Genomic DNA, 71,639 nt, shown 5'->3' with positions numbered 1-71,639 from the left:
TGCGACCATCCGCTTTAGCGTCAAGAAGTAGAATCCAAAAGCTAGAGCTAATCGAAGAAAAAAAGAGTACTAATATACTGTATAATTATACGCATCATTCTAGCCATGAAAAGGGAACCCAGTAGAGTTATTCGTATTGCTATCTCAAAGAAAAAAACGCAGCACTGCTTTCTTGTTCATCTCAAGTTCAAGAATAGTAGCACAGGTAACTGTGAGGATCTGTGGGAGATTGCAGGTCTTATTTTAAACAAACACAAAAGTACAAACAATAAACGAGGCGGCTTTTATAGGAAAGGATACCAATTTCATTATGAGAGTGAAAAAGGGAAAGAAACAAGAGAGCAAGGCAACAACGCACGGGCAAAACACACGGGGGAACAGAACAAAGTGCTTACGAAAAATACAGGAGAAAAAATAACTGCTGTCAGTGCCTTCTCAATGTTTATCAAGATATCAGTCGCTGTGCGTTTGATAATGCACGGAATTATAATTTCCGATTTCTAATAACGCGTGCAAAAAGCACATAAATGCCACGATACACTTCGTTGTCATACGTGATCTCTTAGGGGCTTCGCGCATCGAAGCAAAGCCGCGCAGGCGCACAGGGGCCCGGGGGAGAAGCGCTGCGTTCAAAGGGCAAGGCATCGCGCCGAACGGGTGGTGGCGTCATCCCTTCCATTACGGTGCGGTTCGGGTGTCCACCGGGATGGCAGAGAATTACTGCGCCATTTCCTTTCCTCAAAAAACCTTGCGTTCAAACGGCAAGGCATCGCGCTGAACGGGTGGTGGCGTTCCTCCCTTCCTGTACGGTGCGGTTCGGGTGTCCACCGAGATGACATTAGGCCCGTAAACATTTCATGCTTACTCTACTCTCGGTTACGGGAGAGGCAGAGATTTTTTTTCTTTTCTCTTATCTTTGAACACTCTTCTATCTGCACGTGGCAGCGGTGGTGGCTCGGCTTGAGCCAGTCGGCAAGCCCGTGCACTTATCCACACAACAGGCTACGCGAGCGTTCTTCTTCGGAACTGCCCCCCAGCGATACATCTGGTCCACCGACGACATTCTCGCATTCATTTTAAGGCGGAAGCCTTTAAAAAAAAATATCTGCCTCTCCCGTAACCGAGAATAGAGTAAGCATGAAATGTTTACGGGCCTAATGTCATCTCGGTGGACACCCGAACCGCACCGTACAGGAAGGGAGGAACGCCACCACCCGTTCAGCGCGATGCCTTGCCGTTTGAACGCAAGGTTTTTTGAGGAAAGGAAATGGCGCAGTAATTCTCTGCCATCCCGGTGGACACCCGAACCGCACCGTAATGGAAGGGATGAACGCCACCACCCGTTCGGCGCGATGCCTTGCCCTTTGAACGCAGCGCTTCTCCCCCGGGCCCCTGTGCGCCTGCGCGGCTTTGCTTCGATGCGCGAAGCCCCTAAAAGGTCACGTATGACAACGAAGTGTATCGTGGCATTTATGTGCTTTTTGCACGCGTTATTAGAAATTGGAAATTATAATTCCGTGCATTATCAAACGCACAGCGACTGATATCTTGATAAACATTGAGAAGGCACTGACAGCAGTTATTTTTTGTGACTCCTTTGGAGACCAACCGACGCTTGCATGCCGGTCGCGTAGGAGGGCTTAGAGAGTCTCGTTAAATCTCGTTAAGTCTCGTACGGTGCCCGGATGTTCTCGTTTCAGTGCCCGGATGAGTGGATTTCAGTGCCCGGATGATGGCTCTCGGTCTCGGCGTGACGTCACCACAGTGCCGACAACGGGGGCTAAAAGCATTTCATGCTTAAAAACGCTATCGGGGAGCACTGGTGAGGGCAAAGGGCAGAAGACGCAGTTGCAGGGGAAGCACCAACGAAACGGCCCTTGGTTTAGAAAACCCCCGTGCTGAAAGAAACGACATTAATGAAATAGAATGGAGAGGTGTTTTAACAACGGACATCGATCGCATCAAAGCAGCCTTTTTCGAGCATTATCAGGCGCTCTTCGCATCGATCCGGTAGATGCTAGCACATCTAAGGAGGTGTTTCTAGCCGAGATACCGCGTCTTGACTACGAAACAAAAGACAAATTATAGCAAGATTTAACGCAAGGGGAAGTGGAGCTAGCAATAGGCTCTCTAAACCCCGGTAAGTCGCCTGGACCGGACAGGTTCAGTCGAAAGACGTTGTTATATGGTATGAAACGCGGTCGAAAGAGGTTGTTATATACTATGAAACGCAATAGCAGTGATATCTAATCGCAATATTTAATTTTGATCACTTCACGCTCTACTTTTCTACAGAAGGAAAGAGAGAGTTACGAGTTTTTTTTTCTAATCTCTACTCAAGGGCGTTCAGAAATCAGAACACAAGGCGATAACGGGCTCCCTTGCAAGAGGGGTTGGGCTCCTTAACCGGAACAGCCTAGGGAAGGGCACTTTGGACGGGACTACTACTTGCTCACACGAGCATATTCCCGCGTAATCCGCGTTGCGCTCCGTGATACGAGACCTATCAACTCGGTGGTCAATGCTCGTTCATTTCCAGAAAAAAAATTGGAATGGGATACGTCCTTTCTATGTGGAGTCATTGACAAAAGTTTGAGGGATGCGAATTCGCGGAAAAACTTTACAGCCGAGTGATTAGGCGCAAAATGCCTGTGAAAGGCATAGAAGCGTGAAGAGGCATGTGCATTATTTCTGGTAGAAGAATATCATTTGACTAGAAGGCGAGACAACGTGGAAATTAATTTTTTTTTCGCGAACCTGTGTCCCGCGAACTTCTGTCCATGACTTTACATTCTTAGCTTCAATCATTCTGCGTTAGTCCTCTTTTCGCATCGATCTCTCACCAGAAGTTCCTACTTAGTTTACTTTTTGCCTCACTTTCAAGCGCCGCGGCATTAGATATGGGAATGGGCATGTTTAGATAAGAGAATCAGTATGGAAAGGAGGGTTCGCAGTAACGTTATTAACATAGTTGACTGTGCCCGGCAAGCTATCTCCCTCTTATATTATCGGCCGCCTGTCTGTAATCCCGTGCCCCCTGTTCCGAACGAATTTTTTTAATAATGACCTACTAGAGTGACAGCATACCGCGATACTCTACTACGATGGTTTATGGTTTTATGGGGTTTAACGTCCCAAAGCGACTGAGGCTATGAGAGACGCCGTAGTGAAGGGCTCCGGAAATTTCGACCACCTGGGGTTCTTTAACGTGCACTGACATCGCACAGTACACGGGCCTCTAGAATTTCTCCTCCAAAGAAATTCCAGCCGCCGCGGCCGGGATCGAACCCGCGTCTTTCGGGTCAGCAGCCGAGCACCATAGCCACTGAGCCACCGCGGCGGCTGATACTCTACTACGAGTCTTTATTTCACTTATTTTGGTAATTTACTTTAGTTTTGTATTTGGCTTTGAAATCCAAAGCCGCATACCACACGTACATAATTTTATTCAGCATTCAGTTACAATATCTTGCATATAATAATGCGATGGTGCAGGATGGTGGTGCAGTTGTTGTGATAGCATTCGTAGTCCTCAATATCGAAAAATAGAACAGTGTTTTGCCACGGCCACTGGATCAGATCAAGGCACAGAATCTTCTAATCTCGGCAAGCATGAACGTTATTTTGTCATGACTCTGCCTTTCCCGTCATGCTTTTTGCTCACAATAAATTCCTCTTCAGTAAAACTTCAGCAGGAGAAGTCTGTTCTAGACATGCGCGTCAGCTACGCGATGAAACTGGCGAGAAGTGTCAGACACCAGTGACGCCACCTCAAAGCAACGAAAAGGCATGTGACCGATGCGCAGTTCAGCACACCTGTCTAGTCCGGACACCGTAAATTCTGCAACCGTAAACGCAGTGCACAACATCCTGACAGGCTACAGTCACAATGGTTTCGGTGCTGAGAACTGCATTCCCCTAAAGCGTGCTGGTGTTTACTTGTAAGAGGCTGCTCCGGCGGATGAAGTCTGCGTAGAAAGAATAGATTGGTTTGGTTTGGTTTATGGGGTTTAAGTTCCCAAAGCGACTCAGGCTATGAGAGACGCCGTAGTGAAGGGCTCGGGAAATTTTGACCACGTGGGGTTCCTTAAGTGCACTGATATCGCAAAGTATACAGGCCTCTAGAATTTTTGCCTCCGTCGAAATTCAACCCCCGCGGCCGGAATCGAACCCGTTTCTTTCAGGTCAGCAGCCGAGCACCATAGCCACTGAGCCACCGCGGCGGCGTAAGAAGTGATTGAAAACAATGTTTGGGAAGAGACGAAGAATTCGGTTGAAGTACCAAATATGCATGGGATTTCGCACAGGAGATAGCGAAGAAAATCAAAGCTAAGTCATTGCTTTCTGCCCCGCCACCCTCCCCCGCCCCCGCCCCATCCCCCCCTCCCTCCCCGCCAAAAAAAAAAAACGGAGCAAGCTAGCAGGAGACACCACCCAATTAGGAGAGCCTGCGACGTATGCCACAGCCCCGAATACGCACAGCACAAAGTTAGCGTAGTGAATCGGAAACCGTGGAAGTGGTATCTTCATTGGCATGCGCAAAACGGGAATGAGCGTGAAAGAACGCCTTGAAGGAAATTTCGAAAACAGTAGAACGCTCATCGTTGTGAACTTTGCCAGCATACTGAAATCCTTTAAATTCGCTACTGTTCAGACAAGACAGTTTATCCCCACAAACTTCATTGTGCTGGAAGTTCTACAAGCCATCCGTATACAAAGAAGCAGATATGACTTTGCGGCATTCTTCTCTAGGGCTGACTGCGCGCTAGATAAGACTCTTATATCAATGTGAAAAAGTGTATCAAAGTTACCGTGCTTCTTTCGATTGTTTTGATAGGACGCTTCTTTTCTAGGTTAAGACGCATGCGTGCATTCCCGTGGATTAGTATTTTACTGCGAAGTTTTCTATTAAGGAAGCCAGTTCTGCGTTGAGCGCAAGTATATCAGCTACTTCCAGACTAAGACCCACTTCAGAATTACGCTTAGTAGTCACGTGCTTTAAGCAAAAAAAAAAAAATACCTGGATCCCTTCTCAGGGTGAATGTTTGTTTCTCCGAAATGTGGACGTTGAAACTGCAAGGTGTTCCGGGAGCTGTCAACAGCCACGCTGTCGCTATTAATGGCAAGATCTACTCCTTCGACATCACCAGCTCTGAAGAGAACTTCGTCGCCGTGCACATTTTCTGCCCTGCGCGCTACCGCTGGCACCTTGAGAGGACGCAGCCGCTACCCCGCGATAGGCCGGTTCTGTTTTTAGACTTTAACGTTGGAGCCTACGGCGACTGTGCGTACGTGTACGGTTTTGGGGGACTGGCCCAACGACTGGCCTCGCATGGCAACCTTTACCGCTTCGATACCAGCACAAAGACGTGGAGCCGTCCTGAGGTGTGCGGTGATGAGCCGAGGTATATCTGCCACGTTGCGTGCATGATGCGGAACCGCATGTACATCATCGGCAGCGTGCAGGTAGGTAATACGTTGCACTTCCTTGACCTGGATACCTACAAGTGGCATCGAGTTCACACAACTGGAGACGTTCCAGCGTGCCCGCCTTTTAATTCGGGCTGTGCCATTGGTAGCCGGATTTATGTTTTTGGAAGCGCGCCTGGCAGCAACTCTGTGTATTACCTGGACACTGTGAACTTGACCTGGGTGCGCCCGCACGTAGAAGGCGTAGCTCCAGCGCTGCGCTTCAATCATAGCGTCTTCGCGTACAATGGAGAGATGTACATCTTTGGAGGTTACAACAGGGAGCAGCGCGCACTCTTTGCAGACCTGCACAAGTACGACCCAGGGAGGTCTCGCTGGACGCAAGTGAGGCCAAGACGGTCGGGCCCTTGTGCCAGAGTGGTCCAGGCCTGCTGTGTGATTGGGGACCGGGCGTTTCTGTTTCGCGGCCGCACATCGACGCGCATCACAGAAGGTCAGTCGCCTCCACGAGATCGGCACCTCGTCGCGCACCACCTGTTCGCCCAAGTGGCATTGACTGATCTGCACGCGCTAGACTTTGCACCCACATTGGAGACGTTGTGCCTTGCGGCGGTCATAGATGCCCGTTTGGATATCGGCGACGTGGCGCCGACCGTAAAGGAGACTTATAAAGCCATGACAGGTGAAGACAACAGATAAGCCCTGTGTTTGTCTACGAGAAGACATTGCAACTGTGTGTGACAAAACCATTTAGACGGTGCCTCGGCAAGATGCATATCATGTGTGAATAAAACTTCTGTTCACCTGTCTAGCCACGAAATGGCCTATTTTAATTCATCACTGAGCAAGCTAGTTGCTTTTTTGTGCTTCGCTGATATTATTAATCCGAGAGCATTATATAGCTGTGTTGCGTCAGCAAAATGTGTCCGCAATTTCATCCGCACGTTTACGTCATTCTTTTAAGATAAATGTGTGATTGTGACAGATAGTGTGGGATAAAATCTCGGGACCAGTGTGCCAACAAACTGTATATTTTACTGACAGACAAGAATAACGGTTTCCTCGAAAGTTTAATTTTTCCACAAGTTTGCGTTCATGTGTTCACTTTGCCTTTCTGTTATTCAGTTCCTTGCTCGTTTTGGCTCAAGCTGCCCCGTGCTCGTTGTTATGATTGCGTAGTTATGTCTCAGCTTTCGCTTCGTTTTGTTATTCTTCTTAGGAATGTTTTCGTTTAGTTATCTTTTTCGTTTGACTTTATGATACGTTTTCGTTCCTGTTAACTTTTACTTTTGACTTCACGTTTTGTTTTTAGCTGCTCTGGATAGTGGTTTCATTTTATGTCTATTGTCACTGTTTTCTTGTTTTAAACTGGTCTTAGGTTCTGCTCACTGGGCCTGCTGCGTGTTGAATTCCTGACGTACACCGCCAAAGGTTTGATAAGGCTATTGATGGACGGTGTTTTGATGTGACGATTTCTTTGCTTCGTTCGCTGTTCATGTTTTCTGGTGTCACGTGAGTCCTTGCTGACGTTTAAAAAGCTGCTCGTTCCTCTCAATAAATTGTTGCTAGTTCGGCACCTATCCTGTGAGCTTTAGTTTCGTCCTCCTCTTTTCGAGCTGCTTTCTTTAGCCGTGCCACAAGACCAGCAAGGGGAAACCACAACTTTAGCAGACATAATTATAGGCCGCAATTCGGTAGCGCTGACTGCGTGCGAGATTAGGCTTTTTTATCAATGTGGAAGCCTTTAGCAAAATGGGCCTGCTTCTTTCGATGTGTTTTGATATGTTTGTTTTCAAGGTTATGGCGCATGTTTGCGGCGGGCTAGTATTTAAGTGTGAAGTTTTCTAATAAGAACACCAGTTTTTACTTTGTTTGTCACGTCTGTCAGCTTCTTGGAAAGTCAAACCTACCTCAGAATTATAATGTGTACGCTCCTGCTTTACAAGGGCCAAGATCCAGTCTTAGACTTAATATTTGTCTGTCTGAAATGTGGACATTAAAGCTAAAAGATGCTCCAAGAACTGTCAATAGCCATGCTGTCGCTATTAAGAGGAAGATCTGCTCCTTCGACGTCAGCTAAGAATCGCTTTCCTGAAGAAACACTACCTTCGTGAGCTTGGGCGCACCCTAACGGAGCTACATGAGCTAGAGAGGCTAAGCCCGGGTGCCTATCTCGAAGAGATTAACAACGTAAAAGCAGAGCTTCAACAATTTGCGACAGAAAGATATAAGGGGGCCTTGATACGATCTAGGTCCCGAAGGTTTCTTGACGAGCAACCTTCTCGTCGGGCCCTGAGTGATGAAAGAGAGAATGGTATTGCGAAGGAAATATTGGAAATTCAGTACGGTGATCGCACATACAGCGATGCGCCTGGTATTCTTGCTGCTTTCTTCGACTATTATCGGAAGCTGTTTGGCAGTTGCGAAGATCCAAATCAGGGTTTCGATACAGTTCCTTACTCGGAAACTTGCCTCGACTTGACGATGAGAAGTGTGCCTTAGTGAATGGACCTATCAATTTGGATGAAATTCAATCAGCCATTTCTGATCTGCAGAGCCAGAAATCTCCTGGGCCAGATGGTATTACTAGCGAATTCTCTAAAACATTTTCGCCTTGCCTAGCGCCTGTTTTGATGGAAGTTTTCCAACCGCCGCCGCGGTGGCTCAGCGGTTATGGTGCTCGGCTGCTGACCCGAAAGACGCGGGTTCGATCCCGGCCGCGGCGGCTAGAATTTCTTTGGAGGAGAAATTCTAGAGGCCCGTGTACTGTGCGATGTAAGTGCACGTTAAAGAACCCCAGGTGGTCGAAATTTCCGGAGCCCTCGACTACGGCCTCTCTCATAGCCTTAGTCGCTTTGGGACGTTAAACCCCATAAACCAAACTAAACCAAGTTTTCCAACCATCTTATGATGTGGGTGTCCTGCCTCCCACTTTCTATTCTGGGCACACAATATTGTCACGTTGTAGTGACGGCAATCCAGCAGTCAAGAAAACACCAACAAGTCTTGTGAACGAAGCTCTTCATTTGGGCTGACTTGGGACCGCAAAAGAACTGAATCACTCGGCGGCAGCGTAAGCAACAAACGTGCTCGTCGGTCGTCGATCTACGAATGCCCGCTGCTCGCGGCATCGTCACAATTTAAAACCGGCAAGGAAACTTCGAGATAACAGGTCGAGATCATCTAGAGTATTCTAGAAACACGTAGATGCAGCTGTTCATGGCTGTGAACAATCGAGGTAAGTCCGGTCGCTTCTCGCGTCTCGAACAAAAATGATAACACCCCTTTTCTGCGGCCTTGCGCGAACGAACGGACGCTACAATGATACGTGGGATTACCCCCCTCCCTAAGAAGCATCGTCTCGATGCTTTAAAATGAAAATAAACACGGATAATGCAAACTTCGAGTCCTTTAGCGTTCATAATAGTGTTTAAGACGTACGACATGTACGACTTCCGGGCGTGTGCGTCGTCGCGGAGATGCTGTCGTGCCGTCGCGGATGACTTCATAGTCGAGGTCACCGATGCGACGGAGAACTCTGTATGGGCCAAAGTAGCGTCGCAGCCACTTTTCACTCAATCCATGGCGGCGAACTGGCGTCCATATCCAAACACGATCACCTGGATTGTAATGCGTGTTTCGTCGGCGCAGATTGTAGCGTCGGGCGTCGGTGTGCTGCTGGTCTCGAATGCGAAGCCGCGCAAGTCTTCGGGCTTCCTCGGCGCGATGAAGGTAGGCGGCGACGTCCAGGTTGTCTTCGTCTGAAACGTGCGGGAGCATTGCGTCGAGTGTTGTCGTGGGCTTGCTGCCGTATACCAGCTGGAATGGGGTAAACCTGGTTGTCTCCTGAACGGCAGTATTATAGGCGAAGATCACGTAGGGCAGAATGGAGTCCCACGTCTTGTGTTCGACGTCGATGTACATGGCGAGCATGTCTGCGATGGTGTTGTTCAGACGCTCTGTGAGTCCGTTGGTTTGTGGATGATAGGCAGTTGTCCTCCGATGGCTTGTCTGACTGTAGTTTAGAATGGCTTGCGTCAGCTCCGCTGTAAACGCCGTTCCTCTGTCTGTGATGAGCACTTCGGGGGCGCCGTTTCGCAGGAGAATTTGTTCGACAAAAAATTTAGCGACTTCTGTTGCGGTATCAATAGGCAACGCTTTTGCTTCGGCGTATCAGATCATGTAGTCAGTGGCCACGATGATCCATTTGTTACCCGATGATGAAGTCGGAAAGGGGCCGAGGAGGTCCATCCCAATTTGCTGAAAGGGCTTAGTTGGAGGTGGTATGAAGTTCAGGAGTCCGGCTGGTCTAGTCGGAGGCGTTCTGCGTCGCTGACACTCACGGCACGTTTTCACGTAATGGGAAACATCGGCAGCTAACCGCGGTCAATGGTACTTCTCCTGGATGCGGTGCAACGTGCCAGCAATCCCGGGATGCCCTGCAGTCGGCTCATCATGGCATGCCTGCATAATTTCTTTCCTGAGATTTTTCGGCACGACAAGAAGATGCACTGTCCTGTTGGGCGCGAAGTTCTTCTTCAGGAGGACATTATTGTGAACGACGAAGGACGACAGTTAGCGCTTGAACCCTCGGGGAGGCGATGCGGTCTTTCCTTCCAGATAAGCAACCAGGCTTTGCAACTCAGGATCCGAGCGCTGCTGCAAGGTAGATGTACTATGGTAGTATAGGCTGCATAGAAGCCCATACGTTCAAAACATGGCAGCTCATGGTTCGCAGCCAGCGCCGTCTTCGAAATGCGTGGACAACTAAGAAGTGACGTCATAATTAAAACAACAACGCGACGTTAAAGTCAAGTGTTGTAGTGACGTCATATTCGTGACGTCAGCGTCACGTGCTGCTTGGCGGGAAAATAAACTGCTGAACGCCGCGACGCTTCAGCGCGACATCCGACACGAGAACGAAGAAAGAAGACACGACGAGTGCCGACCACCAACGCTAATTTTAGGTAGTCAGTTCCCGTTGTGCCTTTTTCCTTCGTCCTCGCCTCAGGTGTCGCGCTGAATGTCGCAGGTGTCGCGCTGAAGCGATGAAATGTAACGCCGCCAGACAGGTTATCGCTCGCACATCGTGCAACCGCACACCTCTTTTTTTGCATACGGGGGCCTATGGCCACAGACGATGCCCTTTTGGGGCAAAAGCGACCGAACCGCACCCAACCGAACGAAACTACACAGAAGCGCTCGCAAAAGGGAAAAGCGGAAACTGTACACGAACGATGCACACCAAGAACTCGAGCAACAAGCAACGAGGAAAAAGTAGGGCTAGCAGAATCGAGTTTCAAACAAAAGCAAGCAGAATGGTCAAAAGATATGACAAGGGTATGACATCAGAGCACCGTCAACCTTGGCATCGTCCCGCTGCCATTGCCGCTGCTTTGAGCGAACGCGGTCATAAAATTTTTACAAAGGAAGTGCTATACTTTCTAACAAAATGCACACAACTAAAACATTTTAAAAAGGAATCACTGCAATTGTTTTTGAATGCTTTTGAAACACAAAATATGTCCTAATTATTTTCCTCTTCTAGTCGTGTTTGTCCACTCATTTCATTTTGGCGCTTTAGTTCCACCACTAATTTGATGTCGCTAGCACTTGGTTCTGGACCGCATTCAAGCTCCGGCTTCGCGACCTATTTCAATTGATCTTGGCTGCTGCTGCGCGAAACTGCTCGCGCTTACCGGTCCTAAGAAAGCGTCGTCGTCTTCCTCTTCCGGTGCTGCGTCGACGGGGGCTAGGGACAAGCAGTCCGCGTCGGAATGCTTGCGGCCAGATTTGTAGACTACAGTTATGTCAAATTCTTGAAGACGCAAGCTCCAACGAGCAAGGCGGCCAGAGGGATCCTTCAAATTGGCAAGCCAGCACAGAACATGGTGGTCGCTCACAACCTTGAACGGTCGTCCGTACAGGTAGGGTCGAAATTTGGACGTGGCCCAAATAATTGCGAGACATTCTTTTTCGGTCGTCGAATAGTTAGCTTCGGCTTTCGACACTGTACGACTTGCGTACGCGATAACTTTCTCCTGTTTACCATCTTTCTGAACGAGGACCGCTCCTAAGCCCACACTGCTTGCATCTGTATGAATTTCGGTTTCGGCGTTTTCATCAAAGTGTCCGAGCACAGGAGGGGACTGTAAGCGGCGCTTCAGCTCCTTGAAAGCTTCCTCTTGCGGCCTTTCTCATTTAAAAGGCACGTCAGCCTTGGTAAGTTGGGGCAAAGGTTGAGCGATGCGCGAAAGGTTCTTGACGAATCGCCGGTAATAAGCGCACAATCCAAGGAATCTGCGTATAGCTTTCTTGTCATTAGGCTGTGGAAACTCTGCGATCGCATCCGTCTTCTGGGGGTCGGGGCGAACTCCATCCTTGCTTACGACGTGACCAAGGAACAGCAGCTCCTCGTAGGCGAAGTGGCACTTCTCTGGTTTCAGTGTCAGGCCTGAAGACTTGATCGTTTCCAGCACCATCCGAAGCCTTCTGAGGTGGTCTTCAAAGCTTGAGGAGAAGACAACAACGTCATCTAAGTAGACTAGGAAAATCTGCCACTTCAAGCCTGCGAGCACCATATCCATTATTCGCTGGAACGTCGCTGGGGCAGAGCAGAGGCCGAAGGTCATCACCTTGAACTCGAAGAGTCCGTCTGGCGTGATGAACGCAGTCTTCTCGCGATCTCTTTCGTCGACTTCAATTTGCCAGTATCCGCTCTTCAGGTCCATCGATGAGAAGTACTTAGCGTTGCATGGCCGATCCAATGTGTCGTCGATGCGGGTTAGGGGGTAGACATCCTTCTTCGTAATGCTGTTCAGGCGGCGGTAATCGACGCAAAAGCGAAGGGTGCCGTCTTTCTTTTTCACTAGGACGACTGCAGCTGCCCAAGGGCTCCTCGATGGCTGGATGACGTTGTCACGAAGCATTTCCTCAACATGCTTGCGAATAGCTTGGCGTTCTAGCGGCGATACACGGTAGGGGCTTTGTCGGAATGGTCGGGCGTGTTCGTCTGTGACAATGCGGTGCTTGGCAAGCCGGGTTCGTCGCACATTCGATGCTGATGAGAAGCAATCGCTGTACTTTTGAAAAAGACTGCGTATTTGGTCTTGTCTGCTCCGTGGTAATGCCGGGTTGATATCAAACGTTGGTTGATTGCCTTTGTCAGATGGTTCTTCGGGTTGGTCGGGTAGGGCAAATATGTATCTGATGTCTGCCAGCTCGTCGACGAAAACGATCGTCGTACCTTTGTTTAGATGCCGGTATTCTTCGGTGAAGTTGGTTAGCAACACCTGGGCTTGGCCATGTCGGATTTCGGCGACTCCCCTTGCGACGCCCAATCCTCGATCCAGGAGTAACTGGGTGTTCCCCTCGATGACGCCTTCGGCATTTTCGATGTCTCCAGTACGTATGCAGGCGAGAACACTTGATCGGGGCGGCACGCTCAATGCTTCGTCGAGGACGTTTAGGGCAACGCGATGAGTAGCTGTCGTCGCTGCAGATATGGCTTTGTCCGTGGAAAGCTTGATCGACTTGGATCGAAGGTCAATTATCGCCCGATGTTCATTCAAGAAGTCCATTCCCAAATCACGTCTCGCGAGCATTTCGGTAGGACCAGGAAGGTTGTAGCATAGGTTCGCCCATTTACTGTAACTCTCGCGGTTGCAGTGTCCTGACGGCTCAATAAGGTTACCACCTGCGGCGCGGATCAGCGGGCCTTCCCAAGTTGTAACTTTCTTGAGTCGGACAGCGAATGACCCGCTCATGACGGAGTAGTCAGCTCCCGTGTCGACCAAGGCAGTAACCGCGTGACCGTCGACCGTAACTTCAAGGTCACTTGTTCGCGTTTTCGTGATACACGTGGTCTTCGGTGTACGATCTCGGCTTCGTCGGGTAGTGAGGCTGCGGTGGGCGTACTCCGACGTTACTTCTATGGGCAGCGGTAAAGGCGTCAAGTCTGGCCGCGTCGTCGTCGTCGTCGGTGTTGTCATCGAAGTTGTCTTCGAAGTTGTTGTCGAAGTTGTCGTCGTAGGTGTCGTGGGAGTTGTCGTCGGGGTTGTCGTCGGAGTTATCGTCGGTGGAGGATCTTTGTTCTTGCGCTTAGAAGCAACCTCACCTCCAGAGGCTGCTTTATTCAGTTTAACCTTCGGGGGCTGGGGGAGCGTCCACGCACGGCGTAACCTCGCTTAGGAGATACGAAGCGTGGTGACGATGGCGACGGGGAACGTGATAGGCGGCTCGGCCCGACGCAAAAACTCTTCGATTTCGACTGGTCGCTGGCCGGGTCGGGGTCGTGGGGCGCCGTAAGAGAACCCTCAGATGCCCAGTCTTCTGTATGGGCAGTGCCGGAGGACGTGACCGGCTTCGCCACAGTGGAAGCATAGTGGACGGCGCTGGTCGGGAGTTCTCCACTCGTTGCATTTCTTCGTCTGTGTGCGGCGCTTGTAGGACGGGCGGGTTGGGGCGAGAGGGCGGCGGTCCAACGCAGCTGGCTGAGGGCGATGGGGCTTGCGTCCCGTCGTCGAGGGGCAGGACGGCGCACAGCTGCGGCGTAAGTCATGGCTGGGGGATGCAGAGGCTGCGTGGGTGTCGGCGTCACACCCAAAGCCTGTTGAACCTCGTCCCGGATGACGTCAGTGAGCGATGAAAGTTGCGGCTGCGTTCGCGTTGGCAGCAATCGTCGGAGCTCCTCTCGCACAATTTGACGTATAACCTCCCGCAGGTCATTGTTGTTAGCGGTATCCAGGCAGCTTTCTGAGAAAAAGCGCTGCTGGCGGTCATACTGGGTGCTCTGGCATCAAGTGTTTTTTCCATGGTGGATGCCTCTTCGACGAATTCCGCGACGGTTTTGGGTGGGTTCCGTACGAGGCCCGCAAAGAGTTGTTCTTTAACTCCTTGCATAAGCAACTTCACCTTCTCTTCTTCCTTCATGTTTGCGTCGGCCCGCCGGAAGAGACGCTTCATCTCCTCAGTGTACATTGCAACGGTCTCGTTTGGATGTTGTATGTGAGACTGCAGCAGCTGTTGGGCTCTCTCCTTTCGCACGACGTTCGTGAAGATCTTCAGAAGCTACTCCTTGAAGGTTTCCCAGTTCGTGAGGCTAGCTTCCTCATTCTCAAACCAGATTCTTGCTGGTCCCTCCAAGGCGAAGAAGACGTACCTAAGTTTCGTAGCATCATCCCAGTTGTTGAAGACAGCCACACGGTCGAACTGTTCCAGCCATTCTTCGGAGTCGGCGCCAGGTGAAGCCTCGAAGGTTGGTGGCACCCGGGGCTGGTGAAGAATGATTGGAGTCGTCGTCTGGGGCAAGCTCATGGTGGACTTTGCTGCTGGCTTTCGCTTCCGGGTAGGGTCCGGCAGAATCCCGAACTCAGGTGCGTCTCCTAGCAGAAGTCGGCTTGAGCGGTGGACTGGACTCAAGTCCTGCGGTAAATGACTCAGAGGGCTGGCGTCACGACTTCTAGGCGGTGTCCGGAACATGAAAGGCTACCCAGCACCTCCACCAGATGTCACGTTGTAGTGACGGCAATCCAGTAGTCAAGAAAACACCAACAAGACTTGGAAACGAAGCTCTTTATTTGGGCTGACTTGCGCCCGCGAAAGAACTGAATCACTCGGTGGCAGCGTAAGCAAAAAACGTGCTCGTCGGTCGTCGATCTACGAATGCCCGCTGCTCGCGGCATCGTTCAATTTAAAGCCGGCAAGGAAACTTCGAGATAACAGGTCGAGATCATCTAGAGTAATCTAGAAACACGTAGATGCAGCTGTTCATGGCTGTGAACAGTCGAGATAAGTCCGGTCGCTTCTCGCGTCACGAACAAAATTGAAAACACCCCTTTTCTGCGGCCTTGCGCGAACGAACGGGCGTAACAATGATACGTTGCAATATTAATTCCCAAAAGCAAAGATACTAATCGGTTGAAAACTGCTGAGGGGTATCGTCCAATTTCCGTCTGCAATGTTGAATACAAAATTTTTGCCAAGGTTCTTAGCAGTCGTCTGCAGCTCGTCATTATGGACTTGATAGGTTCGCATCAGGTCTGTGGTATTAGAGGCCGCAGTATTCAAACACATATCCATATTGCACGTTCAGTATTAGAGACAGTATCAGATCAGACAGGCCAAGTAGATCTGATTCAAATTGACTTGGCGAAGGCGTTTGATAAAATTCGGGATGATTTCTTGTTCGCGGTCTTGGAGTATGCAAATATTGGTGACGTCTTGCTCAAAGGCATAAGGCTGTGCTATAAGAACTCCTGTACAAGGGTTATTGTTAATCAGGAGCTAACGAAACCAATACCACTAGAAGCATCTGTTCGCCAAGGATGTCCACTGTCTCCATTGTTGTTTGCCCTATATCTGGAACCCCTCTGTCTCAGTATAATTAACAGCGCAGCTATCCGCGGTTTCTCTCTGGCTCAATGTGAAGTTAATGTTTTAGCCTACGATGATGATGTCGCCCTCTTTTGTTCTGACAAAAAGAGTGTACTTAAGGCTCTAAACTTGACTAAACAGTTCTGCGATGTATCCGGCGCGGCTCTTAAATTAGAAAAATCCAAAGGCTTTTGGTTGGGTTATTGGGGAACTAGGCCAGGCCAGTTCGGTGGCATATGCTGGAACTGTAGCCCTCTTGAGTACCTAGGCGTTACGCTGCACAATGTTCGCAACAGTACAGCCTACTGGGATTCACAAATTGTAACTCTACGGCGGCAAACACAGGCTTGGATGGGTAGGGAACTCTCAGTGTTTGCGAGGGCACAGGTCTGTAACACATTTTTGTTTGCAAAGCTCGCGTATGTCCTTCAAATCCTGCATTGTGCGAGGAGGAAGGTGCAAGCAATACACAGAATATTTGCAACATTCGTTTCGCGCTCTCAATGGGAGCCCATGAGGTGTGACAACTTGTTCCTTCCCTTAGAGGGTGGTGGAGTGGGCCTTGTTCACCTGTTCGTGCATCAACTTGTTTCCCATTTTTTCATTTTAAAATCGGCAAACCACCCGTTTCTGGTAGCTGTGCTCATTAGGCGGCTTAGTTTTCATTTGCCTTACTCATTCGCACCGACTGTGCAGACTCGTGAGGGGACTTTATGGGGATTCCTTAAGGAGGTTGCTGACACTTTCAATTTCCTCACTGTGCGCTTCTCTTTAGATTACCTGTATAGCCTCTCGAGAAAACAGATGACCCAGGCTCTCACTGAGTCTTTGTTCCCTACACCATTGCATCGGCAGCCTTATCTGGGGTCTTTGGACATTAGTGTTCTAAAGCGTGTTAGGCGGATGTGCATTCAGGCAGCCGCTAAAACGTTATTTTTCAAACTACACACAGCGACGCTGCCTGTCAAGACATTTCTTAATGAGAAGGGGATGTTTGTACCCTGGAATGTGAATTGCCGTCTGTGTAACGTGCCTGAGACAATTGATCATTGCTTCATCCTGTGCCATGATGCCATGTTCTTTTGGGACATAGTACAACGAACTCTTAAGAAGGACATTGAAATTACACCATACACTATTAGATTTCTGCCTGTTTACAAAAACTGGGTTGTGCCTTATGATCTGTTTATGTTGATGGGAGTATTCAGTCTTTTGAAAAGCCATATGATGGACAGACATGCCGAGCCACCACGATCGTCCAAATCTGTGTTTCGTAAACAGTGTGCTTTGGTAAGGAGTGTATATGCTGCACGCGAAGAACCTCCAAGCTGGCTGCCGTCCCTAGATGCATGTGTGTGCCTCCCTGAATTTTGATGTTTTGATGGGGATGCAGTGTTGAGTTAGGGCTATGACGGGCTCCTATTAAGCAGCCCGGTAATTTGAGACGCGAACCAGTCTGATTGAAGTTTTCCCCCTTTCTACGGAAGTTCTTCCATGCAATAAAGAAAAAAAAACCGCCGCGGTGGCTCAGTGGTTATGGTGCTCGGCTGCTGACCCGAAAAACGCGGGTTCGAACACGGCCGCGGAGGTCGAATTTCTTTGGAGGAGAAATTCTAGAGGCCCGTGTACTGTGCGATGTCAGTGCACGTTAAAGAACCCCAGGTGATCGAAATTTCCGTAGCCCTCCACTACGGCGTCCCTCATAGCCTTAGTCGCTTTGGGACGTTAAACCCCATAAACCAACCATAAACCAACCAGCTACGAAGAAAGACAATTCATCGACGAGCACATTTTCTACCCTGCATACTACTGCTGTGACATTCTGAGGATGAAGCCGCTACCCGGTGGTAGACCAATGATGTTTTTAGACTTGATCGTAGTACCCTACGGTGACTGTGATTACCTGTGCGGTGGCTTGGGAGCCCGGAAACCTGACTAGGACGGCAGCCTTTACCGCTTCGATACCAACAGAAAGACATAGAGCTGTCCTGAGGTGTGTGGTGATTAGCCGAGGATTCTCTGTCATTCGGCGTTTGGGTGGGGCACAGTATGTATTAATAGCCAACCGCTGGGTTCCATGCAACATATCCACCTCGTTGACCCTTATACCTACAAGTGGTAGTGACTTCAAACAGCTTGAAATGCTCCAATATGCTTGCATTTAAACTCGCCCCGTTCCATTGGTAAACGGATTGACGTTTGGGGTACCACACCCTGCAACAACTCTGTGTTTTACCTGGACACACACAACTCGACCTGGATTTGCCCGCACGTAGGGGTGTCCCGAGAGATACGCTTCCGCCATACTGTCTTCGTGTATCGTGGAGAGAGGTACATATTCGGGGGATACAACTGGAAGCTGAGTATCCTGTTTGCAGATCTGCACAAGTACGACCCAGGGACGTCTTGCTGGATGCAAGTGAGACCGAAGCGAACAGGCCCTTGTGCGAGTGCTGAATGCCTGCTGTGGGATTGAAAACAAGGGTGTTCTTCTTTCGTGGCCATACTTCGAAACGTATCCCAGTAGGTCAATTCCCTCCAGGAGATCGACAGCCTGCCTTGCCCCAGCACTTCGCCGAAGAGGAGCTGGCGGATCTGCATGTTCTAGACTTTGCACCCACATTGCAGACGTTGTGCCTTGTTGCACTCAAAGATGGCTGTGTGGCTGAAGACAACAGCTCACACCCGTGGTTGACCTCGTTGCAGCTGTTTGCAACAAAGCATCTTAGACAGTGCTACAGCAGTTGGACATCATGTGCCTGTAAAACTTTTTCTCCTCAGCCCAGATACGTAATGGCCTATTTTAGTTTTTGAATGAACAGGCTTGTTGTTTTTTTTTAGAGGGCAGCTCTTAGGCGCCCGTTTCTGCGTTTCGCGGCATCGCTGTTTTCCGTTGTAACCTGGAGAAGGCAAAAGCGCAACCTCCTCCCCTCTTTAGCAAGAAACAAAAAAAAACAGCGCCGCTCGGACTGCTCTCGCCGGCGCGCGTGACAAAATGGGGGAGAAGGAACCCCTGGAGAGCGACTAGCCTTTTGTGTGTGGCTGCCCCCTCTCCCACCGCTCGCGGACGCGGCGCGCGGGCGGATTGCCGTCGATTCTTCTAAACTCTCCGAGTCATTTCTAAGTGATGTTGACGGAGAGGGCGTAGCCTTGCATGCGCTAAGAGATATCCTCCACCTCTTCACTCACGCGACGGCGACGGCGGCGGCGCCACGACAGAAAGTTCCAGATGCTCCTCGAAGCCACTCCCGGCTTTCGACCAATGAGGACGCACGCCCAGCGCTAGAAGGAGAAGGAGACTGCACAGCCGACACTGTGTACGTGCACGCCTGCTTTGGCGCGAAGAATAGACAGACGTGGAGCTAGCCTATATAAGAAGGGCGTTGAGCACCCGAGCGGCCGTTTCTGCTTCAGTGAACAAATTGTGTTTTGTTTGTTTGCCTCTCTCTCTTGTGGGTGTGCACTTTAAAGGGCAACTGCAGCACTTTTTTGAGGATTACGTGATATTCAAGGATTCAAATCTATATGGGCTGTAGGTGAAGCATGCCAAGTGTTTTTGCACTGGCATTTAAAAAAAGTGACGCAAACGACGATTGAATTTTGCGCTTCTTCTCGCTGCACCAGAGAAGTGCAGAGAAATTCAGCGTGACGTCACGGAAGGTATGATTTCAAATTACCGCTGTCGTCAGCCACACCCTGCCCTGACTCATTAGACGGTGCCAAACGTCTCTCGGCGGGGTTTGCTTTCTGTGGCGCTGGTTTTTTTCCTTGAAAGCAGGCGTTTGTGCGTTGTAAATGTACCGATGACGTCATCATGCCCCCCCCCCCCCCCCCCACTTGGCGTTGTGCGCTGCGGAGAAGCTTCAAGAGTGTCCGGATTTTAATCGGCGATTACATCGCTATTTCAAGTGCTAGCCCAAAAACACTTCGCATGCTTTACCTGCAAGTTTCACACATTCGACCTTCCTAAGCTCGTTTGTTTATAAAACCTATGCAGTGTCCCTTTAAGCGCAATAATTCTTTTGTATAGTAATCTTTCTCAAGTGTAACTTTACTGTTAGTGGAGTGTTTCTCGAAGAAGGAATATGTCTGAAAAATAAAAACCTGTCTGTAATTGTACATACATGCCTTACATGTATTCTTTGCCACGATCTATCGAAAAGCTGAAACAGCTGATGTGCGGCGCTCAAATTGCGCATGAGGAAATAACGTAATCGGCAGTTTTTTTTGCTTGCGTATGTATCGACTTTTTTTCTGACCCTGCCTTTTATTTCGTGTAGTAATTCAATCTCTCCTCCTTTTTTTTTCTCTCCTCACGTTGCAGCGCTTCCTCCTCATAGCATTTGTGGAGGGATCAAACGCAAGAATATTAACTGCATTGCTAAATTGAGAATGGCATTGTGTATTAGATAACGCTACGCACTGTCTGAACAAGTAAATCATGTATTTTTTAAATAAAAGAGTGCATTCGTAAGTCTTAAGAACCGTGGCAGATATAACTAATACCAATGCTTCCATGCTTTTGCGTATTTGAAAGGTTTGGTTTGGTTTATGGGGTTTAACGACCAAAAGCGACTAAGGCTATGAGAGACGCCGTAGTGGAGGGCTCCGGAAATTTCGACCACCTGGGGTTCTTTAACGAACACTGACATCGCACAGTAAACGGGCCTCTAGAATTTCTCCTCCAAAGAAATTCAACCGCCGCGGCCGGGATCGAACTCGCGTATTTCGGGTCAGCAGCCGAGCACCATAACCACTGAAGCAACGCGGCGTCTTTTTTTTTGTCTTTATTGCTTGAGCGTATTTAATAAGGGAACAAAATATCACACGAAGTCTAGAACTATATCAGTCAGAAACCAGCAAAGCATAATAAAGGAATAACGCAGAAATCAATACGAAAGTACGTATTATTTTAATTGCCGGCAGGGCGACAATTATTCTACACCCATAATTACAGAACGGTATTCCTTTTGTTCAGCCCCGCAGCGGTGGCTCAGTGGCTACGGCGCTCGGCTCCTGGCACGAAGGACACGGGTTCGATCCCGGCCGCGGCGACCGAATTTCGATGAAGGCGAAATTCTAAAGGCCCGTGCACCGTGCGATGCCAGCGCACGTTAAAAATCCCCAGGTTGTCGAAATTTCCGGAGTCCTTCATTACGGCATCCTTCATAGCCTGAGTTGGTTTGGTACGTTAAACCCCAATAAACCAATTCCTTTGGTTCAAATAAAAAGTAAAAGCAGTTAGCGAAAAAGGAAAGAGAAGGACAAAAGAAATGCATGAATGATGCCGCAAGTTGAAATAAGCAATATCCGAGTGTGTATGTGGGGAGACGCTGCGTGCGCAGGGCTTTCAATAAACAAGGTCAATCAAGATCGCTTATTGATATCCTCCAAAGTTTCGTATTCGCATGGTAATTTTGATCATGATGCTAACTGATACCTGCGTTACGTAACTCCAGCTGCATGGCCGTTGCCACGAAATCCAACCCGAGTTAGCAATGTTCGCGCCAAAATGTTTTCCAGTCTGAAAAAGACATTGTAGGTGACAAAGAATGACTTCCGGCACCGGTGGTTGTTTTGGTCAGCGGTGCGTGACAGTTCGAAAAAATTTCGGGGGGAAGCCCCATAAGCCCCCCCCCCTGGCTACGCCCCTGCTATCAAACGATGATCAAGTACTGAAACAAAAGAATAATGCGGCCCTTTCGCATACTTCTAGCTCATTACTTAGTTTCTGGTTTATGGTTTATGAGAGTTTAACGTCCCAAAGCGACTCAGGCCATGAGAGACAACGTAGAGAAGGGCTCCGGAAATTTCGACCACCCGGGGTTCTTTAATGCGCACTGACGTCGCACAGCAGACGGGATTCTAGAATTTCGGCTACACCGAAATTCGAACACCGCTTAGTTAGTTTCTGTGCACTATTTCGCACTACATAAAGATAAGTCGTGTCGATAATCCAGATTTCCTGATGTATTTGCATACCTAAATAGTTTCTTGGCAAGGCCATAGCCAAATATGTATGTCAGGATTATAACAGCACCGTCTCTTAACTGTCTCCTGACTCGAAACGTCTCGTGCACATCAGCAACCGGAGCCACCTGACGGCTGTAAAAGAAACTGTTTTGGAGCTTGCCGTGTTAATAAGAACACAATAATATATAGCTTACTCATAGGAGGAATAAAATTTAGGCGCACTCGTAGTGCTTTCCTACGCCACCTAGCCTCCTCTTATGGGCATAAGCATTCGCTTTATAGGCATTTATAGGCGTAAGCCATTACGTGGCTTGCGTCCGCTAACTGAACTTCATCGAGAGAAACAAGACAAGGAATGTTATCATCCAAACAGCAAGTCCCCAATGGCCTTTCAGGTGTCCTAGCATTTATAGCAGCCCTAGCGGTAGGAGGAAGGAATCTCCAGATGGCTAGTGGAACAAGTCTAGTGCCGCTTGAGTACTGCAGGTTGACATTGGCAAACACTTCACTAGCTATTGGGAGTATTTTCAAATCTTTTTGAGTGAACACAAAAACCTGTCGTGAAATGGTGCGCAAATGCATTAATACTCAAAGCTTGCTCTTACTAGAGCTAGAAGCATGACTCAAAAATTGTCTTCTGCGCATGCACCGGAAAGTTTCGACGCTTACAGGAATACCCGCCGCGGTGGCTCAGTGGTAAGGCGCTCATCTACCGAGCCGGAGTGCACGGGTTCGAACCCGACCGCGGCGGCCACATTTCGATGGAGGCGAAACGCAAGAGGCGCCCGTGTGCTGTGCATAAAGCACAGCACACTTGAGCCAGCTGCGGGATTGTCCTGCGGCGGGACGGGTCGTCGGACTATCGCAGTGCCTGGTGAAGAAATTTTCTTTTGTTCGTTCGTTTGTTTATCAGTCTTGTATCAGTGCACCTTAGGTGTAGTATCTTTGTTGTACCAACAATCTTTCGCGATTGCTACTTTGCACGAATTGCGCTGTATTGTAAATCACTTTGTATGTGCTGGTACGAGTGATTGTTAAATCCTCTGTATCGTCTCTTTGTTGTGTAAACTACCTTCTTTGTGAACCTTTGGCTCCGACCCATTCTCTGGCTTGCGACCGGCGAAAGCCGGACACCATACGACCACACTCCTCGTCACCTGGTATTTGGTCTTTGGCTGAGCTTGCCGCGCTTAGTCCAGGGCATCTCCTTTGTGACAGGGACCGCTCTCCCACACGTTCTAAGGCTGTTTGCGAGTGCACGCAACAAGTGCGCAGAAAGGTGAGAGGAGGACACATTGGACAGCCAGTATCTAAACTTGTCAAGACTTTTAGGTATCACAAACCGCTAGATGCAGTCTTTTTCACCTCAGGTTTTGGTATCGATGGAAAAGTTAAGAACAATGGATGGTTGCATACATGAACGCACACACGCACACACATACACACATTCATGCGCACATGCATACACACATACATGCGTAGATACATGCGTACATACATGCATATATACATGCATGCATGCACGCATGCATACATACATACACACATACACAAACATACATACATGCATACATGCATGTATACATACATACGTACACACATACATACATAATACATACATACATACATGCATGCATGCATGCATGCATACATACATACATACATACATAGATACATACATACATACATACATACATGCATGCATGCATGCATGCATACATACATACATACATACATACATACATACATACATACATACATACATACATGCATGCATGCATGCATGCATGCATGCATGCATGCATACATACATACATACATACATACATACATACATACATACATACATACATACATACATACATACATACATACATGCATGCATGCATGCATGCATGCATGCATGCATACATACATACATACATACATACATACATACATACATACATACATACATACATACATACATACATACATACATACATACATACATACATACATACATACATACATACATACATACATACATACATGCATGCATACATGCATCAATGCATAAGTTGGAGCTATACTTCCTGCCAAAAGAGAAATTTCTGTCGCTTTCTTCTCTGATGGGATATTTGGTAGGCTGCAGGCAACATTGCTCAACTAAAGAAAGTTTTTTCTCAGAGAATACATGCATTCTGTCCCAAAGAACAGGCATGCCTCCATGCTTTACAGCGCTCTGGTTGTTCTACTCGTGTTGCACTCAAATCCTTGCGAGGGTGTCAGCGCACTCAAGGTGTACACACCCAAGGACCTCCCACGATGCCGCTTCCACGCACCCAAGTTTCCGAGATCCGGGCCACGTGAAAGATTCGTGAGTACGATGAGCCTTTAATGGATGTACTCGTTGAATAATGGAATAAAATTAAAGGGGAATTAACAAGCGCATTTTCATTAAGCAGGCAGTGTTTCAGATTACGCTAGCGGCTTGCAAGCACAAACGTTTATAATACACGACGCTTAAACAGAGTCGGCTATATATGTTTTTATTTAAAATCTTAAAATTCACATTTCAGCATAGAGAAGGTTTATTTAATTGCAAGCACCCGGTTCCCCTTGAGAATTACCATCATCACTCTTAGCCGGCGAATGAACTAAGAAAAGCTACTTTTGGAATGTTGATCCGGCAACTAGTCCCACAGACACGTGCGCTCCTCAAATTGGTGTCGCTAACAGCATTTTCAGTTCATTCCTGACACATTGTGAAGGCCGGCGGGCCACTTCGGGAATTCTCGTTCAGCAGACATCCGCCCTATGAAATCCGAGATTATCAGAAAAATGTTGTAAGAAGTGGTCCCGTTAATTAACTTTCAATAAACGCACTTGTATAAGCTTAGTCCGGCGAATCCACTGTGATGTGATTGTAGAATAATAATATCGTTCATCTCCGTTTAAATTTCACATGCAACCATGTCCGAGAACTGTTTTTCAGTGCAACAAACATTCTCGTCGCAAAAACACCGCATTTGACGTGATCGAAAAAAACACCCCTCGGAATTCGCCGGTGCCTAAGCATTACACTTTTGATACGAGGACACGAAAGAGCACTGCGTACACTCGAACACCTCGGCGAAAGCAGGGTTCTTGACCAGTGGCCAAATACACTTGTGGAGCGCGCTCACTGCTGCGGAGGTCGACGATTAGCAGGCCGCGACGCAGAATCGCAGGACGAACTGCCTCTGCACCGCTGTCAACGAATCAGACATGGAAGTCATGCGCTCATGGGCACATCAGTGAGTGTCCACAGCAGCGGCGATTCTTGGTGAAGCTCTGCCGCGGAGATCTTTCTCTGCGCTGACTTCGGGCGATGCTTATGCGCGACAACGATGCCGTCAAGGGCCACTACAGCGGTCGCGAGCCTCGGAGCCGCTGGCGCGCTGACGGCCCCAAGGATGACCCTGACATAGAGTTGCAAATCAGCCGTAGCCGGGAACGACGTCTGCAGAGCTCTGCCCTTAAATGCGTACGCCACTGCGGCTGCGTAGAGCCGCTGAGGGCGCAGCGTCAGAGATCCATTGAGGCCGAGTGTGAACGATGTCTCCGCGCCCACCTTCATGGTATCGCGTGTCGTCCTGCTGTCGGTTATTCTTCTCACGAGAAACTTGTGCAAGAAGAAGAGCATGTCATCCTCCAGAGTGAGCGCCCTGCTCTCCATGGCAGCCAGGCATTGCGAGTAGAAGCCGCCACCGGCCCGCAGGCCACCAGCGAGCCCCGCTCCCGCGGCGTTCGCGCTGGGACTATCGAAGATGGTGCGCATCTGGACCAGGTAGTTGTCCAGAGACTCCTGGAGGAATCCCAGGTGCTCCCAGTTCCAGGTCCACCGACTGCACACGTGTTCGTAGATGTCGTCGCAGGGTTTTACGCTGTGGTTCAGAAGGCTTTCCAGAGCTTCGTACGGGTCGCTGCACGCCAGGCCCTCACAGCGACGGACCGTTACCGGCGGTTTACCTCCCAACTTGGTCGCGAGCAAATATATGATACCGCACGCGATCAAAACGGCGACGGCGGCTACTGGCAGCGTCGGTTTGCACACTGCGTCGATTCCAGCGTCATAGCCACTGGTCATGAAACCTGCGGAGAAAAAAAAAATTAGAACGTTTTTTGTTAAGCGCACTACGTAAAGTTCACTGCGAAATTCTCAATGGTTCTGTGACGTTTACAGTGACAGTGCTCTTCGGTTATTGCCTTGTCCTTATAATTATTTTATTCCCCATCCAAGGCAAGCTGTGTCTGTGTAACGCCATTGGACGTGACTACATTATCCTCGACCTCATATTTGCCAGTCTGCTGCATTCGGACTTTGTAAGAATGTACACCGGTTTCCCAAATGTTTTCATTCATTTTAAATGGAGTGTGGACAAAAAACTCGGCCATTCCGATGCCGACGGCTGCCAAATGCGCTTCGCTACCGCCGAAACCCAGCTCAGTTTCTTTCGAGGACACCAGTATAACCGACTAAAGCCGCGCAATGCCTTAGGGGCTATAACCCTACTCTCGTGAGCCCAAGGTGGCAAGATTGAACACCGGCTGCGGCGAAGGCATTTCGATGTAAGAAAGCAAAAGCACTTGTTTTATGAGTTGTAAAAGAACCTCCGAGGGCAGAAATGAACTGATAGCCCTCCATAAAGATGTCCCTCATAGCTATCGTGTAACGCCGGGAAATTAAGCAACCTAAAACATTCCAGTATTTCCCAATAAACAATTTGTGTTCAGAACTCGTGCGCGCCTGCGGCCTTGCTGCTGTCACTGCTATGCTACTATATATTACATTAATTGACGACAATCACCTTGGTAATTTACGACTGGGCCGTTTATAAAGCCCATCTGAAATCATCACAGATGCATAAAAATTGGTAAGGGTTTAACGTTGTTAAACCGAATACACCTGCGAAAGCAGTTGTTCATTCTTGAATTGGCAGGGGCACTTAAGCTTCCCGTTAAGGATGCGACGTGACATTTTCAGTGTGTAATGCCCATACATGATGAACTGGCAATTCTCTACTTAGCATCCTTAAATAGCGCCGCGTCCTTATACCAGTAACAGCGCGGGTGCGCAGCGGTTAAGCGATGCACCACTGCACTGGCATGTGGCTGTTCCTATCACAGCCGCCGGTTTGGATTGTGCGACCCATGTTTATCTTCCCGAGCAGCCTCTCGCGCAGCTGCCGCGAAGCTCCTACGAAATTACCCGAGCTTACTAGACTTTCTACCCGAGTTTACCCGAGTAACTCGGGTAGTAATTCGGGTTGCTATGTAACGGCAAAAGATCGTACGTACGGTGACAAGATCCTTGGTCGGTGCTGTAAAGGGTATGGGTGCTTGCGTACTAAGAATCATAGCGCAATGGGTTATTTATCTGCCTAATAGAGTAATTCGTTAAATCCCATATATTTAGAAGGTTGTTCTGTACTTTACACTCATAGATATATGATAGTCTTCATACCCCTCCTGGCACAATGATGCAGTGGTTAAGCGAGGCACCAGTGCCCTGCGATGGCAGGAGCTCCCAGTGGTGGGCCTGGTGCGGTCCAGGTTGCTCTTCCTGAGCTATCAATCATTAATTTAATTACCACCTGCCAGGGTAATCAGTTTCCTCACTATCTGGTGGGCAGGTTGTGATGACACCACAAGGTCACGTGATTTAGACGGCCCACTTGGCTCCTAGGTTACTCTCTGGGGACCACCTGCCATAGCTATGCCGATGATTTTTCGCTCACAACGCCGACGTCGGATTTTTTGGAGCACGAGGCCCTCAACGTTATCGCGTTAAGAATTCTGACTTTGTATGGCGTCATTGAAATCTGAGTTGAAATCCGAAAGAAGAAATGACGATACGTATGGCATGTATTGGGAAGACAAAAGTAGGTACAGCCGTCGCAGGGGGCGTCAAAGTGTTAGGTGGGCGGATGCGATCAAGACATCTGAAGGAATAAGGCGGCCGTAGCTTGCACATCGCAGGATTATTTGAAGGGATATGGAGATGGCTTTGTCCTGGAGCGGACGTAGTTCGGTGTGGTGGTTATGATGTTGAAAGTGTCAAAAAAACGGATGGGGTATTCCCTTCAGCGTCATCGTAAGCTCATTATTTGTTGTTTTGGTTTTTTCTCATTGGGTAATAAAACGCATTTGCCGTCTGCCGTAGTTGTAAGCATTGCCAGGAAGGCTAAGGCAATGTGCGCAGTCGCGGTCACACAGAACGTTTCAGAAATAAATGAGGCAAAAGTGGCTCTGAAAAGGAAATGACGAGGTTGCCTTAGAGAAAGACACGCCGCGAAGAAAATTTATAAAATCTCATTAATCGTCACTTGGGCTAAGCAGAAAGGTCATGGACAAGTTTACAACTGCAGCAGGGCTATTGGCAAGTTGTAGCATTAATATTTCAAGCTACTATTTCAACGAGAGCAGAATTGTATAATTGTCATGCACTGACCAGCATGAGAAATTAAGCCCCTACTGAAAGCATTAGTAAGTTAGAAACAACAAATCTCCATGCACTGATCCTAGCGGAGTGTGGACCTGGTTCTAAAAAGATACCCACTATAATGCTCGAAGAAACTCAGACTTCTTTAACTATTAAGATGCGAACAATTCGCGACAAGTGCACCGTCTCCACCATCTTCCACGTGCCTTGCACATCTTTCCGGCGCATACAGAGGTTTTATCGTGGGCATTTCATTGTATACCGCTGATAGAAAAGCACAACAAAAGGCGACGCTTGTCTGCAAGGGCACAAAGGAGACAAAGCTTAATTGAGGTACGCCGGCGGCTATTCATAGAACAATATCTGTCTAAAGAGCAGGCTCTGCTTGGCATGCACATGTATGACCGGAGCAGTGATGAAACAAGTGCACATAAACTTTGACAAATCCGCCATATTTCAGACAGCCTTCATGTTGGAGGGTATCAGCAATCTCGTGGACTAGCCTATTCAAATTCTGCGTTGGACGTCTATGTCCTGATACCTTCTTATAAGAAGCTATTACTTCAGGTCTCATAGCATTAATCGGTAGTGACCACTTGTAGCCTTGCAGCCGCACTTTCAGTGGCTGCTGTGAATATGATCATGAGGAAAAAATGTTTCGAAGAGGCTTCTTCTCCCCCAAAGCATCAAACGAGAGCGATAAGGGTGCCTCGCCTCACGATCTCGGGAGCGGGAGAGCACACACATCGAATGCCCACCTAGGCCACGTCACACTAGGGTGCACACCTTCCGGAGAGCCCGTACTGAGCCTCTTTTCTGCGTTAGGCCTAAAGCTCACAATGGCGACGTTGCACAGCTAACGCCGCATAGTTAACGGATTGCTGAGTAATTTTCCGGGTGCACTTGTGCCGCCTTCCCAGTACGCGAAGGGACTGCCAATGTAAACTGGGTGCGTTGAAATCCCCAATGATCACCAGGGGTTCATTGTCAGCCGACTTGAGAGCACGATAGAAAATTTCGCTGAACGTAACACGCGGCTTATGCGGGGGGCAATAGACATTAAGCACATGTATTGACGGGTCGCGGCGCCTGAGAGGCAGAACCCTCACCATGGTGTATTCTTGCTCACTCTCCAGATCAAGATCGACCTGAATCGCGGTGTATGCTTTATGCACCAGGATGCAGGTCGAGGGGCCCCCCCTGAAACGAGCTATACCCAGAGAATTTAGCATCATTGCCGGGCTCTTGCAAAGGAAGAAGCGCCGGCATGTCACCAAGGGACTGCAGGTAGAGCTGGAGATGTGACCGTTTTTTGCAGGCTCTGAAACCCCTGCAGTTCCATTGAATGATTTCGAATTGGTCTAACTTTTTTAGCTTTCTGAGAAGGTTTGCCAGCCATATTGATGTTTTTATTTTACAGTGCTGGGTAGCCACTCGGTTCGGGGGCCGGCGCAGCCCCAGGTAGGGGTTGCATCAACGCCGCGGCTATCGGCCCGGAACCGCTTTCTTCCGCTGCCTGTCGAGGAGCTATTTTACGTTTTAGCTGCGGGGAGTCGCAGGAGAGAGAATTTTTTATTTGGGAGCTGACCCAGGGCTGCACCGCCTTAAGGACAGAGTCAGTCACCTGGGCCGCAATGTCGGGAAGCATTGCAGCAAATGCGGAACTGAACATGTCCTCAAAAGGACTCGCGGACCGCAATCATAATTTGGTTCGGGAGCGCTGCCACCCGCTCCTCCAACTGCTCGGCTTTACGCTCCAGGGCCTCGAAGCGGCCGGCGTCCGCGGGGGCCGAATCGACCACCGTGTCCGCGGTTTGCCGCGAGACGCTAGTTAGGCAAGATGATACTCAGGATCCGTCATCACTATCCTCGGGCTCAGTGTTCTGCATGGGCTCGGACTGCCCGGCCTGCTTAGCTTCTAATTCTTGAATTTTACGGGCGAGAATTTGATTTTGGCGCCTGAGCTCCTCTACCTGCCGCTGTAGGGGGCCTGAGCGTGCGCGCATATTTAATCACTGGCTACCGCTGGGGAAAATGAAGGCTGAAGTTCTGTCTTTAAAACGATGGCGTTAAGAGTATCCCGCTGTGTGGGCATGTGCCATTTTACGAGGATAACAATTACAACAACAACAACAAGAACGTGTTCTGTTCAGCGGCAACTTTGGCGCAGAGAAAAACAGCCTACCACCTAGGTCACGTGATCTTGTGACGTCATCACAACCTGTCTATCGGACAGCGAGCAAACTGCCCACTTGGTCGTGAAAATTCCTCGGGAAAAGCAACCTGGAGTCATACCCCTCATTGATGGCTCAGTTTGAAACAGCCACCCATCGCAGGCCAGTGGTGCATCGCTTAACCGCTGCACCACTCCACGGGAAGTTGTATGAAGACTCTCCGCGATCTATGATTCTAGCGAATCACCAGTTCCGCATATATGAGTTTGAATTGAATTGAATTGAATTGATTTATTTTCATGTAATACACATGAAAATAAATGACCAACCCTCTTCTATTCTTCACTCAGGTGCTGCTGCTTTGGTCTGCTCCGGCGCAGGCCAGCGACGAACTTACGGTGAAGCGAAGCCAACCAGCCTACTGCAAGCTCGACAATTTTTACCAACGTGCGCTTTCTCCCGCCGATTTGCCGGTGGTCATGGATTCACTTGGACAGCGCAAGTGACAGGGACATCAACGGAAGGGGCGTCTTTTTCGGGACTGGATTTTCATCGCATCGCCAGTGGGCTTGGCGGCACTGGAACAACTATGACCAACCCTCTTCTATTCTTCACTCAGGTGCTGCTGCTTTGGTCTGCTCCGGCGCAGGCCAGCGACGAACTTACGGTGAAGCGAAGCCAACCAGCCTACTGCAAGCTCGACAATTTTTACCAACGTGCGCTTTCTCCCGCCGATTTGCCGGTGGTCGATGGATTCACTTGGACAGCGCAAGTGACAGGGACATCAACGGAAGGGGCGTCTTTTTCGGGACTGGATTTTCATCGCATCGCCAGTGGGCTTGGCGGCACTGGAACAACTATGACCAACCCTCTTCTATTCTTCACTCAGGTTGGTGAAAAGCGTTTTGTAGATGCTGTCAGAGACGACTGTCGTGGTCTACTAGTGCTGCCGAGCCCACAGGCAATTTGTGTTTTGATTGTTGATTGTTGGAATACAGTGGCACTGTTGTTAATGTGTAGCGGGGATATAGAAACGAATCCTGGCCCAACGCAGAAAGAATTGTTCGAGCAGTTACTCGAGGGTCAGTCTGCCTTGCGAAGCGACATGAACCACTTAAAAGAACAAGTAAACAATATGGAAAAATTGTTCAGTGGCTTCCAATTGACGCTTACTCGATTGGAGAAACGACTTGGTGACACTACACAGTTTTCGGACACCACTGAACAATTTCAAACCAGCCTGCAGTCTATTGAAAAAGTCATGACTTTTCAAACTAGAAAACTGACAGAGCTAGAGGACCGTAGTCGGCGCACGAATCTAGTCATTTACGGGGTTGCTGAAAGCCCTGATGAGACGGAGCAGTCATTAAGAGAAAAGATAGATAAAGAAATCTTCACTAATAAACTTAATGTGGAGGTCAAGTCTATTGGGCGCATTCACAGGCTCGGAAAGCAAACTGGGAAGAGACCAGTCATCATATATCTCCAAAATTTTGCTGAAAAGAAAGCAATACAAGAAAACGTGAAGAAACTAAAGGGGTCCGGCTTCTTCATACAAAATGATTATTCCCGTTCAACCCTAAAGAAACGCAAGCTATTGTGGGAAAGTGCAAAGGCAGAAAGGAATGCTAAAATGAAGGTTTTTCTCGTACATGATAGGCTGAGGATCGAAAAAGATGTTTTCGTTTGGGATGAAACGCAAAACAGACGCTTTAAAGTTATTGCTGGTCACTCTGCAGAAACTGAGGGAATGGAATCATCCACTGTGGAATCATCCACTGTGGAATCATCCACTGTGGACTCACCCGCGGTGGAATCAACCGCTGTGGAATCACCCACTGTGGAATCTCAGGCGTGACGTCACTCTCACACTCAAAAGAAGCACGTGCGTTTGCTAAACATAAATGCTCGAAGTGTCATTAATAAAACAGACAGCCTTGAAATAGCTTTACTCCAATACGATCCTCACATCGCTGTAATAACAGAAACTTGGCTTCGCAGTGAAATATTAGACGACGAAGTTTTTCCTCCCACATATCAGGTATTCCAAAACGACAGGTCATCTAGGGGAGGTGGTGTGGCCGTGCTAGTCAAAAATCAAATAGATGCTTTTATTCTGGACGTTGTCGCTGACCTTGAATGCTTGTGCCTAAAGCTGACATGCTGGGGTTATAGCTTAGTTCTGTACGCAATCTACAGGCCTCCTGATTCCCCACCGAGCTACTTAAGCAAACTGCAGATGCATATGTCACAATTCCAAAAGAGCCGAACTCTACTAATTGGGGATTTCAATTTACCTGGCGTCAACTGGGAGCTGTTTCAAACATGTTCGCACCATAACCAAAGCATCGATGTCATGTTTGATATAATGCTAGCGCATGATTTGATTCAGGTGGTAGATAAGCCAACACGCGTACATGGTTCGAGCAGTTCTGTTCTAGATTTGGTATTCATAAAACGTGATATCGCTGAATATTCTGTACAAGTTGAGCAGGGGCTCTCTGATCATTATTTAGTAGATGTTAGCTTTCCTCTTTTATCGCCTAAGAAACATCAAAATTCTTCGATTAGGACTTTCAAAGATTACTCCCGTGCCAATGACGCATGCATAGTAGATTATATGGAAAGCTGTCTGACTGAATTCGGTGACACTGACGCCTGCATCCTGTGGCACCGTTTTAAGCGCATGTGCCACTACTGCACTGATAACTTTGTGCCGAGCAAACGTAAGAAAGTTAACAAACAGACTCCATGGATGACGCGTGACATCATACACCAGAAGCGCAAAATCAAACGATTAAAAAAGCAGCGAGTGCAACCTGGCATAATCAAGAAACTACAGGAGAATCTTTCACAGTCAGTCCGCGATTCCAAAAGTTACTATTTCAGTACGTCTCTACCAAACTTTATAAAGAACGCACCAGAAAAGTTCTGGAATTACATAACCGGAAAAAAGGCTGTTGTGTCACAGGTATCAGTCAACAGTTCCATAATCACAGACCAGAGAGTCATTGCGCAGCATTTTAATACATATTTTCAAAGCGTGTTTTCGAATTCCAGTTCATGTACCCCAATAGTCGCACAGTTTCATGACACCGAAGTCAATTTTGTTTCTTATGCTGGGATATTTTCTATGCTACTGAACTTGAAAACCAAAAAAGCATGTGGCCCTGATAACATTCCTAACATTTTTCTGCGAAGATATGCCGAATCGGTTGCAAAGTTTTTGTATGTACTGTTTCAAGCATCCTTGCGAACTGGGAAATTGCCTGTTGACTGGAAGACCGCCCGAATCATCCCAGTACCTAAGAAAGGAGATCGTTTAATGCTGTCAAACTACCGCCCAATCTCCCTTATTTCATCTTGTTGCAAATTAATTGAACACGTCATTGCTGATCGCATAAATGAATTCCTAAATCGGCACTCCATTTTATCCAAATTTCAGCATGGTTTTCGTAAAGGATATTCAACAGTAACCCAATTAGTAACAATTGTTCACTCCATTGCATTAAGCTTAGACAATAATGGCCAAGTTGATCTAATATTTTTAGATTTTAGCAAGGCTTTTGACAAAGTCCCTCATGATAAATTAATTCTAAAGCTTAAATCTATTGGCCTTCCTGAGATATTAGTTACCTGGATTTCAAACTATTTACCAAACCAAACCAAACCAAACCAAACCAAACTTTATTTTATTTTACAAATGTGCATACAGTCTTTAGGATGAGCCACAGGCCAAAAGCTAAAGAAAATAGCTTGAAAATGCCTGTGGCTCATCTAAGAGCCATTACAAAATAATAAAATAAACACATGCATACAACGGTGGCAGATCGCATACGAGCACACTGTAGAAAGAATTTATAATATTTACGATTGAACTGATGGGTACACAGAGATGTAGTTTGAAACTAGAAAAAAACAATTAAAACTGAACAAATGCATTTGAAAGTTATACACTGCTGGGTTGATTACAAAGGGGAAAAGGACACCGATACATACACAAACTACAATATATGAAAAGAAGTTATGGAATATTATTTACAAAGTACACTTTTAAATCATGTGGTCGGAGGTTATACATGCTCAGCTGGTTAGATTCGTAGCTGTTTAGAACATTAGGTATAAGGAAGTTAAGTGCTTGTTTACCATAGTTAGTTCTAGCTCGTGGAAGTGTCCATTTTGCAGTTGATCGGGTTTGAACATACTTTTCTATGGGCTTTAACAATGCGATATTTAGAAAAAAATTACATACTGATGGTGAAGAAAATTTGAGATAGTATAATAGGCGGTACTCAAGAAAAACATTGACACGAATTACTTCATACTTAGTAAACAATTCAGCCGTATGGGCAGTAAAACTGGCACCTGCGATAATCCTGATAGCTTTCTTTTGGAGAATTAGAATTTTCTGTAGATTTGTTTTGGATGTGGTAGCCCAAACTATGTGGCAATAGTTAATGTGTGATTGGAATAGGGCATGATAAATCATTCGTTTTATACAGGGAGGAAATTCAGTGCGGTACCGAGCAAGAAAACCAACGGAAGGAGCTAATTTCTTGCGAAGATGTGTTGCGTGTGCGGTCCAGCTCATACAGGCGTCAAAAATTACACCGAGTGATTTGAAGGTGTCCACGATTTCTATTTTATGATTCCCAAGTAAGCAGTATGTCTCGATTGATGGAGAGGAATCGGGCGCTCTTTCAGTCACTTCTGGAGTGCCTCAGGGGAGCGTACTTGGGCCTTTATTGTTCTTACTATATAAATTAATGACATCGTCGACACAACTGTTCCGGGCGTTGAGATTCGATTGTTTGCGGATGACTGCTTGCTGTACAGAGATATTACATGTTCAATTAACCAGATTGACCTAAACACTTCTCTAACTAACATCCTTACCTGGTGCCAGAAATGGGACATGGCTTTAAACAAAGAAAAAACAAACTTCCTTCGCGTGACACGTAAAAAAAAATATTTTTGAGCACAGGTACCATCTCGGACAAACACCACTAAAGGAAGTTTCCAGTTTTAAATACCTGGGTGTAACATTAACTAACAATCTGTCCTGGAATTCACATGTGGAAAATATCTGTTCGTCCGCCTTTCGCAAACTCTATTTTTTAAGAAATAAACTTTCCAAAGCTCCCCTTCAGGTTAAACTTCTCGCGTTTAACTCACTAATCAGGCCTAAGCTCGAATATGCATGCGTGGTGTGGGATCCTTATACTAATACTAATATTAAGAAAATTGAAAGAATCCAAAGAAAAGCCATAAGATTTATTTATTCTAAATTTTCACCTTTTGATTCTCCGTCTGAGCTAATGAAATCTAACCGTATCCAACCTCTTGAGATAAGAAGAAAAAATATTCGACGAGAATTTCTTTCCTTGCTCATAAATAACAAACTGGCTCTTGATCCTGCACCCTATTTATCGTTTTTAGCTACACGCATCACACGTCACCATCATCCCGGTTCACTTACCCCGTACTTTGCTAGAACTGACACTTTTAAATTTTCCTTTTTCCCGCGTACCATCAGTGAGTGGAATTCTCTGACATGATAAAATGTAAGCGCATAGTCATCCTGCATGCCTTTTTTATTTTTAGTTTTAGTTTTTCTTTCTATTTTACTTGTTATTTCTTTTTATTTTACTTGTTACTCGTGTATCTGTGTTATCTTGTTCTGCTTGGATCTGTAAGACGATCTGCAGTATGAAATAAATAAAAAAATATATACATGAGGAGATGGGAGAAAAAGCAGCTATAATGCAGCTTGACTAGGCTCCCATCCCCTATACAAGAGCAGAGCATCAGCAACTAATATACATGTCAATGAGGCAAACAAATACATGGTTCAACTGCAACCAGTAAAAAAGAAAGAAAACAGTTAAAATAAAAAATAGGTATTAGCAAATGCCCATAGTCAAATTGTAAAAAAAAATAAATGAAAAAAAGTTTGCAATGAAAAAAAAACCACAGGTAATAGCAACTGCACACCACATGTGTTATGTTGGAGCATTTACATAATTTTATGGATGTGGAGAGATACATGACAGAAACAAACAATTTAGTGCTTTTAATGACAGATTCTCTATGATGATGATGAGGCAGAACTCCTAAGTGACAGAAAAAGAGTATTTGCGCGGGAGGGTTCTCTTTTGCTATTGCTTTCTACTCTTAAGTGCAGCTTAAACGTTATGTGATGGTGGAAGAAAGAACGGTGTTAGTGCCTGCGAAGTGGCCCGCAAATCGAAACCCATCAAGACTATCGTACCATACTCTTAAGGGAGAGTCCTTCTCAAGTTTTAATTACCGAAAGCTTGGAAACACTGCAAATAAGGGAAAGGTGAAACCGTCACGGGAAATGAATTATTTGCTGAGTAGCTGGAAAATTAAAAGACGAAACTTTTGTTGTAAGTGCATGTCAAAGGGCATGTGGGTGCACGCGCGTTCGGCACAGCAAGTCGGCAGCGGTGATGGTGGTGGTGGTGAAAAACATTTATAATGCAATAAATATTTACAGAGAGGTGATTGGGGTAGGCCCTATTGGCCCTTTCCCCTAACAATACTAGGTGGAGCCCCTATTCCGGGGCCCCATTGGCAAGCAACGCCGCCCGCGTCCGGTGAACCAAGGCCTTTTGGGTCTTTAGGTCCTGACAGCCGAGCAGGGCCGCCTCCCAGTCCTCTCTGGTGGGGTTGGGGTTGGGGGGGATAGATGGGTTTGATTGACACGCGCAAACCATGTGGAAGGTGTCAGCCACCTCCCCACAGAACTGGCACGTGCCATCAAAGGATGCGTTGAAATGTTTAAGTACCGCCGGGCACAGTACAGTGTTAGTAAGAATTTTGATGAGGAGGCGCTCGTCAGCGCGATCCAGTCCCTTACAAGGGGCCGGGTAGCGCCGGTGCTCCTCCTTGTAGTAATCGGTGATGTGTGTGAATGTAAGGGCCAGATTGTCTGACTGGGAGTAGGCGCCCAAGGACAGGGAGATAGCCCGGGGAGAGAGTGCGCGGGCGGCCTGATCGGCCTGTTCGTTTCCCTGGAGGCCCTGGTGACTGGGGGCCCAAATCAGGTTGCGTGGAGTTGGATCTTCGCATCGGCAGCTATATTCCAATATGCGCCTGGCAAGCGGGGGAGCCCAGCCCAACTCATAGTTCCGACAGGCCCCTCGCGAGTCGGTGATGATGTGTTTCGACTTGGGAGTAGTGAGAGCAAGAGCAATGGCAATCTCCTCCGCGTGTGTTGCGCTGTAGGCTTTGAAAGTGAGCCCGTTGACTGTGTTTGTGTTGTGTACGACTGCGGCCGTGTACCACACCCCGTGGTGTGGGCTGGCAACGTCCACGTAATACACATGTTGTTGGTTACCATAGTATTGCGCCAACGCTTCCGCGCGCGCCTGGCGACGACCGCTATGGTCTTCTCTGGACATGTTGCGGGGAAGGGGTCGGACCCGGAGGGCGCGTCTCCGGGGTTCTGGGACTCTTTCCCTTTCCTCAATATGGTAGTCATGTTTGATGTGTAGCCGGTCCAAGAGGCGGCGACCGGACGTGGTCTGTGCAAGACGCGTGTATTGGTTGACTAAGTGGGCCTCTCGAAGCTCCCGAAATGTGTTCACCACGCCCAAGGCCAGAAGTCGCTGGTTGGACGTGGTGACCGGGAGGTCGAGAGCCCGCTTGATGACTTTCCGGTGGATGACCTCCAGTTGGTCATCATCATGTTTGCGCAGGTGCAAGTAGGGGGTTGAGTAGAGGATTCTACTCGTTACGAAAGCATGGACAAGCCGCAGTGCATCCTTGCTTCGTAATCCGCCCCGCTTGTTGAAGACCCGGCGGACCATGCGGCCCACCTGGTCTCCCACCGTGCGAAGTTTGGCTAGGGTGGTGTCGACTCTGCGTTGGTGGTGTATGAAGAGACCAAGGACGCGGATCTCCTTGGACTCCCGGATCGGTCCCGAGGGGAGACTGATGCAAAGCGGAGTTGTGTAAGTGCATATCAAAGGGCATGTGGGTGCACGCGCATTCGGCACAGCAAGTCGGCAGCGGTGAAGCAGCGCACTGCTACGCTTCGCAACAAGATGATTATCCGTTCTTTAGTGGATGGTTAAAAATGGGCGAACTACTCCTCTGCAGCAGCAGGGTTAGAAGATTTCGGACCACGCGCCGTCCTCGTGGCCTCCGCATTATGAAACGCACGGAGACTGCCCGTCAAACACCTGCTTTCTTGGTATCAGTATCTTCAAGCCACACCACAGACCGGCACGTGTTCACGGCTGGAGCTGCGTAAGAAACCCGGAGCCGATTCGGCGTATAAACGCGGCAGCGTCAAAGGCCTTGTTACACAGAAAATTCAGCGTCGGGGTTGTCGGCGTTGTGAGGGAAATATCACGGGCGTGGCTCTGACATGTGGCCCCCGGAGAGCAACCCAGGAGGCGGCTGGGCCACCTAGGTCACGTGACCTTGCGTCGTGTTCACAACCTGCTAACCGGATAGTGAGCAGACTGGACCCTGTAGCAGGTGAAAATTAAATTAATGACTGGTAGCTCGGGAAAAGCAACTTGGGCCGCACAAGCCCCACCGCTGGGAGCACCTCCCATCGCAGGTCATTGGTGCATCTCATAGCCGCTGCAACACTGCGCCAGGAGTGATATGAGGACTCCCATTGACCTATGAACGTAAAGTAGAGACTGACATTATGCATATGTGGGAATTAACCTACTACGCTATCGCGTCATACCGTTAAGACGGATCTTAAGTGTCTGCTCCAGTAATTTTCCTGGCTTCTAATGAAAAGACGCTACCGCTCTAAGCCAGAGCATTGACCCAGCAGCTAAGCCGCCACTTTTTTCTCCGTAGAAAACGTGAAGTTTGGAGCTTCGAGCACAAGATACCGTGCAGTCGAACGGGGTATTTCGAATTTCGGATATTTCTAAATAAACGAAAAAGGGGGCATAGCGACAGGAAGCCAAGTATGTGATAGAAAGGGCATGCTCTCCGGTGAAGGTACTACTTCATTGTAACAAAGATATAACTGGCAACTGCAGTGTCTTAGCTCATGAAGATGAACATTGTTATTAGTTGTAATATGATACAGAGCTATCCATTTCCCGACTCGACTTGGTAGATTCCACTAGTCCGATTTAGCTATCCGCTTTCTTAGCTGGTATCGTCATTCACCGGGTAGGTCTGTGCCCCTTTGTGTGCTTTGGGACTCGACGGTGCTCGTGGCAGGGGCCTCTTCATGTCTTACACCTTCGCGGCAGCCCTGCGCGCTTCTTCTTCCAACAATGCATGAAATAGATGAGGTGGCATACCTGCCAGAGCCTCTAGCACCTGCCGCACAAATGGAGGAGAGGACGTTTCCTGCTTACTACCTACGCGCTCCATCTCAGTGTGTGCTATGGGACTCGACGGTGCTCGTGGCAGGGGCCTCTTCATGTCTTACACCTTCGCGGCAGCCCTGCGCGCTTCTTCTTCCAACAATGCATGAAATAGATGAGGTGGCATACCTGCCAGAGCCCCTAGCACCTGCCGCACAAATGGAGGAGAGGACGTTTCCTGTTTACTACCTACGCGCTCCATCTCAGTGTGTGCTTTGGAACTCGACGGTGCTCGTGGCAGGGGCCTCTTCATGTCTTACACCTCCGCGGCAGCCCTGCGCGCTTCTTCTTCCAACAATGCATGAAATAGATGAGGTGGCATACCTGCCAGAGCCCCTAGCACCTGCCGCACAAATGGAGGAGAGGACGTTTCCTGCTTACTACCTACGCGCTCCATCTCAGTGTGTGCTTTGGAACTCGACGGTGCTCGTGGCAGGGGCCTCTTCATGTCTTACACCTCCGCGGCAGCCCTGCGCGCTTCTTCTTCCAACAATGCATGAAATAGATGAGGTGGCATACCTGCCAGAGCCCCTAGCACCTGCCGCACAAATGGAGGAGAGGACGTTTCCTGTTTACTACCTACGCGCTCCATCTCAGTGTGTGCTTTGGAACTCGACGGTGCTCGTGGCAGGGGCCTCTTCATGTCTTACACCTCCGCGGCAGCCCTGCGCGCTTCTTCTTCCAACAATGCATGAAATAGATGAGGTGGCATACCTGCCAGAGCCCCTAGCACCTGCCGCACAAATGGAGGAGAGGACGTTTCCTGTTTACTACCTACGCGCTCCATCTCAGTGTGTGCTTTGGAACTCGACGGTGCTCGTGGCAGGGGCCTCTTCATGTCTTACACCTCCGCGGCAGCCCTGCGCGCTTCTTCTTCCAACAATGCATGAAATAGATGAGGTGGCATACCTGCCAGAGCCCCTAGCACCTGCCGCACAAATGGAGGAGAGGACGTTTCCTGTTTACTACCTACGCGCTCCATCTCAGTGTGTGCTTTGGAACTCGACGGTGCTCGTGGCAGGGGCCTCTTCATGTCTTACACGTCCGCGGCAGCCCTGCGCGCTTCTTCTTCCAACAATGCATGAAATAGATGAGGTGGCATACCTGCCAGAGCCCCTAGCACCTGCCGCACAAATGGAGGAGAGGACGTTTCCTGCTTACTACCTACGCGCTCCATCTCAGTGTGTGCTATGGGACTCGACGGTGCTCGTGGCAGGGGCCTCTTCATGTCTTACACCTTCGCGGCAGCCCTGCGCGCTTCTTCTTCCAACAATGCATGAAATAGATGTGGTGGCATACCTGCCAGAGCCTCTAGCACCTGCCGCACAAATGGAGGAGAGGACGTTTCCTGCTTACTACCTACGCGCTCCATCTCAGTGTGTGCTATGGGACTCGACGGTGCTCGTGGCAGGGGCCTCTTCATGTCTTACACCTTCGCGGCAGCCCTGCGCGCTTCTTCTTCCAACAATGCATGAAATAGATGAGGTGGCATACCTGCCAGAGCCCCTAGCACCTGCCGCACAAATGGAGGAGAGGACGTTTCCTGTTTACTACCTACGCGCTCCATCTCAGTGTGTGCTTTGGAACTCGACGGTGCTCGTGGCAGGGGCCTCTTCATGTCTTACACCTCCGCGGCAGCCCTGCGCGCTTCTTCTTCCAACAATGCATGAAATAGATGAGGTGGCATACCTGCCAGAGCCCCTAGCACCTGCCGCACAAATGGAGGAGAGGACGTTTCCTGTTTACTACCTACGCGCTCCATCTCAGTGTGTGCTTTGGGACTCGACGGTGCTCGTGGCAGGGGCCTCTTCATGTCTTACACCTTCGCGGCAGCCCTGCGCGCTTCTTCTTCCAACAATGCATGAAATAGATGAGGTGGCATACCTGCCAGAGCCCCTAGCACCTGCCGCACAAATGGAGGAGAGGACGATTCCTGCTTACTACCTACGCGCTCCAACTCAGTGTGTGCTTTGGGACTCGACGGTGCTCGTGGCAGGGGCCTCTTCATGTCTTACACCTCCGCGGCAGCCCTGCGCGCTTCTTCTTCCAACAATGCATGAAATAGATGAGGTGGCATACCTGCCAGAGCCCCTAGCACCTGCCGCACAAATGGAGGAGAGGACGTTTCCTGTTTACTACCTACGCGCTCCATCTCAGTGTGTGCTTTGGGACTCGACGGTGCTCGTGGCAGGGGCCTCTTCATGTCTTACACCTCCGCGGCAGCCCTGCGCGCTTCTTCTTCCAACAATGCATGAAATAGATGAGGTGGCATACCTGCCAGAGCCCCTAGCACCTGCCGCACAAATGGAGGAGAGGACGTTTCCTGCTTACTACCTACGCGCTCCATCTCAGTGTGTGCTATGGGACTCGACGGTGCTCGTGGCAGGGGCCTCTTCATGTCTTACACCTTCGCGGCAGCCCTGCGCGCTTCTTCTTCCAACAATGCATGAAATAGATGAGGTGGCATACCTGCCAGAGCCTCTAGCACCTGCCGCACAAATGGAGGAGAGGACGTTTCCTGCTTACTACCTACGCGCTCCATCTCAGTGCCGTCCCCATCTAAATCTTGGCTGGAATTGCCATCGTAATGCGGGCCGCACTGTGTTCACTGTGTTTCGTGTTCACCCGGGAACTGCCAGGCACACCGAATCCTCTTGCTCACACACTTTCTGGTTGCCAAAGCGGCTCTCTTTCTGGTGTCAAATTCACTGTCGGGGCTCGGCGACTCACATCGTGGGGCAGATTGCTAATTGCAAAAACAAATTTTTTTCGCCAATTGCTAATTGCAAAAAATGAATTTAGCCGCTTAAAAATATACGAAGAGAGCCGCTTGTTTACATTGTCACCTTTTTAAACTCACAGATTCCTCTCCGCAGCCCACAATGCTAAATTAGCATTTTTTAGATACAGTGCACTGCAGAAGAATAGAAAAATGAAATGCTCCGGTTTCATGCGTTAATGGCGTGCAGGAACAGAGCTTGGCACCGGTTCACAGCGGGAAATCTGAGAATTCAAGCAGCAATAGCCATGATTGCAGGGCCTGGAGGAGGCTTCAGGTCAACAGATTTTTTCCCTACTTTATACTACACGATGAAGACACTGGGGAGCCTGAGCTCTGCCGTAGCCGCCACAGAATCACTTCGCAAAATCACTTAATTTCCGAGTGTCAGGATTCTCCTGGGGCTAAATCACAAATAATCCCAGACCGTGCCACCTGGGAAGCGCTGATCCGAAGCCACGACCCGGATCAGCAAAGACTCATCATCCGTCAGGCGGAGACAGCTTACCACAAGACTCTCTCCGCGGTCTCCGGTGCTGAGAGCCGGCTGGGAGGCGCCTCCTCCTAACTGCTGCGCCCCGACCGTGAGGCCCCAGGAAATAAAGTTCATTCATTCATTCATTCATTCATTCATTCATTCATTCATTCATTCATTCATTCATTCATTCATTCATTCATTCATTTCATTCAAGCTAAGCCGTAAGGGAATAGGTTGAATTTAAGCGTGTTATGTTACTGGTCAGGTTAATGGTTCCATTGATACCACAACGCTTTCAAAAACGGGTCAACGTCGGCACCGCAGAGCCAACCGCCATGCGACATCGCTCTGCACATTTCAAAAATTGAAATAAGTCATGTTATTGCAGCTTTTGAATGTGCGCAGGAAGGGTGCTGGCATGACCACACAACTAACGAAAAAGGATAAGTGCGCCAGCAAACCTAGCTGATCACCGAGGAAGGTGCATATATCCATCTATGTGTGAGCAAATAAATTTAAGCAAGGGAAAATGCGAGTAGGATTAAGGAGACCTGGAAAGCGTTATACACTGGCGGCATATAGGTCCCCCATCGCTGTCACTCAGCAGGCAAGTAATCAAAGTCCATAGCAGGCAGTCACAGGCAGATTAAGGTAGCAGATGGAAATGCGCAGATGACATCTCCAGCTCAAGGCTTCGAGAATGCCTTGTTAACTTTTTCCCGGCCGCGAAAAAGATGGCCGATTATGAGTGTATTAAAATGCAAATTATTTCTTCATGAAGTGACAAGCGCAATGAGCACTGTAATGCGTCAAACTGTAGCTTCTGAATTATACTTCCGAAGGAACTTTTCACAATTTCTCTAGTTAAATATGCTGGTAATAGAAAAATGATTACAAGCGAAATAAAAATAAGCCGCTGCACTGGACCAGAAATTGATTACGTAAAATTTAGAAGGTACAAAACGTTGCACAGGTTCTTAGCTACCATTCTCGCGATTTATCAGAGTACATAATACACTGCTCGATCCGTGGCCTTTCAGCTTAGGCAATATGAATGATGTGCCATGAGAAAGCAGTCGTGCTAGGCCATGAAGCGAAGGTGTGGAATGTGCTGCACCATGTACTAATGTGGGGTTTGTCTGAGTTTCCTCAATTTTTATTTATAAACAGCTCGAGAAAAGCATGGATGAATTTTTATCCTGTCTGGATCTGCACCTAACCCTCGCCAATCCCCGCCATGGGTATGTGCCATCGCTTCAGACGCAACAACAACTAATGAACGGGCGATCCTCTTCTTGCGATACGCTGCCGCCATCTTCTACCAAACGCGCTTGCACGAACACGCCCCCTCATCGGTAGCTACAAGAGAAGTTTCGACCTGTTATTTTGTTGCGAAAGCAACACTACGCGAGTCGTCGAGACATTTCGCGGAGCTGACGGAAGGCCATACTGCGCATACGGGAGGAGCAGTTGCGTCAGATGGCGCACAGCTGGCGCGCCGCCGCCGTCGCTGCGCGGGTCTCAGAGGTGCTGCCGCCGCGCTTGCCACTTGCGCATGCGCAGTAGCGGCGCATAGCTAGCGTGCCGGGGCCGCCGCCGCTGCCGCGCGCTCTTCATCGTCTCTTTCTCTCTCCTCGTTGCCTTCGCAATCCTCCAGGTTTAACCAGAGCTAAATAACTGCCAATTTGTGGGTTGACACCCGAGCGGACGCTGTGCGGGCGTGTTCCGCATGATCTCCGGCCTTAAGACCGTTTTTCGGTGGAACGCGCTGTGCCTTGGTCTTGCTTTTTGTGGGATCGTCTGCAGGAAGTTGCCCTGTGCCTGTGGACACCATATTTTGGCAAGTGTTCCCCCTTTTAGGGGTTTTCTTCACGATATGTACTCGACCACGGTGCGGCGAAATTAGGCCTAATCTGTAGGCCGAGCCGACGCCTGCGGCGCCGGGCTCCAGGGCCGTTCCTTGTGGTTGTGGGCCTTTGCGAGGCTAAAGATGATGGAGTACTCCGTTGAGGGAGAATCTATAACGCCCGAAGAATTCGAGGCGGGAGAATGGGCCTGGGTTTTGAAGGCGCAAGATCGCTTCAAGAAGACTGTGTACGGGGACCACTCCGAGAGTAGGCCTACCGAGAAACAGGCGGGCAGCGACGGGCGTCCGACGCACGGAGCAGCTCAAGTCAAGCGGGGGAAAGCGCCGGTGTGGAAGAAACGGGGACCGTTTCTGAAGATGCCAGCCAAGGATTTCAAGGTTGTGTGCCGGCCCAAGAATTGGGACTTGAGCATAGTGACGCCGAGGGAGCTCGGATGTGCCCTGAGAGCGGCAGCGAAGCTGACGAACGCGACTGCGGTGGAAGAAGACCTGGTGCGGGTGAATGAGACAAACAACACGATGACGGTGAGCACGCCGTGCATGAATCGTAGTGGGGCATATGCGAATGTCAAGACGCTCAAGCTGGGCGGTCGTGACCTTGAGGTTTCGGCGTACGTGGCGGCGCCGGAGAACTCTGTGCGCGGAGTAATTTACAATGCGTACAACGGATGCCCACTGGCAGAAATTCGCGCAGGATTCTTGAAGAGGAATGAAGACATGGAAATTTTGGATGCCAGACCTTTGGGCAAGTCAAAGGCGATTCAGATCACGTTCGGGGGGGAAGCGCGTTCCCCGGCAAGTCATCTATTGGAACTGTCTGTACGCTGTGATCCCATATAGAGAGTTAGTCGAGACCTGCTATAACTGCAGATGAGTGGGACATCGGGCGGACGTTTGCTATCGTCCGAAGACTAATTTGTGTCGCCGCTGCGGGAAAGAACATCCTGCACCACCGGAGGGAGAGTCGCTGACCTGCACGCCGGACTGCATCGTGTGTCATGGGGCGCACAGCACGGGAAGTCGGAACTGCAAGTTTCGCCTAGCCCGTCAGCAGCCGATGGGTCTGCAGCAGAGCAACGAGGACAAGAGCCAAACTGGCAAGGAGGAGCGACGTTCGAGGCCCAGGAAGCGGTCATCTAGCGGTGTGAGAGGCGATAGCAAGAGCAGGGACCGGTCAGCTTCCTTCCCGCCACTGCCCGGACCCGAGCCTGGCAAAGGAGGAGGGCAAGGTTCCGGTCATGGACGAAGCCCAAGTGCCACGAGGAAAAAGGTGAGCTGGCCCAACGCGGGCTCCCAAAATGAGACTGCTCGAGAGAAGGAGCTACAAAGGCAGGTGCTGCAGCAGGCCGAAACTATCAAAAAGATGGAAGCTAGGATAGCAGAGATGGAACGCGCGCTTAAAACCGGCAGAGTAGAAAGGGTACAGACGCCGTTGGCCCAGGCCCCACAGCAAGCGGCGCAGGCGAACGTTTCTCGCGTGGACGATAACACAGCTATGGAAGTGGAGAAAATGGAGAATCGGGGGACGGTCAAAAGGCCACCTCCGGCAGATGAGGGAGCTCAGGCAAAGAGAGTAGCAGAAACTTCGGCGGCGGACACGCCGCAGCCAGTATTTAAAGTCACTTGTCTTAAGAGGGACATGCTTACCCTTGCGGAGAGAGTAGGAAAACTGGAAGAAAGACAGGATAGATTGGAAGGCCGGGTCGACAGGATAGAAGCTAGACTAGGCAACATTGAGCAGCGTCTTGACGCCTTCACCAATGACATGGGGGGTTTCCAGACCCAGGTAATGGACATGTTTAAACAGCTAAATGCTATGCTAGAGGTTAGATTGCCTCCCGTAGTCGGCCAAGCGCCGATGTTAGTGAACCTAGGGCCTCACCATGGCCCCTCGCCAGCAAATTCAGGTTTGGCAGTGGAACTGCAGGGGCTTCCGTCGCAAGCGGGGGAACCTGCAGTTGCACATACAAAATCTGGATAGTAAGCCGGACATTATAGCTTTGCAGGAGGCTAGCGGCTCGGTGAAATTACCGGGATTTAAGACATTTACACCACCAGAGATTGATCGAGGGGGCGTATCGAGCGTCTTCACGGCCGTGTTAGTCCATCGCAACACCACAGTGATTCAGCATACCATAGATAGCAGCAGGGAGGACTACGTCCTGCTGGAGATTTTGCCCAAAAGAAAGGACGATAAGAGTCTATTTGTTCTTAATGTGTACTCTTCTCCAAAAGATAAGGGGGTGGGCTTGCCAGACCTTCTGATAAAGACGCAACGGCTAGCGGCTAGGTCTCAACTCATCGTGGTGGGAGATTTCAATGCGCCTCATCCGGAGTGGGGCTACATCCGAGCCAGCCCGAAGGGAAATAAGCTTTGGCAGGTTGCCCAGGACCTGCGATGGACGATCTTGAACAACCCGCTAGATCATACCAGGATAGGCAACAGCGTGAGCATAGACACCTCTCCAGACCTCACATTTGTGAATGGTATCAGGGATGCAAAGTGGGTAAACACGGGACAGCCACTTGGAAGCGATCACTATATCCTTTCCACGATATTTAGTGCTGCTAAGCACAAAGACACGGTGAAAGGAACTCGAGTGACGGACTGGGACCGATTTCGGCAATACAGGAATGACACAGTGAACGGGGAAATCGAGGACTTAGGAGCCTGGATTGTCACACTCAAGCAGGCCGTGAAGAGTACCACAGAAGAGGTTCCGACGGAGGAGGAGGGCTTTACGGCTGACTCTAGATTGTTACACATGTGGGAAGCACATGCGAGTCTCCTTCGGAGGTGGAGGAAACAAAGGCATAATGGTGTCCTCCGTAGGAAGATGGCCAAGCTAGAACGAGAAATCGAAACGTACACATTGGAGTTGCAGTGCAAACAGTGGGGGCAGATTTGTGACCGGATGAATGGGCAATTCGGATGCAAAAAAACATGGCAGTTGTTGAGGCACCTTTTAGACCCGGCGGCAACCAAATCTGCGCAGAAGGGGCAAATGGCTAGGTTAGTGCATCGGTATCAAGGCACGATTGGGGAATTTATACATGAACTCCGAAGTCGTTACATAAACAGAGAGGCGGGCGGTTGCTTGCCGGATTATTCGGGGGAGGAAAACCTTGAATTGGATGCAGACTTTACGGTGGCGGAGGTAGAGTTTGCAATGGGCCAGCTTCGTACCACGTCAGCAGCGGGTCCGGACGGGGTTACTAATAAAATGCTGAGAAACCTGGATTTCAAGTCAGTGGGGGCACTCACGAATTTAATGAATAAATTTTGGGCGGCCGGGGAGATTCCGCCAGAGTGGAAGCATGCTAGGATTACATTTATTCCTAAAGCAGGGAAGAAGCTCTGCATTGAGAATCTGCGTCCCATCTCGATAACGTCGTGCTTGGCCAAATTGATGGAGCATGTAGTCCTGAACAGGCTTCAGGGTTATGTAGAGGACAATGAGTTGATACCTGAAACAATGATTGGCTTCAGGGCTAATTTATCGACGCAGGATGTCCTGTTACAGCTCAAAAAAGACGTGGTTGATCCTGGGTACGGCACGGGCACCAAGGCTATCTTGGGGCTCGACCTCACTAAGGCCTTTGACAATGTTACCCATGAGGCAATATTGAGGAACCTATCGGACATAGGACCGGGGGGTAGAACCTTCCGGTACATCAGATCGTTTCTGGAGGGTAGGACTGCGGAGATTGTAGTCGGAGAAATGAAATCGGATCCCTTCCCATTGGGGGGCAGGGGGACACCGCAAGGGTCGGTATTATCGCCCTTCCTATTTAATCTCGCCCTGATCAAGATACCACCCAGGCTGCAAGGGATATCGGGACTTAAACATACATTTTATGCGGATGACATTACTCTATGGGTAACAAGAGGCAGTGACGCACAGTTGGAAGAAACTCTACAACAGGCGGTGGATATTGTGGAGGAGCTAGCAGGGGAAGCAGGACTCTCGTGTTCTCAGCCCAAGTCCGAGCTTTTTGTGCTGAGGGATAAACCAAGAGGGATACATGCGAGGCACTATGTGCCGCCACCACCTTTAGAGGTGAGAGTGGGGGGAGTACCGGTCGCTGAGGTCCAAACGATCAGGATCCTGGGTATGTATCTGCAGACTAACAGGAAGAATAGCGAGTCATTGCAAAGGCTTAAAAATACGGTCAATGCTACCGTGCGGCTAATCAGGAGAATCGCCAATCGTAAGAGAGGTGTTAAGGAAAAAGACTTGTGTAAGCTAGTGCAGGCATTTGTGCTCAGTAGAATAGTGTATGCGACGCCTTATTTGAAGCTGGACGCGGCGGAAAAAGGAAAGGTGGAGGCTATGATTAGGCAGGCGTATAAAGCGGCCCTTGGGTTGCCTCAGAATGCGTCTACCGAAAGGCTGCTGGGATTAGGGGTGCACAACACCCTAGAAGAACTACGGGAGGCGCACTTGGTTATGCAGCTCGGTAGGCTTTCAAAAACAAAAGCAGGGAGGGACATATTGGAAAGGATCGGCATTGGAGTTGACGTTCCAGCCGGTGACACGAAAATTCAGGTGAGGCGGGAAATGCACAAGGGCTTGTACATAAAACCTTTGCCCAAGAACATGCATCCAATACATCACGAGGACCGCAGGAAGGCAAGAGCCAAAGCTTTACATGCCAAGTACGGGAAGTACAACGGGGCAGTCTATGTAGATGTCGCCGAGTATAAGAACAAGGATGCATTTGCAATTGCGGTGGTGGACGGGCGGGGCCACTTGATCGCCTCTGGATCAGTCAAAACCCGCTCCCCAGAAACTGCAGAGGAAGCGGCAATAGCACTAGCTATGACTAGTAGTAATGCTGACCTGATCTTCAGCAATTCAAAAACAGCCATCCGAAATTTGGCGAGGGGCAGAATATCTGTCACAGCGGCGCGGTTGTTGAATCGGGCCACGGAGCGAGGGATTACGGAGGCGGAAATTGTCTGGGTACCTGCACACTCTGGGAACCCTGGGAACGAGACGGCTCACATGAATGCTCGAGGTTTCGTCAGCCGAGTAGGTGAGCCGGACGTCCCGGGAAGGTCCGCGAGAGATGGGCTGGTATCCTTTCATGACATTACTACTCATTTCAGACTTAACCGGAGGATTTACCCACCCCCGGACAAGCAATTGGTGAAGGCGCAGGAATGCGTCTGGCGCCGATTGCAGACCAGATGTTTCTTCAACCCATACGTGTTGAGCAAAATCTACCCGGACATTCAGCCGGAGTGCAAATGGTGTCACGAATTGGCAACCTATGACCACGTATTATGGAGCTGTAGCATAGCACCGCCACCGGCGGACATTATGCGTGATCCTTCCCTCGAGCAGTGGGAGGCCGTGCTGGCCAGCTCAGACCCGGTCGTCCAGACCAGGGCCGTGGAGTGGGCCACCCAGGTCGCCGTCAGCCACGGGTTGATGGCCATCTAACACGGAATCGTCCACACATGCTCTCTGACGAAAATAAAGTTTTTCCATCCATCCATCCATCCAGGTTTAACCAGAGCTAAATAACTGCCAATTTGTATAAACTATGAAAGGCCGCGGTCAGCCAAGAGAAACTAAGAAAGGCCAGGGTCAGCCAAGGTAAACAATGCTAGCCACTAAAAGCTTGGCCATAGCGAAACTAGGCTAGCCAGTAGTAGGAAGCTATCGCTTCCAACCAGGTTTAACCAGAGCTCAACCACAGCCAATTTTTAGAGCTATTGAGCAAAAAAGCGTATTTCCACTGACATTTTCACCTTTTTCTTGTTTCTAGTATTTCGAAGCGCATGGCAATAAAATAGGGCTTCAACCTTCTTTTCCTCGAACTATAGCTTGTGATCACAGGGCGCGCGCCCGCTCGAGCCTCCAGTGCGCAGAAGGAAGATCGGACACCGAGAAGAAGCTACATCGTCCCAGTTATACAAAACCCCAGTGTGGAGCAATGGGAGGGTCTGCTCTCCAGCGACTGCCGCGATGACCAGATCGGTTTGATACGGCGAGCTCAGCTGACGGCAGCATCCAGCGGAGCCCTGGAATAGGGGCAACCGACCGTTGCGGATGGACTCATCTGACCACATAAAAAAAAAGCACTTGTGCTAGAGCCAAATAAAGTTATCCTATCCTATCCTATCCTACGCCCGGCACAAGGCAGGCACAATGAACGCCCGCCTCGCTTCTGCCGCCAGCGGAGGAAGCAGGAGCCGAAGATTCGGAGCCAGCCCTGGGCACATCATCTCGGGTAAGCTGTGCAAGCCATATACTCTCAACGGAGGTGCGCAGTGGGAGACGTCGCTTCAGGGCAGCGTATAGTTCGGGTCTGAAGTACCTTACGTCCTCTCGAGTACTGGGAGTGTCGGCACGGGTGCACCTGGAAATTACTTAGCAGTCTATTAACTAGTAGGCGTCAGCTGCACGCGCCACCATGGTGGGCCTTAGGCCTAACGCAGACAAGGCACTCGGAGTTGGGCTCTCGAAAGTGTGCCACCTTGCGTGTTGTGGCCTCGGCGACCCTTAGTGTGTGAGCTCTCTCGCTCCCGGGATTATGAGGTGAGGCACGGGAGTACCTCTATCACTCTCGCTTCTTGCCCATGGGGGCGGAAAAAAATTCAGGGGGGCACTTTGTTGACCTAAAGTGCGGTGAGGCTAAAGCCTTAAGCGCGGTGTTGCTGCTTGTGTCACTGATGTGTTGTTAAGATGTTAAGCTTCACCTCTAAGAGTGGAACGCGACAGCGTCTTGCAACGCAGCCAGGGATTGGATTGGAAAACGTTTATTGTCAGCACTGAGCCCTAGTGGGCATTATACTAGGTGGCTTCGAGCCCATGGCCCTTGGCGACTTTGCGAGATCACAGAATGCCATCGCGCGTTCGGCTCTACGCCTTGCTCGACGGTAAATTGGTTTTTGAGGAAAGGAAATGTGTCTCGCACACCTCGGTGGACACCTGAACCTAACGTTAGGGAAGGGAGGAAGATGGGGGTGAACGGACACCGTATTCACTAGACGCGCCTTTGTTCATTCGAAACCATCGAGCTGGCATGGCGGAGTGGTAGCGTGCTCGTCTCGCACTCCGGAGACCGGGGTTCGATTAGCTCGACCAATTTCCTACTCGGTTTTATTTATTTATGTGCCTTTGCTATAAAGTTTAATGAGGCTAATTGGGTAATTAAGCAATTAACTAAACTCAGTCCCACTTACTTGGAGCATCACTATAGGATCCCTTTAATTGGTTGCATGGTTGCTAGCCAAAGTACAATTGGCCCCGTTTGAAATTCGCGCACTGTAACGTCACTACCGTTTCGACCAATTGAAAAGCGTGAAATTTCTGTCGACAACTGGTGCTTACAGTGATGAGGCATTAAAGGCTTCCGCTTTAAAACCGCCTCGAAGCAAATTTTAAGGCGAACGAATTTAATGCCTCATCGTTGTCCACAGAAGGTTGTGACAGAAACTTGTCAGCAGAGGTGTCACGCTTGCGACGGGTGTCCACCGAGATATGCGAGACAGTTACTGCGTAATTGCCTTTCCTCAAATACAATTTTCACTTTCTTCATTACGGCCCCTCTTTCTCTTTCTTCTTTCACTGCCACTTCCTGCCTACCTTTACGGTGCGGTTCAGGTGTATACCGAGATGGCAGAGAATTACTGCGCCATTTCCTTTCCTCAAAAAGCGTTGCGTTCAAAGGGCAAGGCATCGCGCCAAATCGATGGAGGCGTTCCGTGGACTCCCTGGCAGCGCTACAACACGCTGTCGCGTTCCACTGCTAAAGTCGAAGCTTAAGCGTCATTAATTAGCAGTTAATTACTATTTAGTCATTATTCAGTAATTTATTTATTTATTTTATTTATTTATTTCAGGTTCCTTCATGGCCCTTGGAGGGCATTAGAGAAGGCAGTGAGCGGTTACAAATACGTACCGAATATATACACAACGGGTTATTTAAAACAATAGCTAATGCGCGTATTTAGCAGCATCATTACACAAGATTTCGAAGTGAAGAGAATACAAGTAAACAATATTGCAAAAAAAGTATGAAGCGCGAAAAAACTTTAGGTTTGAGAAACAAAAGTATACAAAGTAGTGTTAAGGCATAAGGTCATTTAGAAATACTCATAACACAAGCTATAATACTAAGCAATGACAACACAGCAACAGTAAGCGGCAAAAATAAAGAAAATGCATGTTTAAAATGTGCGAAATCGCTGTATACAGGATAGCAACGTGAAAATAAATAAAATGACCATTTTATCTAATCTACTACAAAATGATCCCGCAACCGTTTTTTAAATTCTTCAATGTTGTTAGTAGTAAGTAAGGCTGCAGGTAGGTGGTTCCACTCCGATGACGTCCTGGGAATGAAAGATGCCAAGCAAGCAGTAGTGCGGCAAAGTGGGATGCCGACCTTGTCCGGATGATAAACGCGTGATGAAATGTATAAGTGGAATGAACAGTGCTCTTTTTAGGTTTTCGTTCGTGTCAAAAATTTTAAAGAAAAGGCTCAGTCGTGCCACTTTTCTGCGCGTCTGAAGGGGTGGTAATGACAATACATTTTTCATATGTGTCATGCTATGTGAAGGATTATAGTCCGAAAAAATAAAACGGGCTGCTCGATTTTGTACAGCTTCAAGAGCTGTTATCAATTATTTAGTTTGCGGGTCCCAAATTGAAGAAGCATATTCTACCTTAGCACGCACCAAAGATTTATAGAGTGTTAGTTTGACAGAAGAAGAAGCAAGAGAAAAATTTATTTTTATGTATCCCTTCATGCGATTAGTGTTGGCGACAATGTGGCTGACATGATCATTCCAAGTGAGGTTTGGGGTTAGATACACACCAAGATATTTAAACGATGTAACTGGTGCCAAAGATATATTGTTAATAAAATAGACTGGAGTATTAACCATTTTACGACGTGGGCAGCGCATCACTTTGCATTTAGTTTCATTAAGGGTCATTCGCCATTTAGAGCACCAGATAGAGACTGCGTCCAGGACAGTTTGTAGCACTTCAACGTCGTTAAAATTCTTAATCACATGATAAACAGCACAGTCATCAGCAAAAAGTTTCATAGAACGGAAAAGGTTGGAAGGTAGATCGTTAATATAAACAAGAAAAAGTAAGGGACCGAGCACCGATCCCTGCGGCACACCAGATGTTAGTGCAATTAACGAAGAGTTGTGATTGTTAGCGTGCACGAATTGTGATCGGTTCGTTAGAAAGGATTTAATCCACGCTAGTACATAAGGGTCAATATTCAGTTTCCTGAGTTTATAAAGAAGCAAGCTATGGGATACTTTGTCGAATGCTTTACAAAAATCTAGAAAGATACAGTCGACTTCACAACCGCGGTCAAGAAAACATTGAATGTCATTAGTTAAAGTGAGAAGCTGTGTTTCGCAAGAAAAAAAATTTACGAAAGCCATGTTGCATAGGGGTGAAAAATGAGTTGTTTTCAAGAAACTTTACCAAGTGAGAATATATGACATGCTCCATGATTTTGCAGCAAATGCTGGTTAGCGATATTGGGCGGCAGTTAGCTGATGAGTGCTTGTCACCAGATTTGTGGAGTGGAACCACTTTAGCTATCTTCCAGTCTTCTGGTAACCTGCCGAGCTCAATCGACTGTTCGAATATTTTAGATAATATGATAGCGGTGTAAACTTTAGTGTTCTTCAATATTTTAGTGTTAATATTGTCAGGGTCACAAGATGAACTCAGTTTTAGGTTGTCAATGGTCTTAATGATACCAAAAGATTCAAACCTTATCGGATCCATTGGAAACTCAATGTGGTATTCATAATCAGGGAACGTTGCATTAGAAGTGCGTGAAAAGCCTTTACCAAAAGATTCATTTAGAATATTAGCACAATTAGTAGCTGGAGCAGGATTTGATTGGGAGTTGTGAAGTGAAATATCTCATTGGTCTTGCTTATTTATGATGCTCCAGAATTTTTTGGGATTGCTAGTCAACATTGAAGGCAATATCACATTAAAAAAGTTCTCTTTCGTTTCCTTCAATGTTATTTTGTAGCTTTCGCTAATTTCTTTTAGCTTCGACCAAAGCTCCGGTTTACCGGAGCACTTCGCTTTCCTAAAGATTCGTCTCTTCCTATTATCGATACGTTTTAATTGCCGGTTATACCACGGAGAATGAAGGTTCGTTCTGATGTTTATCTGTGGGATGTGTAAATCTATAAGTTCATGCAATTTATCCCTAAACAAACACCAATTAATGTCGACTGAACGTTGATCGAAGTTTGTTAGAAAACTGTCGAGAAAATGCTCATTCATTATGTGTGACCTCATCCAGTGGTGACATCACCAGTGCCCCAGAGGCAGTCAGTGCGGAAAACGCTTTCGCCTCTATACGCACCTTAGATTGTCACAGTGCCCCCTCAATTTTTTTCTCACGATTTTGATCACTCCGGCCGTTGAAAGTGCAGCTGAAAGGTACTGTCGGGAACGAAATCTCAGGGTAACGTCTTCTGCAATCGAAGCCGGCAGCGGCGGCTGGAGACTACACTCGTGGAGGTCAAAGTAAAAATTTTGTCCTTTCAGTTCCACAAGTGCGCTCGCACGGCGGCAGTTCCTAATAGAGCTAAGGTTACGGGGCACGCTTTCCAGAGAGTTTCGCCCGCGAATGTACAAGTGCTTCTTTTCAGCTCTACGGCTCTACCCATTCATGCTATGAAACCTCTCTGTAGCACCTCTAAAAGTAATAAGTGCTTCTTGCATGAAGGTATCGGCACGTAGAATGTAAGATTTGAACGACGTAAAATATATGATATATATGATTTGAAACGGCTTTATAAGTGACCAACTCAAAAATTCAGGGGGGCACTTTGTTGACCTAAAGCGCAGAGAGGCGAAAGCCAAACGCGGTGTTGCTGCTAGTGTCACTTAAGTGTAGTTACGATGTTAAGCTTCGCCTCTAAGAGTGGAACGCCACAGCGTCTTGCAACGCTACCAGAGAGTCCACAGAACGCCATCGCCCGTTCGGCTCTACGTCTTGATTGTCGGTAAATTAGTTTTTGAGGAAAGGAAATGTATTTGTCTCGCATATCTCGGTGGACACCTGAACCTCGCCTTAAGGGAAGGGAGGAAGATGGGAGTGAACGAAGGCACTGTATTCACTAGACGCGCCTTTATTCATTCCGATCCATCGAGCTCACAGGGTGGAGCAATAAAGACAAAAAAAAAAGAGCTCGCATGGTGGAGTGGTGACCGTGCTCGTCTCGCACTCCGGAGACCCTGGTTCGATTCCCGAAGTCGACGAAATTCCTTTTTCGGTTTTATTTATTTATCTGGTCTGACAAGAAAGCTTAGTTAGGCTAATTGGTTAATTAAGCACTGAACTAAAATCAGTCCCACTTAGTTGGAGCATCACTATACGATCCCTTTAATTCGTTGCATGGTTACTAGCCTAAGTACAATGGGCACCGTTTCAAATTCGCGCACTGTGACGTCACGACAATTTCGACCTATTTCTTTCTTTACATGCAGCGCAAAAGACGGGACAAGGGAACACCGCCGTAATACTTTCTTTTCTCTCGTCCGATTGTGAGCGCTGTTTGGACATATGATGCGTGCGTCCAGTAGCAGTAGTACAAGACTTTTATTCGGCCATAATTTACAGTCCGAGCATGTCGACCACCTGGGCGACCAGAAGTCGCTGTTCTTCCTCACCTTCAGAGCCAAGCCAGTCGAGCTAGGTGGTGATGGATAGAGAGGGTGGGAAGTAGGAACCCGACTGCTGAGCAGCCGGGCAATAGAAGAGGTAATGGGCCAGGTCCGCATAGATACAGGGGCAGTTGGGCCAGGAAGGGTCCGATCGATAGCGATAGAGAAAGAGGCGAGACGGGGGGATAACTGCATTCATTTGGATGTGTCGAAGAAGGCGACCCTCCGGCACCGTGAGTGATGGATGAGGGGGAGGGTAAAGGCGTTTGTCTAGACGGAGCTCGAGGTAGACCTCTTTTATGGTGCGGCGAAGGGTGAGTCTCCCACCGTCCTCCGAGGTCTTGGGCCAGGGGATCAATGGTGGCCGGAAAAGTGTGTCGCGGGCGAGCTGATGGGCTAGCTCATTGCCGTCAATCCCTGAATGCCCAGTGACCCAGCGGAGGAAAACTATGGAAGGCTGCAATGCGGAGACCGCTCGTTCGACCTCCTGTTGGAGAGAAGGGGTTAGGGCGCGTTTCTGTAGGTGGTGTATAGCGGCTTGTGAGTCTGAGTAGACTGTGTACTCTTGAAGAAAGGGAAGGAGAGCAAATGACTGGAGGGCATGCGCAATGGAGGGGCTCTCGAGGGACAATGCATCCGTAGGGTGTAGATACGGCCCGCTGGTGTAGGTTTCAGGAGCGGGGAGGTGGGGATGGTACAGGGCGTAGCTGCAGGAACCTCTAGGAGCCACGAAGGAGGCATCAGTGTAGGCTACACCCTGGGTATCAAAGAGAGGTGAATGGTGCTGCGCGGCCGCATGACGGCGGAAGCCGTGCAGGACGGAAGACATGTTGTCGGGAGGGGGAGGATACGAAGATTGGGAGCCGGGGTTGGAATAGGAGAGGTAAAAGGGGCGATGGGAATGGGCGAGATACCCGCTTGAGTCAGTAACCACTGACCCTGACGGGTTAGGCAAAGCCGGGCAAGCTGCGAGTCACGATGGAGCGAGAGAAGAGAACGGAGAGGATGAAAGAGACCTATGGCAAAGGTCTTAGCGGTATAGGTAGTGATAGGGAGGTTGAGAGCTCCCTTGTAGAGGCCCACAAGGGCAGTCTCGAGAGTGTTAAGTTGAGTCTGATTGAAGGAAATATAGGGTGCAAAGTACAAGACCTTGTTGAGGGCCAGCGCTTAGGCAACTCGGCGCGCATGAGCCTCGTGGAGACTTGAGCGACGAGTGACCACGCGCCGCAGGAGGTTAGTTACCGAGTGGCAGGTGGTGACAGCGTGGTGGAGGGCTTGCACGTTCTTGGCCGCATCCAAAGGGAAGCCAAGAACTTTGCACTGCGTGACGACAGGAATGGGAGAGCCAGAAAGGTGGAGAGAGACGAAGTGGTTGTGTGAGCGCTGCGCTGGTATGAGGAATGGTTGAGAAGGAGAAGCTCGGATTTTTCAGGAGCAGGAGAGAGGCCAGTGGTGGCGAGAAACGAGTCAGTGAGATCTAGGCCACGTTGCAGGGTGTCCTGTACGTGACCGGGAGATCCCGACGAGCACCAGAGAGTGATGTCATCGGCGTAAATTATATGATGCAGATCGGGAATTTCAGCTAACTGGGAGGCGAGAGGGGCCATAGTAAGATTGAAAAGGGTAGGAGAGAGAACAGCACCTTGAGGAGTGCCACGGGTGAGGTGGTGGGGTGGTGGGGGTCGGATAGATTGGTGTCTACTCGAAAGCGAGGCACATGTTTAGAGAGGAATTAACGGATATAAGAGTACATGCGGGGGCCACAGTCTAGGGAGTCGAGTTGGGGAAGGATGTGGTCGTGGCAAACACTGTCAAAAGCCTTGCGAACATCGACGGTCACAAGTGGGTGAATTTTAGGGGGGTAGGTGACAGAAAGTTGGGCTGGAGAATCAGAAACATGTCCTGTGCACAGACGCGGCGTCGGAAGCCGATGAGAGACGGGGAAGAACTCCCTCGCCTCGAGAAAATTATAGAGGCGAGTCAGGGCCATTCGCTCAAGGGTCTTACCAACACACGATGTCAGAGAGATTTGGCGGAGGTTAGAGAGAGAGGGAGGTTTGCCCGGCTTTGGAATCATAGAAATGAGGGAGGAGGTCCACGAGCTCGACAGGCAGCCCCTGTTCCAGGCCTCATTGTAGGTTTGAAGGAGGAATTCTTTGGCGCAGTCAGGAAGATTGCGAAGTGTGGTATATGTAATGGCATCCTCACCGGGAGCCGAGCGTGGAGCATTAGCAGCCAGAGCCGATTCGAGCTCTCGGAGAGTGAAGGAGTGGTCCAGATCGGGGTTAGGTCCGCCCGAGTACATCGGGTAGGAGGGTGCCAGAGGGGGAGGGAGGTAGAGGCGAGCTGATCAAAAACATCAGAGGGAGTCCCCTGAGTAAGGCTTTAGCTAGAGTGGGAGCAAGGGCAGGCTTAGTGCCAAGGAGGGATTTGAAGAGAGACCATGTGGATCGCGAATGCAAAGCAGAGTCAAGACGGTCACAAAGGGCACTCCAACGAGAGTGCTCGAGTGAGGCGCAGTGGGTGACGATCTCGGCCCGCAGAGCAGTGATCCGGGAGGATAGTTGGACATTGTGGGGTTGGGAGCGAAAGGAGCGTTGAAGACGTTTACGGCGATGCCATACACGGAGAAAATGAGGATATTTGTCTGGGACTGTGTGATGAGTGCGTACGCGACGGCTACTGGACGTGAGCGCTGCAGTGATGCGCGACGTCCAGTCGTAGGATTGAAAGGCGTCGGAGGCGAGATTAGTACGGAAGGCGTGCCAATCAGTGTGAATGACCGCATGACATCGAGGGATGTGGGAAAGAGAGGTGTGAATATGAACGAGAAAGTGATCACTGAGAAGAGTTTCGGCTGTCACCTGCCGGTGAAAGGAAAGTGAACCCCGTGAGAAAGTGAGGTGAGGTGTCATGGGGCGCTGTAAGGCAGTGCCCGCTCGAGTAGGGGAGCCAGAAGTATTAAGAAGGGTGAGGTGGCGTTCCTGGGCCAGACAGTGGAGGAGGCGGCCGGGTTTGGGGGTAGCCCCAGAGTGTATGAGGGGCATTGAAGTCACCACCAAAGAGGAGATGGGAGTTAGAGGGAAGAGAGTGAAGGAACTTGCCCTGGGCAGAGAATAAAGAGGAGGTGACAGGGGGGTTGTAGAAAGACAAAAGGGTGAGTGAGACGCGGGAAGAAGGGTGGTAATAGACCACACCAACCAAATATTTAAGGAGGGTGGAGGGATGTCAAGTGGCTATAGTGGCTATAGTGGCTAAGTGGCTATATACGTCGCTGCGTATATAAATCGATGCAAGTGGTGTGGACGTAGTGGCATGGAAGGCGCGGTAGCCTGGGACAGTGCGGGCTGTCCGAGTCTCCTGGAGAAGGAGAAAATGGGGCAAGGAGGGGCGGGTGAGGAGATACTGGTGGAGGGGGGTCTTATTATGGCACAGATTTCGGCAGTTCCACTGCACAATCTCGAGGTCCTCGCCAAAAGCCATTATGATAGTGTAGATGTGGAGGCTCGTGAGGGTACGCGTTCCTTCTTTTTGGCCGGGGGCAGTGACTCATGCAGGGAGTGGATCCTAGTAGTGAAGGATTCCAATTGCTTTGATTTCTCTTGGAGGGTGGTAAGAATTTAGAGAACCGATGTCTCTAGCTGAACCAAGCGAGTGTGGTGTGCCTGTGTGGTGGTTTCGACAAGATCAGCCAAAGGGGCGACCTGGGCGGTGGAGGAGGGAGTGGTGAATGTGGCAAGGTGCTCATTTAGCTTTGTAAGCTGGGAGGTAAGAGAGGCGATGGTTGTCTGGAGGGTTTGGGTCAAGGCATGGATCTGCTGTTGTAGGTCGTGGGAAATGAGCTGCTGCTCTCGCTGCTGGCGTTCCAGCATAGCGATCCGGAGGTCGAACGAGCGGCTCTCGTCAGTCAGGGATGTAGAGGGTGGTGTAGGGGAAGAGAGGGACGCTGGAACCGAGGATCTTTTAACTATGGCGGCATAGGAGCCTGGTGGTGACGTGTTTGGAGCTGATGGAGGTTCATGAGTAGAGGAGGAGGAGAGGGCGGGTTGCACGGCCCGGCGCAAAGCTAGGCGTCGGAGGTGAAAAGCATTTATTACAGGTTACACATAGAGAGGTAGTTTGGGAGGTGGCCCCTAGTGCGCCACCCCCCTCACAATACTAGGTGGGACCCCTATTCCGGGACCCCATTTGACTCCACCGCCGCTCGAGTACGCCGGACCATGGCCTGTTGGGCCTGAAGGTCGTGGCAGCCCAGCAGGGCCGCCTCCCAGTCCTCTCGGGTTGGGTTGGGGTGGAGGGTGAGGGAAGGATTTTTCTGGCATGCCCACACCATATGGTAGGTGTCAGCCACCTCCGTAGAGTATAGGCAGAGGCCAGAAAAGGAGGGGTCGAAGTGTTTCATGACTGCCGGGCACAGCAATGTATTTGTGAAAAGTCTTATCAGAAGACGCTCACCTGCTTTTCCCAGCCCATTGAGGGGGGTCGGGTACTTGCGGTGGGAGTCTTGATAGTGATTGACTATATCTTTAAATTTTAAAAGGGGTTCGTTGTCCAGACCTGAATCGGTAAGGTCATCGCCAGGGGCCCGGGAAGTGAGTGCGCGGGCGGCTGCGTCTGCAGCCTCGTTACCTGGTAGGCATTGGTGGCCCGGAGTCCAGACTATGTAGCGGAGCGTAGGATCTCGGTCCCGTGCCGCGTTCCGAATTATTCTATAAGCTGTGAGGGAGACCCAATCGAGCTCGTAATTTCGACAAGCTCCTTGCGAGTCTGAGAGGATATATTGCGCCTGAGGGTGAGAGGCCGCCAGGGCGATGGCTACCTCCTCAGCGTGAGTTGCGCTGGGAGCTTTGAAAGTGAGCCCGTCCACCTGTATTTGTTGGTGTATGACCGGGGCCGTGTACCATCCCCCCCTAGAGCGATGCGGGCCGGCCATGTCCGTATAAACTACACCGTATTTGTTGCCATAATGGCGGTGGAGGGCATCCGCCCGCGCCTGCCGCCGGCCATTATGGTCTTCTTTGGACATTTTCGTAGGAAGGGGTCGAACGTGAATGGCGCATCTCCACATTTCGGGCACTCGTACCCTTTTCTCTGTGTAATGGTTGTGTTCAATGTGTAGTCGGTTCAAAAGGCGACGACCGGACAGTGTCTGGGCAAGACGCGTGTATTGGTTGGTGAGGTGCGCTTCTTGCAGCTCCCGATAGGTGTTCACCACTCCCAGCGCGAGGAGTCTCGCGTTGGAGGTGGAGATCGGAAGGTCGAGCGTCCTTTTGATGATCTTACGGAGGGTAACCTCCAAGACATCTTCGTCCTGCTTGCGTAAGTGAAGGTAGGGGGTCGAATAGAGTATTCGACTCGTGACGAAAGCATGTGCGAGTCGCAACGCATGTGTGCTTCGTAGACCTCCGCGTTTGTTGGAGACCCGACGGACCATGCCGCCAACCTGGTCTCCAACCTTACGCAGCTTGGCCAGTGTTGTGTCTGCGCGACGTGTTCTACTAATAAAGATTTGGTTTGGTTTTGGTTTTGTGGGGTTTAACGTCCCAAAGCCACTAAGGCTATGAGAGACGCCGTAGTGAAGGGCTCCGGAAATTTCGACCACCTGGGGTTCTTTAACAAGAGTCCGAGAACTCTGATCTCCGATGCCTCACGGATGGGGCCGCTGGCGAGGGAGAGGGAAATGGGGATTGCACACTTCGGCGATGGCCGAATATTCACGAATTCTGATTTCTGTGGGGAGCACTGGAGGCCGCAGTACGCCGCATAGTTGTCTACTATGTCAGCGGCTGCTTGCAGGCATTCCTCCATGTGACCCACATTACCTTGCGTGTTCGATACCGGCCGTGGCGGTCGAATTTCTTTGGAGGAGAAATTCTAGAGGCCCGTGTACTGTGCGATGTCAGTGCACGTTTAAGAACCCCAGGTGGTCGAAATTTGCGGAGCCCACCACTACGGCGTCTCTCATAGCCTTAGTCGCTTTGGGACGTTAAACCCCATACAGCGCATACTGGATGCCTTCGAAATCGGCCAATTTAGAGGGTAGGTGAAGCATTGCTAAGTTAAAGAGCAGAGGGGACAGTACAGCGCCTTGTGGTGTACCCCTGCTTCCCATACTGTACGGGCCGTGCTCTTCGTCCTGGATGCGGACGAAGGCCTGCCGATCCGTGAGAAAGTATTTAATATAATTGAAGGTGTTAGTGCCGCAGTCAGTCTCGCTCAGGTGGGCGAGAATGACGCTGTGCTTAACATTGTCAAATGCTCCTTTAAGGTCCAAGGCCAGGACTGTCTTGTCGTTATGGCGGCGCTCGACAGGAGTAAGCACTTCATGTTTTTGTTGGAGGAGCATGTCTTGAGATGATCTATACGGCCTAAAACCGAACATGGTATCCGCGAAGGTGTTGCGATTTTCTAAGTATTCTGAGAATCGATCTCGAACCATAGTTTCCATGAGTTTGCCCACACAAGATGTTAAGGAAATGGGTCGGAGGTTGCCTGTATTGATTGGTTTGCCGGCCTTCGGGATGAAGGTGACTAGCGCAGTTTTCCACTCTGTAGGTAGAGGACAGTACCCTTCCCAGACGGCATATATGTATTCTAAGAGTGCTTCGTACGCCGGATCCGGTAGGTTGGCCAAAAGTTTGACCGTTACCTTGTCCCGACCATTTGGCAAGAGCCGCCCGTAGGTCATGGAGTTGAAATCGCCGATAGAGATCAGGATTTTCTCTGCCTGCATAGAGATGCTCCGGCCCCCGGGGGTCCTGTGTCTGGCACAGATATCGATCCCGCAATGTCTGTGCCAGCTCTTTGAAGGTGTTTTTGGGTTTCGGTGCGTGTTTGGGTGGGATCGATCAGACTACGGAAAAGTCTCCATGTGTTGCGACTAGACATTTGCCTGGCGTCCAGATTGCAGCGATCCACCGAGTTGGAATCGGCAAGCTGGGCAGCGTAGTCCGCCGCCTGCTGGGTGATATCGAGAATTCGAAGTTGGAGCTTCCGATTGTGTTTCTGGCGACGCCATCTCTTTGTGAGACTGCAACGCGCCTCCCAGAGATGGAGATGGTTATCCACATCCGTCACCCTATCTGTAAGCTGAATTTGCTTGTCGTGTTTGCGAATATTTTGTATAAGGGTGTGGGCCCAAGAGGGATAGCCGTTTTGTACCAGACTGTACGGGGCAAGGACTGCCGGAAAGCCGTCCAGTCTGGGAGTCGTGCTTGGTTTAGGGGTCGCTTGAGGGGACGGGTGTAGAGAATTATGTTGATGAGGCAGTGGTCGCTGCCGAGGGTGGCCTCGGTGTTGATCCATTCTGCGTGTTGAATGTTCCGAGTAAGGGTAAGATCAGGGCACGTGTCCCGATTGACGGTGTTACCCACTCTCGTTGAGACTGCAGGGTCGGTTTGGAGGGTGATGCCCAGCGTGGAGATAAGCTCCGTCAGCTTTCTGCCACTTCTCCTTGCGATAACCCCACATCCGACTGGGGGCGTTGAAATCACCCACATTCAGAAGGGAGTCGCGGCCTGCCACCTTCAGTGCCTTACTGAAGATGTCGGAAAAATTATGTTCATAGGGTTAGGGGGACAGTAAATATTAAGAATGTTTGAAGTTAAGAATGGCGCAAAAGACACACACACAGGGAAAATAGGGGATGACAGAAAGAGCGCCAACTACCAACTGAGTTTACTGCGGAAACACCCTCTTTTATAAGGCAAGCCATATAAACCACGAACCGGAAGCAGAAAAAAACACACTCATGGTTTGAATTCACACTTCGAAACACCATCGGCAGAACTTCAATCATGAACCAACTAGCCCCAAAGCAAGTTCTTCTGCAACGCATTAAGAATGTGTACGGGGGGGGGGGGGGGGGTCAGTCCTGTTCAGGGGGAGGACGGAGACCATTACATCCGAGTAGGGCACATTTAATTCGAGATCGACCTCTTGCGCTGTGTAGCTTTTGTGGACAAGCAGACAGGTGGAGGGGTCACGCTGGTACGTATTATATCCCGACACCTTCACTGCCGCCCCAGATTCCTGTAGGGCGACTACCGCAGATGGGTGATTAAACTTCTCGAGATAGAGGCGAAGATGAGCTCGTTTTTTTTTTGGTCTTTGAGACCTCTGCAATTCCATTGAATAACTGAAAAAGCCTGCTGTTTTGGGGGGCGGCGGGGTCGCTTAGTGCCCTGTGCCATGATGAATTTCGGGGTGAGCTGGGCCAGCAGCCATCGCAGCCTGTCCGGCGCCCTGAGCCAAAGAAGGTTCAATGGGGTCCTCGCTAATTTCGCTGATATCAATGTGGCGGTTGAATTTGGATGAACGCTCCTTAGTGTGGCTAATGCGACGCCCCAGGTGGTTGGAATCGTTGATCCAGGTTTTAATGTTACTTGTGACCGCTAGGGTCATCTTCTGGGTGGCTTCGGCAATAGTTTTGTTGATAATTTCGGAAATTAGCTGGCCGAGACCGCTAAGCTCAATATAAATTTCAGCTACGCTCTTTTATAGAGCGTCCAGACGACTCACATTGGATTGGGGAACAGACCCTTCGCTCATGGGCTCCGGGTTCTCGTAGGCGGGCGCACCTTCGCGTGCCAGTGGCGACGATGTGGATTTTCCATGCTGCGAATTTCGTTTTCAGCCGTGACCTGTTTAACTTGTGCGAAAAAACAGCGCGAACAAACGGGGACGAGACGAAGAAAACACAGGAACAAGCGCTTGCTCGCGTAGCGCCGCCGTTTCGCGGCGCATCTGGATGAGTTCGGGAGAGGGATGAGGAGGGGGAGGAGGGGACTTAGAAACGACCCTAGGTCGACCACCAACCTTGCCCTGTGATTTCTTGGAGGCCTTCTGCTGGGTAGCCCCTCCGAGATCCGGGGAGTCCTCAGGCTGGAAGGCCGGAGCGCCCTGATCTGACGTTTGTCGGTTTTGCTGCGGCGGCGTCTTCTGCGGCTGCTGTGGCGTCTTCGGGTTGGCTGGCGGGGGCCGGGCGTCGCCGCCTTCTCGCCGCGATCCCGCAGCTGGGCCGCCGGAAGCACCTCCTGGCACGGTGCCTGGCGAAAACTTTTGACGTTGCACCGGAGTGTCCTTGGGCGGGCGTACCACGGGGGGTTGCTGCGCCGCCTGGAGACGACGGAACTTGCCCTTGCATGCCTGGGAGCCCGTAAGGTGGGCTTCCCCGCACACGAGGCACGATGGCTTGCACTCATGAGGTTTCATACCCTCGGCCGTTGTCCCCACATTCTGTGCACAATGGCCACATCTTTCTTCCACTGGCCTGGGGCAGATGTTCGCACGATGGCCAATGGTACCACACCGGTAGCAGGCGAGAATAGTGCGCTTTTATTCTCGCACCGGTGTGATAGTCGTGTTATAGCGGACGAAGCGCGGCACTCTTCTACCCACGAAGGTTATGAGCGCTATCGAAGATTTGCCCAGTTTTCGGACGAAGGCAATGTCCCCGTCCCTCCACACAATCTTGCCTTTGAGCGTTGCCGTGGTCTCCCGCTCGTTGACGGTAATAATGCCACGGCACACTTCACCGTTCAATTTTACGTGTCCTTGCACGGGAACCTGACCTTTGCTGGAAGAAAGGATGAATTCCCTGGCCAATGTTTTAGCGATTGTGGTGTCTTGGCTTGCGCAAATGAAGAGGTTTTGGTCCCACAGGGGCAAGTTCACGAACGACGCCTGCTGAGCCGCGTCGATGCCAACATAGGCGGTCAAGGCGTGGCCAAGTTCGCCCGGTGGGAATGCTGCCCGTAGGTCGATGGATATGCGTGGCTTGACCACAATAATGATGTCTTGTTTTTGGAATTTCGGTGTTCGACTGGGTCGCCAGGAAAGTTTGGCTGGAGGTGATGACCGGACGCCGCCGGTCTGCAGCTGTTTTCTTGCCGTCACGTTAGCGTTCGAGGCGGCGTCTCGCTTGGAGCGGTGGCCACCTTTGTGAAGAGTGATCCACGCTTCAAGATGCTCATCACTAATTTCTTCTGCAGGCAGGTCGTTTTCTAGAGGTTCTTTAGGGATTATTTCAGTGCACGACGCAGTTAACGGGTCATATCCCCGACAAGCGGAGGTCGCCATGCTGGGCGGTGGCTCGGAGATTCCCGATGCAGCGGCGACGCGTTAGGCTTAGTGCAACAGCTGCTCGGGGGGAAATCAATAATCGGCATAGAATGCCGAAACATGATCCCACCTGAGCACACTTGGTGTCTACTTGGTCCTGATGGTTTGCGGCACACCATGGAGCTGAATAATCCAAGGTTCCGCCAAAAATTTCTGCGTTCCGGGTGAAGATCGCGGGAGCCGAAGTAAGGTGCGTCTGCTCTCGTCGCGCCTAGTGGCGTTGCATCTGTAGCTTTGGCGCACTCGCGTTGTATAGCGAGGAGGAAGAGGCAAGTGGGGTCGAGGGATGGTGGGTGTTTACCTGGCAAAGAACGCACCAGGGCTGGGCACATACATGAGCGGAAGGGTCGGCGGGTACAGGAGCAGCACAGCTACGGCACTTGGCCGGAACGCTGTGCTGGGGGCATTGGTGGGCGCGGTGTCCAAGAGCGAGACAACGGGTGCAGGTGGGAGGCTTAGGCTGATGGGGGCGGCACCGGAAGGCAACGCGTTTAAAATACACAGAGTGGGGTATGACGGTTCCAGCGAAAGTTATGAGTACCGACTGAGTGGTGCCCATCATGCGAGCAGAAAGAATATCGGTTTTGAATTATTCGATATCATGCATGAGGTCATCAGGGGTGAAGTGGCCACCGACGTTATGGATGACGCCGATGCATGAGATGGGAGGACTAGGGGCATATGTTTTGAGGGTGATAGGCTTACCATGAAGCTGAAGATGCGTGGTAGAGAGTAGGAGGTGGGTGGTGAGAGGAGAATGGGTTTTTAAAAACAAGGCTTTGGGCTGGCTTGGCCTTCAGGGTGATCTCTGCGCTGCTCTTGGCGGAGAGTTGTGCAGCGCAGGTGACTGCGGCGAGTGCGTCGTAGAGAGGTAGCTTAGGGGTGAGGGTCCCAGGGGGCAGCTGGATGGCAACTGTGATGAGCTCGGCGCGGGGTCTGGTTACGGAGGGAGGATTACGGTTGGTACCGATGGTGCTCCAGCCGATTTCCGGGGATTGATTGTCGTCTACGGGGGACGCCGTAAGGTCCAAGTCTGAGTCCTAGGCCGGAGTCTCAATCTGCGACGCGGGTGCCGGGCTGCAGGTCTCGGTGTCAGTGGGACATGTGGCTGTAGTAGGTGCAGCGGCTCCAGCGGCGGCGACGAACGCAGCCTGCTGCGACGCGTCTATGGCCCCGAAGCTCTTGGCGTCCCGGGTAGCAGTGGGCGCTGCGCCGACGACGAACGCTCCCGGCTGCGCCGCGGCCGTCGGTCGCTCACGGCGTTGAATGCGGCAGGAATGTGCTCGGTGGCGTGGGCAGCATTGAACGTAGCCGTTTAAGAGACAGCTGTCGGCGTGGTTGTAGCAGGCCCCGCGGTGGCGGCATCGGTGGGTCTGGGCTGCAGGGTCTCGGTCAGACGCTGCATTGCGGCGGTGCAGGCGCGGCGCGTTAGGGTTAGCGAAGCGGCGCGCCGCTTCACAGTTTTGGATATGCTTGGAGGTCCAGTTCGGCAGCCGGCCGTGATGCCGATGGTTTTCACGGCTTCGGAAGCCTTCCTGGAACGATGGAGTGTAAATCCAGGGGCGGGCGAGGCCCTGGACCAGGCCAGGGACAGGTTAAAGCAGAGCACGATAGGCAGCCAGCTCACCAGGGCGGCGCCCTGAAGAATTATCAACATTAGTTGATGGGTTCAGGCATTAAAAAGTTAGGTGGGAAGGTCACGTTAAGAAATATGCAGGGATAAGGCAGCCGCAGCTGCACGGGAACGGGTTAATTTAAAATATATGCAGAGACCTTTGGCCTGCAGTGGGCATAGTCAGGCTGCTGCTGATGATAATGACGTATTTGTGATTTGTAACCATTTAAAAAACAATTTTAATTTATGGTTTATAAAATGTTCTAGTGTGTTTGGTTGGAAACTACAACGCTTTAATACATAAAAAAAATTGCTTTCACTCAAAGCGGCGGGCAGGAGATCTATGTGATCCACCTTGTGTCTTCTGGGCTTGCTTGCCGTTAGCTTCCGGCCTTGGCCGGCCTGATGTTTAAAGACCTTACAGTAGACAGCCTGCCTCGCGTGAGAAAGAAAAAAATTCGCATTGGCTTAGCTTGGTTGAGCCCGGTAATTGCGAAAGCAATATCCGTAATTGCGCCATGGTACAGCTGGTAGTGTAGCTGGTGGTGGTGCTTGTGGTTAGACTTGTGGTGATGCATCGGTTATACAATCCAATCCAATTCAATTCAATCCACTCCAATCCAATCCAATGTAATCTAATCTACTGTAATCTGATGTAATCTAATCCAATCCAATCCAGTCCAGTCCAATTCAATCTAATCTCATCCAATCTAATCCAATCGAATGCAATCAAGGTGAAATGAAGGTCAATGGTGGTCACCGCCGCGGCACGATGGTGGTCACCGCCGCGGCACGGCAAAGGAGTGAAAGGGCAAGTAGTACTGCTTTCGCAATAATAATGAGGCCGCGTTATGATGGAGGCGAAACGCAAGAGGAGCCCGTGTGCTGTGCGATGTCAGTCCACGTTAAAGATCCCCAGGTGGTCGAAATTATTCCGGAGACCTCCACTACGGCACCTCTTCCTCTCTTTCTTCTTTCAATCCCACCTTCCTGCCTTCCCTTATGGCGCGGTTCAGGTGTCCGCCGAGATATGTGAGACAGATACTGCGCCATTTCCTTTCCTCAAAAACCAACTTACCAATTTTTACCGAACCCTGGCGGAGATACATAGCACGTTATTTAAAAAAGCTAAAGTTAAAGTCTCTGAGAATATTGCAGTTTCGCAGTGACCCGGCCGTATTCTGATCGAAAAACAGTGGAAGTCAATCCTCTTTTCTTTTTCGCGCAGGTTTCATGACCAGCGGCTATGACACTGGAATCGACGCATTGTGCAAATCTACGTTGCCAGTAGCCGTCGTCACCATTTTGCTCGCGTGCGGTGTCATATATTTGCTCGCGACCAAGTTGGGAGGCAAACCGCCGGTAACAGTCCGTCGCTGTGAGGGCCTGGCTTGCAGCGACCCGTACGAAGCTCTGGAAAGCCTTCTGAACCACACCGTAAAGCCATGCGACGACATCTACGAACACGTGTGCAGTCGCTGGACCTGGAACTGGGAGCACCTGGGATTCCTTCAGGAGTCCCTGGACAACTACCTTGTCCAGATGCGCGCCATCTTCGATAGTCCCAGCGCCAACGCCGCGGGAGCGGAGCTCGCTGGTGGCCTGCGGGCCGGCGGCGGCCTCTACTCGCAATGTCTGGCTGCGATGGAGATCAGGGCGCTCACCCTGGAGGAAGACATGTTTTTCTTTTTGCACAAGTTCCTCGTGAGTCGAATAACCGACAGCAGGACGACACACGATTCTATGAAGGTGGGCGCGGAGACATCGTTCACGTTCGGCCTCAACGGATTGCTGACGCTGCGCCCTCAGCGGCTCGACACAGCCGCAGTGGTGTACGCATTCCAGGGCAGCGCTCTGCAGACGTCGTTCCCGGCTGTGGCCGATTTGCAGCTCTATGTCAGGATCATCCTTGAGGCCGCCAGCGCGCCAGCGGCTCCGACCCTAGCGACCGCTGTAGTGGCCCTTGATGGCATCGTTGTCGCGCATAAGCATCGCCAGAAGTCAGCGCACAGAAAGATCCCTGCAGCAGACCTTCAGCAAGAAGCGCCGGCGCTGTGGTCGCTCACTGATGTGCCGATGAAGCGCCTGACTGCCATGTCTACCCTGACCAGTGGCTTCCTGCTCGTCCCCGACTATGAGAACACACTGGCGGTGATTCGGTTCTTCGAAAGCGCGGCGCATGCGGACGTCTCGTGGTACCTCGTCGTTCAAATGCTAGCTGACCTTCTGCTCTTCGACTACATAACGAGGTTTGAGCTGAACGACAAGTGGAATGTGATGCGCGCCTGCTCTGGGGCCGTGTACAAGGCGGTGACCAATGTGTGGACCTCCCTGGGGAAGCAGCTGATGCTGAACAAAACGAGCCACGACTACGTCTCTGACATCTTCGAGATCATCAAATCAACGCTCACTTCCAATCAGAGCTACTTCATAAACTTTGTGGACAACAGCACCTTTTACAGGATACAGGAGGCCCTCGGCAGTATTTCATTCGTGTCCAATGGGAAGCTCTTAGAAAGTCAGCTCAGCCTCATGTTCAAGAGCGGTTCTTTGTCATCGCCGACCGAGAAGTTCATCCGGAACTACGTAGCCATCCGCCACCAAACCCGATCCCAGTCGCTGATATGGCCACCGAACGTCTTCTGGGACATAGCCTCGGTTCTGGAGATCGAAGCGAGTGCCTCCTACAGGGATGAAACCTCTTCTCTGTACATTTCCACGGCGCTTCAGATCCCCCACGTCTTCTACAGGGAAGAGCCACAGCATCTGCTCAACTACGGCACCCTCGGGGCTGCGCTGGCGAGGGAGCTGGTGAAATCCGTCTCTCCTGCCGCCCGTTTCAACCAAGACGAGCCGCTGTGGTCCCAAGAAGCCACGCAGTCGTTCTTGAAGAACATGGCTTGCTACGTGGGTACCGGCGTCTCCCAGCAAGTAGGGAACGCGACCGAATTCAAGTTGGAGCTCTTTCTCTGGTTGACGAGTGCTCGGGTGGCGTACGACGCACTGAGAAACGACTTTTCCGACTCGATCCCCAAAGACCAGTCGTGGACGGCGGTGCAGAGGCAGTTCTTCCTGCGCTTCTGCCTCACGGCCTGCGAGTCGTCGACCGCCACAGCAGTTAGCGCGCGCCACAAGTGCATCTGGCCACTGGCCGAGAAGCCTGCTTTCGTCCAGGTGTTCAACTGTCCGCCGGGCTCGTTCATGTCGTCGCATCAAAAGTGCAATGCTTAGGCACTGGCGACTGTCGAGCGAAGTTTTTCTTCGACCGCGGCAAATAGGATGTTTTTATGACAATAACTTTTGTTA

At 50.0% G+C, this 71,639-nt stretch overlaps 2 protein-coding genes and 1 pseudogene across 2 annotated transcripts; 2 read left to right on the top strand and 1 right to left on the bottom strand.

The window, feature by feature from the left end:
• Positions 1–5,058: 5,058 nt before the first annotated feature.
• Positions 5,059–6,129, top strand: LOC149339020 (kelch domain-containing protein 3-like). The gene has a single exon (XM_089550853.1). It carries the CDS (start codon positions 5,059–5,061, stop codon positions 6,127–6,129), a length of 1,071 nt encoding a protein of 356 aa, XP_089406979.1.
• Positions 6,130–25,033: 18,904 nt separating this feature from the next.
• LOC149339018 (uncharacterized) lies at positions 25,034–66,179 on the bottom strand. Its single transcript, XM_089547852.1, has 2 exons — positions 65,414–66,179; positions 25,034–25,893 (listed from the first exon to the last, which is right to left on the bottom strand). Exons 1-2 carry the CDS (start codon positions 65,807–65,809, stop codon positions 25,885–25,887), a joined length of 405 nt encoding a protein of 134 aa, XP_089403978.1. The 5' UTR covers positions 65,810–66,179; the 3' UTR covers positions 25,034–25,884.
• LOC149339019 (uncharacterized) lies at positions 45,039–47,438 on the top strand (annotated as a pseudogene).
• Positions 66,180–71,639: the final 5,460 nt, after the last annotated feature.

The sequence above is a fragment of the Amblyomma mixtum genome, chromosome 6 (assembly GCF_055824585.1).
Source record: "Amblyomma mixtum isolate Tamu chromosome 6, ASM5582458v1, whole genome shotgun sequence".
In the NCBI taxonomy this organism is placed as follows: Eukaryota; Metazoa; Arthropoda; class Arachnida; order Ixodida; family Ixodidae; genus Amblyomma; species Amblyomma mixtum.
Note: the sequence above shows the minus strand (reverse complement) of the source record. Positions and strands in the feature narration are given on the sequence as shown.

Coding starts and splice junctions, on each gene's coding strand:
- LOC149339018 (XM_089547852.1), bottom strand. CDS start 65,809: ATGAAACCTCATGAGTGCAAGCCATCGTGCCTCGTGTGCGGGGAAGCC.
- LOC149339020 (XM_089550853.1), top strand. CDS start 5,059: ATGTGGACGTTGAAACTGCAAGGTGTTCCGGGAGCTGTCAACAGCCAC.